Source organism: Camellia sinensis, chromosome 14 (assembly GCF_055761805.1).
Source record: "Camellia sinensis isolate YWXY chromosome 14, ASM5576180v1, whole genome shotgun sequence".
Lineage (NCBI taxonomy): Eukaryota > Viridiplantae > Streptophyta > Magnoliopsida > Ericales > Theaceae > Camellia > Camellia sinensis.
The window spans coordinates 113,857,512-113,929,600 of record NC_138974.1 but is presented as its reverse complement, the minus strand read 5'-3'; the positions used below and the strand labels follow the sequence as shown (position 1 = coordinate 113,929,600).

General features: G+C 37.2%; 1 pseudogene; it reads left to right on the top strand.

The window, feature by feature from the left end:
- The first annotated feature begins 35,846 nt into the window (after positions 1-35,846).
- On the top strand, positions 35,847-60,472 carry LOC114256908 (xanthine dehydrogenase 1-like; annotated as a pseudogene).
- The last annotated feature ends 11,617 nt before the right edge of the window (positions 60,473-72,089 follow it).

Sequence of the window (72,089 nt, the reverse complement as noted above, 5' to 3'; positions counted from 1 at the left end):
TCCGCAAATAAGCACTCCTCTTTTTCATGGGGTTGTTGGGATGCTTGGAAAACATTGAATTTTACTTGCATATTCCCAAATGAAACATCCATAACCCCAGTATGACAATTGATACATGCATATTAGCCATAACAAGAAAGGTCAACCTAAGATCATCAGGATTTGTTTCCTAGAGCTGGCTACTAGTTCCATATCTAACACCACAAGGGCAACAGGAAAATAAAACCTATCAACATTTTCTAGCACATCCTCAATCATGCCATGTAGCACTTTGAGAGACTGGTCAGCTAATTGGAGTGTAACATTAGTGGGCTTCAGCTCGCCAAGCCCAAATTCCTCGTACACCAAGTATGACAACAAATTGACACTAGCCTCTAAATCTAACAAGGCCCTATCAATGAAATGATCTCCTATAATGCATGCAATGGCTGGGGCACCCGGGTCTTTAAGCTTTGGGGGTGTGTCACTCAATAAGATGGAGCTTACTTGCTCCGTAAATATAACCTTTTCGGGCATGTGTGTCCTAGATTTACACTTTTGTGCACAAAGGTCCTTAACAAATTTGGCATGGGATAGTACTTGCTTAATCACCTTCAACAGGGGGATGTTGATTTTAACTTGTTTAAAAACCTCCATCATTGCTTCTGTGGATGCTACCTTCTTATTAAAAGGGGATAGTGTATCACGACATTGGGAAAATGGTTCCTTAGGCACATATGATGCCTTAGACTCATGTGAAACACTAAGGACTAAGTCATCCCCCTTATGTGTTTCTCCCTCACCCTTGTTCTCATTGGGTTTACCACCGTGGTCACCCTTCTTAGCCCTAGTTGTATTAGATGCAACTGGTCACTCTAACTCCTCATTTCTCAAAGTGATCACCGCTTGCACCTATTCATAGTACTTTCCATTTCCACTCGACCCCTCTGCCCCATATTGACCCTTTGGGTTGGCCACAGTCTGACTTGGTAATTTTCGCTCCTCCTTCCTATTCATGTTGTTAGCCACTTGACCTAATTGGACCTCTTGCTTGGCAATGGAGTGAACTACTGGTGCTACCCCCTTAAGCTCTAAAAGAACTTCCAACACCTGAGTCTCAAAGGCCGAGTTTCCTTGATGAACATGTAGGGTTGTGGTGGTCAGAAGGAAGATTGGTTAGCAAAATTATTAAAATTCTGCCTTGGTGGTGGAGGATTGTAAGAAGTGCCTTGTGAAGGAGGTCTCCATGAAAAATTAAGGTGATTTCTCCATCCCAGGTTATATGTGTTGGAATATAGGTCATTACCCAGTTTGTAGAATCCTTGAGCCATATTCCTATGCTCTTGGACTAATTCTGAAAATTGTAATGTCGAAAGGCACTCACTCAAGTCATGAACATGGCTCACACAAATAGCACATGCCTCGTGAAATTAAGGCTGAACTTGCTGTGTAGGGGCATGTCTCGAAGCTAATAATTGGTTCATTTTGCGGGACAATGCCTCTACTTGTTGGGCTAACTCTAGTTTTGCCCTACCTCATAAATGCCCCCTCTTTTTGGGGCTCCAACTACAGGTTGTCGGACTTGCCAGGTTGCGGAGGCATGGTGAAGGGAATTTTCACTTAGGTTCTCAAATAATTACCATGCCTTGGCGTCATTTTTTGACATGAATGTCCCATTACAAGAAGAATCCACCATTTCGCGGTGAGGCTCAGTTAAGCCACAGTAAAAGGTGTGAACAAGTTGCCAATCATGTACTTGGTGGTGGGGGCACTGTTGGAGAAGGTCCCGAAGTCTTTCCTATGTTTTATGAAATTTGAGCAAAATTGGTGATGGCTCGTCTGAGTTGGTTGGTCTTACCAATGGGAAAGTACTTCTCCAAAAAATTTTACTGTAATTGGTCCCAAGTTGTGACAGAATTAGCAGGTAAGGAGTTCAGCTAATGTTTGGCTTTGTCCTTCAATGAAAATGGGAACAGTCGCAACATTAAGGCCTCATTGGTGAAATCCTGGATCCTCATTATAGAGCAAATTTCTAGAAATTCATGCAGATGTTTGTAAGGGTCATCATGAGCTAGTCCATCAAATGATGGGAGCATTTGGATGGTGCTGGACTTAATCTCATAATGAGCTTCGGTGGTGTCGTGTAACTGAATGCATGATGGTGATGTATATGTAGTGGGTGTGAAGTAATTCTTAAGGGTCCGGTTGGGCCCATTTGGGACATTTGGGTTCGCCATCTCTAATGGTTCGAAGTATGGATACGGATATTCAAGCCTAGGAACATGGGAAGAGGCTCTAAGGTTCCTAAGAGTCCTTTCTAGTTTAAGGTCCAAACTCCACAATTCATGGCAACAAGAATGGTACCCGTGCATGCACCACTCACACACACACACACACACACACACACACACTAAGTTCCGACTCTTGTGCACTAAGTTATGAAAGCAAAATACTAAAGGGAAAAATACACACAACGGTTTAACGAAAATGCTTTACTCGTTTTGCGGATGCTTGACATGTAGACCGTTGTCTCCAATCTCTTCTTGAGCTCTCTATTTTTGGCACTTTGGCGCTTTGATTGCGAGTATTTGCTTTTTTTTTTCTTTTTTTTTAGCACTTTAGTGCTACAGTTTGTTTTTAAAACTCGATTGCGCTCCGTTTGCACATCAATGATAGCTTCTCTTGCAAAAACTCTGCACACTTAGTAACACAAAAATATAAAATCCTAAACTAAAAATTAAAATAAGAATATAACTTTAAATTAATTAATTTTGCCAGAAGTCCCTAGCAACGACGCCACAATTTGATGGGCTTTTTATGCACCAAAAATAAACAGTAAACTATACCAAATTCCTTAGAATAATGGTAAGTCCAGGTATCGATCCATAGGGACAAATAGGAAATTAAACTCATTTAATTATTAAATTCCTAAATTAATTTTGATGAAAGAGATGGTTGTTCATAACCTAATGATAATTAAATTAAATAAAGCGAATAAACTAGCAATTATAATTAAATATGAAGTTACTGATTTTGGGAAAAATCTAGGGTAATGAATTCACCATCTCAAATAGTGCGAGGCGTTCACTCTAAACTATGGTAGCAAAACGACTCGTCCCTCATAGTATGATTCATCTCATACCTTGAATATGAAAGCACAGAAAACCATTGTATGGGAAGCATTCAATAATCACAGAAAGAATACTACTTGAAGAAATAATAGAAAATTATATTTGAAAACTTCTTGAGAACCATACAATTGTTCAAACCATTACATAAAAGAAAACCAAAAAAAAAACCCTATTTACATGGCTATGGTTTCATCAAAACCCCAGAAATAAAAGCCTAGGCACTCATGGGGGACTGGGAAGAAATAGAAAAAGCAGAAACCCTTATGAAAATTGATCTTCAAGCTTGAGAATCCCTCTTTTCCAAACCCTAGCCCCTCTTCTCTTTTTGGAATTTTTCAAAACCCTAATCCTGCCTTTTCTTCTGCCTTTTATATCTCTAGCCTTTCCAAACAGGTCCAAAACATCGGGCATACTTTTCAAGGCACAGTCAAACGTGCAGGAAATACCACCACATGTGCAGAGTGGGTTTTGCACGTACGGAAAAAACCCTCCGCACATGCAATTTTTGCAGTAGCTGTTTGACTTATTTGGTTAGGCCGCACGTGCGAGAATGGTACTCCATGAGTGCGACAAGTCCTTTTCTGGCTAAAATTGTGAGAACTCGAATATAAAAATAAAGTAAATAATTAAATAATAATAATTTTACAATCTCAAATATGTTGATGGTGAATCCTAAAGTGCAAATTAAATCTTTGGTGGGTCTTTTAATTAATTTTAAACCTAAAATAAATTTATGATGAAAGTCTTTAGTTTAGGGCAAGATTTATTTTTTTTAAAAAAATATATAGAGAAGAGGGTGTGACTTAAACTCTAGACCAAAAAATTAATAAATAAGGCTGTTACCAATTGAGTTGCATATAACTTATATATATATTTGGTATATTTATCTATTTATTTGACCTACACACGTATTATGTGTGCCCACCACTAGTATAAAATAAAATAAACACAAACCCTGCTCACTTATTTGTTTACCACATATATCAGCAACAACCACACTACCACGGGAGAGAGATTGAGAGAGAAGAAAAAAAAAATGAAGTTGCAATCAAAGAAGAACTTTTGGGTGTGTAGTAGGTTTCTAACTTTCTTCTTTCTTTTATTTTTGTTCTTTATCCTTATTCTATTTTATGATTTAATTCATTGATGGAGAGGTTGTAGGTGTATCTATTTTGTGTATATATATACTGTTAAAAAATCTGAGAAGTTAAATTCATGTATAAAGAACGGGTGTAATTCTTAGTTCAAAAATTCCGCACAGAACCACAAACTTAAAAAATTGAGGAATCGTACCAAACGGATGAATTTTGAACTGAACTTATCAAAAATTTCTCATAATTTTTGGAAGTCAAAACTATATTAACTGGTGCGTACAAATCTGTCCAGAAAACTGGTGTAAAATAGTAGCTTCGAAAGTTTCGTTCTCTTTGGATATAAATCCAAAAATTTTCTAAAACCGGTTACGAGTCTAATTTCTTAAATGTTTGGCCTTGCATTAATTTCTCGTGTATACTAAGAGAACCATTTATTTCTTTAAAGTGTTGCAAAAAAGAATCTGTTTGGGTGTAATTGATTGTAAATAACTGTTTTGATAAGCAAATCGAGTAAAACCAATTGCGTTGAAACTTAGGATATATTAGTTAATATCTGGAGAGTTTTGGAATTTTTCAAACAGCGTGGAGTGGGTTTTATAATTTTCAAAGTTAGCGAATAGATTGGGAAAACTTGTTTAAAATTCTGTTTTATCTTAAAGTTACTTTTAATTCAGTTTCAATCTGAACCTATGTCTTGGGTAATTTTAGACCTTGAAGAACATGAACTTAAGTAATCTTTAAGAGTAACGATGAGTTGGGTAGTGCGCTTTAGTTTGGGTTTACTTAGTTTCTTATTCTTTAGTATTTTTAAATTAGTTGTGACGTGTAGTTTTCATACTTGGTTTAGGACACTAGTTGGACTTCTACACTCTATTCGAGGATTACATTATTCTATTTTCAGGTGAGAAGTTGCATGCTACATATTTTTATAAATGTTCCCCTACCTTGAACTGCCACACCCCAAATTCGGGCATGACCGGCCGTGGCCCACAGGGACTTAGCCTAAGGCACACGTAAGCCTAAACATGAATCCAAAACCATAAAGAATAAATGTGATGATAGCCCAGAAATAAATAAATCAAAACTCAATCCAGTGACATGCCACAATTGAAAAACAAGTCATAACCAACTTCCTAAAAATATATATATACTAAATGGGACACAAACCGCCCACAAAATAAAATAATTCTAAATAAAACCCAACCACAATGTATGCACAAAACTCGACAAAGCAACCTACAAAAAATTAAATAAATGCCCTGGAGGTCCATGCAATTGAGTCCCCGCTACGCCATGAGTCGACTCTAAGTCCTTCTAACACTTGGAAATGGTAAACAACTAAGTCAGCTGATAGCTTAGTGAGTAGCAACATGGATAGTAATTAATACAGTTTTGAAAACAGGGTTCAATTCCAAAATAAGATATATATCACGGAAATTAGATTGGCATACAGTTTGGTAAATACAATCTGTTTCAAAAAGAAGGTTCCACAATTCAACACTTAAAATACTCATGTCTCGCAAGAACATGATAAACGACATTTTCCATTTAAAACAGATTATAACATGAACACCAATAATTTTCTAGGTACCAAGAAAAACAAATAATATGCCACACAGTTCTCAAGGCTATAAGCCCCGTTGGATCCAATACCGAACTAAGAGTATTCCTCAGGGTGGCACCTGGGCCTTTTCTCAAAGACAATCCGATTGAAGGTCACCTAGTTGTTTTTAAAGGTCTTTTCCTTACAATTGTTGAGCACTAGAGTCATCACGGCCCAACCCGGAAATGTTCCCTAGTGGCCAGAGTCACCACACACAGTGGAATAATTTCCCTTGACTAAATACTCACATGGTTCCAATAATTAATACACATCAGTTTCGTAAAACATGGTAGTTCATCATTATAAACATGAGACCAAAATAAATAGTTTACAGTATGCCAAGTTCACACATGTTTCAGAAATAATTTGATTCAATTGATAATATAATAATTTATCAGAACAGTTTAATCATGAAACAACAATTTAATTTTCCAACAATTCAGGGTAGGGGAACATTTATAAAAATATGCTACATGAAACTACTCACCTGAAAACGAAATAATATAATCCTCGAATAGAGTGTAAAAGTCCAACTAGTGCCCTGAACCAAGTATAAAAACTACACGTCACAACTAATTTAAAAATACAAAAAAAATAGGAACTAAGTAACCTCAACTAAAGCGCACTAACACAGCTCAACCCAACTCACCGTTACTCTTAAATATTACCTAAGTTCATGTTCTTTAAGGTTTAAAATCACCCAAGACATGGGTTCCGGTCAAAACTTAATTAATTGTGACTTTAAGATAAAACAGTGTTTTAAACAAGTTTTCCCAATCTATTCGCTAACTTTGAAAATTACAAAACCCACTCCACACTATTCGAAAAATTCCAATAACCTCCAGATATGATCTAATATATCCTAAGTTTTAAACCCAATTGGTTTCACTTGATTTACTTATCAAAATAATTATCTACAATTTATTATATCCAAACAGGTTGTTTTCTGAAGTACTTTAAAGAAATTGACGGTTCTCTTAATATACATGAGCAATCAATGCAAGGCCAAAAACGTACGAAACTAGACTCGTAACCAGTTCTAATGACACTAATTTGATAATTTTTTGATTTATACCCAAAGAGAACAACCCTCCCGAATTTACTGTTTCGGACTGGTTTCCTGGACAGATTCGAATACCTCAATTTATATGGATTTTGACTCCCAAAAATTATGAAAAAATTCAGATATGCAATTCAATATGTAATTGATCTACTGTAAAAATTTCAGTTCAAAATTCATCCGTTTGATATGATTTCTTGATTTTTAAAGTTTGTGATTATGCGAAGAATTTTTTAACTAAGAATAATACCCATTTTTTATACATGAATTTAACTCCTCAAATTTCTTAATAATATATATATATATATATATACAAAATATATAAACCTACAACCTCCATGAATGAATAAAATAATAATGGAATAAGGATAAAAACAAAACCAAAAGGAAGAAGAAAGATAAAGACCCACCACACCCAAAAATTCCTCCTTGTCTGCAACCTTTCTTTTCTCTTCTTCTCTTCTCTCAACCTTTCTCTCTCTCTCCCGTGGTGGCTCCTGCTGCTGTTATGAATAGTATGAGGCAACCTAGGGTTACATATGTATCTACACAAAAAGGCCCTAAAATATTATCTTTATATTTCTTTATTTTCTAACACATTAATTAAATAAAATATAACTATTATTATAACAAAATATACTTACTAACTTGCCCTCAATATTTTAAAAAATAAATAAATAAATAAATCTTGGCTCTAAATTAAATGCTTTCACCATAAATTTATTTTATGTTTAAAATTAATTAAAAGATCCTCCAATAATATTTAATTTGCACCATAGAATTCACCACCAAAATATTTGAGATTGTAATATTATTATTTAATTATTTACTTAATTTTTATATTCGGGTTCTCACATTCTCCTCTCCTAAAAAAGAGTTTTGTCCTCGAAACTAACCTGAGTAAATCATGAGAATAGATATGGGTACTTCTCACGCATCTCTTCCTCGCATTCCCAAGTCGCCTCTTCAACTAGATGATTACGCCACAGTACCTTAACCAATTTAATGACCTTTGTACGCAACATTTTCTCTTTCAAATCCAAAACCTGAACAGGTATCTCCTCATACGAAAAATCCTCTCTAATCTGAAGCGGCTCATAATCTATCACATGCGACGGACTGTGCACATATTTCCTCAGCATAGACACGTGAAACACATTATGCACTCCTGCCAACCTAGGGGGTAGAGCAACACGGTACGCAACCTCACCAACCTTCTCCAATACCTCAAATGGACCAATGTATCTAGGACTCAACTTTCCTTTCTTTCCAAACCTGATCACTCCTTTCCATGGTGATACTTTCATGAATACCATATCCCTCACATGAAACTCTAAGTCTCTCCTATGATGATCAGCATAACTTTTTTGTCTACTCCGAGCCGTCAATAATCTCTCTCTGATGGTGATAATTTTCCGTATAGCATCCTCCACCAAATCAGGTCCCAACATTTTCCTTTCACCAACCTCATACCAACACAAAGGAGACCTGCACTTCCTTCCATACAAAGCCTCATAAGGAGCTACTCCCAAACTAGAATGATAACTATTATTATAGGCAAACTCCATGAGTGGAAAATAATCATCCCAATTACCTCTCCACTCCAAAGCACAAGCCCTCAACATATCCTCAAGGGTTTGAACAGTCCTCTCTAATTGCCCATCTGTCTGAGGGTGATAAGCTGAACTAAAATTTAACCGAGTACCCATAGCTGATTGTAACGCACCCCAAAACTTAGACACAAAACGAGGGTCCCGATCTGACACTATTGACACTGGTGCACCATGCAATCTAACAATCTCCTTCACATACAACTGTGCAAATCGAGCTAGAGAATAGGTCAACCGTACTGTAATAAAATGTGCTGACTTGGTTAATCTGTCAACAACTACCGAAACTGCATCATTATTACTACTAGTACGAGGTAATCCGCACACGAAGTCCATGGTAACATGATCCCATTTCCACTCCAGTATAGGCAAGGGTTGTAGTTTGCCCGCAGGTTTTTGATGTTCTACTTTAACCTGTTGACACACCAAAAACTGAGCCACAAATTCTGCAATATCTCCCTTCATACCATTCCACCAAAAATGTTCATGAAGATCCCGATACATCTTAGTGCTTCCAGGATGAATGCTGTAACTAGAACTATGTGCCTCCATCATAATCTCCTTCCTCAAATCACCACTAGCAGGAACACAAATTCGGCTACGGAATCTAAGCAACCCATCATCACTAACCACAAAGTCTACGTGCTTACCCTCTGCCATCTCTCCTTTAATACGCTCACACTGGGGGTCAATCTCCTGAGCTAAACGAATATGTTCTCTCAAGGTTGGCTGAACTGTCAATTGACTACAATAAGCCCTATCACCAAGCGTAACAACCTCAAGCCTCAAACGTCTCATGTCTTCCACCAAACAACTCTTAATAGAAAAAGTTGCTACATCTCCAACTGCGACCTTCCTACTCAAGGCATCTGCTACCACATTTGCCTTCCCTGGATGATATAAAATATTCACCTCGTAATCTTTTAGTAACTCAAGCCATCTTCTTTGCCTCAAATTTAGTTCCTTCTATGTGAAAATATACTTCAAACTCTTATGATTGGTGTAAATCTCACATGACTCTCCATACAAATAATGTCGCAAAATCTTAAGAGCAAAAATCATTACTGCTAACTCCAAGTCATGCGTAGGATAATTTCTCTCATCTACATTCAACTATCACGACGCATAAGCAATCACCTGCCCATGCTGCATAAGCACACATCCTAAACCCTATCGTGAAACATCACTAATCACAAAACCACCTCCATCTGTCGATAAGGCAAGGATTGGAGTTGATGTCAATCTCTGTTTAAACTCTTGGAAGCTACGCTCACAATCATCATTCCACTCAAACTTTACCCCTTTCCTGGTGAGATTGGTAAGTGGCAAAGCAATACGGGAGAATCCTTTCACAAACTGCCTGTAATATCCAGCAAGCCCTAAAAAGCTACGTACCTCTGTCACAAAAGTAGGTCATGGCCAATCAACAATTGCTACCACTTTCGTGTTATCCACAGATACCCCATCTTTACTCACCACATGACCCAAAAAGGACACACTACTCAACCAGAATTCACACTTCTTAAATTTTGCATACTATCTTCTCTCGTTAAGGATCTGCAATACTACCCTCAAATGCTGCTCATGCTCCTCCTTACTCCTCGAATAAATTACGATGTCATCAATAAATACTACCACAAATTTATCCAGCTTGGGCTTAAATACTCTGTTCATTAAATCCATGAATGCGGCTGGTGGATTTATGAGACCAAAAGGCATCACCACGAACTCATAATGCCCATAACGGGTTCTAAAAGCAGTCTTAGGAACATCCTCATCCCTTACCTTCAACTAGTGATAGCCTGACCTCAAGTCAATTTTAGAGAATACTTAAGCTCCCTACAATTGGTCAAATAGGCCATCAATACGTGGCAAAGGATACATATTCTTCACTATGACTTTGTTTGGTTCTCTATAATCAATACACAACCTCATAGACCCATCACTCTTCTTCACAAACAACACAGGTGCTCCCCAACGTGAAACACTAGGCTTAATAAAACATTTCTCTAACAACTCTTATAACTGAGTTTGTAACTCCCTCAACTCCAACGACGCCATTCTATAGGGCACTTTAGCAATAAGTTTTGTGTCAGGGACCAAGTTAATGGAAAATTCTACCTCTCGATCTAGAGGAAGTCTAGGTAGATCCTTTAGAAAAACATCAACACAATCACTCACTACAGGCAATTCCTCTAACTTCTATTCTGGCAGTTTAATACTCATCACACAAGCTAAGTAACCATGATACCCTTTTCTCAACATTCGGTTAGCCTGAAGAGAAGAAATAAAACAGATAGAAGACCCTTTCCTATCTCCCTAAAAGAAAAACTCAAGTTGTCTTGGCATAGGAAATACTACCATTTTTCTAAAACAATCAACAGAGGCATGATGCTTCGTTAACCAATCCATCCCCAAAATCACATCAAAATCCTTCATCTCTAAGGAAATCTAACCCACTAGAAAAATCCTACAATCCAAGTTTACCTCATAAGATCAACAAACATCTCCCAATATTACTGTTTCTCCTAATGGAGTAGACACGGTAACACAAACATCAAAAGCTCACAAGGAATAGATAATCCGTGTAGATAACTAGGTGCCAACTCTTAACCTTCAAAATGAAATCAAGAAAAGCTCAACACAAGCTTAAACAAAACTAACTTAACCCTACAATACTAAGGACAATATGGACTCTGACCTTTTCTAAATGATGAAATGCAAGACATGTAACTCGATAGACCTACAGCTCTGATACCACAATTGTCACACCCCAAATCCGGGCATGACCGGCCGTGGCCCACAGGGACTTAGCCCAAGGCACACGTAAGCCTAAACATGAATCCAAAACCATAAAGAATAAATGTGATGATAGCCCAGAAATAAATAAATCAAAACTCAATCCAGTGACATGCCACAATTGAAAAACAAATCATAACAAACTTCCTAAAAATATATATACACTAAATGGGACACAAACCGCCCACAAAATAAAATAATTCTAAATAAAACCCAACCACAATGTAAGCACAAAACTCGACAAAGCAACCAAAAAAAAATTAAATAAATGCCCTAGAGGTCCATGCAATTAAGTCCCCGCTACGCCATGAGTCGACTCTAGGTCCTTCTAACACCTGGAAATGGTAAACAACTAAGTCAGATGATAGCTCAGTGAGTAGCAACATGGATAGTAAACACAGTTTTGAAAACAGGGTTCAATTCCAAAATAAGATATATATCACAGAAACTAGATTGGCATACAGTTTGGTAAATACAATCTGTTTCAAAAAGAAGGTTCCACAATTCAACAATTAAAATACTCATGTCTCGCAAGAACATGATAAACGACATTTTCCACTTAAAACAGATTATAACATGAAAACCAATAATTTTCTGGGTACCAATAAAAACAAATAATATGCCACACAGTTCTCAAGGCTATAAGCCCCGTTGGATCCAATACCGAACTAAGAGTCATCCTCAAGGTGGCACCTGGGCCTTTTCTCAAAGACGATCTGATTGAAGGTCACCTAGTTGTTTTTAAAGGTCTTTTCTTTACAATCGTTGAGCACTAGAGTCATCACGGCCCAACCCGGATCTGTTCCCTAGTGGCCAAAGTCACCACACACAGTGGAATAATTTCCCTGGACTAAATACACACATGGTCCCAATAATCAATACACATCAGTTTCGCAAAACATGATAGTTCGTCATTATAAACATGAGACCAAAACAAATAGTTTACAGTATGCCAAGTTCACACATGTTTCAGAAATAATTTGATTCAATTGATAATATAATAATTTATCAGAATAGTTTAATCATGAAACAACAATTTAATTTTCCAACAATTCAGGGTAGGGGAACATTTATAAAAATATGCAGCATGAAACTACTCACCTGAAAACGAAATAATATAATCCTCAAATAGAGTGTAAAAGTCCAACTAGTGCCCTGAACCAAGTATAAAAACTACACGTCACAACTAATTTAAAAATACAAAAAAATAGGAACTAAGTAACCTCAACTAAAGCGCACTAACACGGCTCAACCCAACTCACCGTTACTCTTAAATATTACCTAAGTACATGTTCTTCAAGGTTTAAAATCACCCAAGACCTAGGTTCCGGTCAAAACTTAATTAATTGTGACTTTAAGATAAAACAGTGTTTTAAACAAGTTTTCCCAATCTATTCGCCAACTTTGAAAATTACAAAACCCACTCCACACTATTCAAAAAATTCCAATAACCTCCAGATATGATCTAATATATCCTAAGTTTCAAACCCAATTGGTTTCACTTGATTTGCTTATCAAAATAATTATCTACAATTTATTATATCCAAACAGGTTGTTTTCTGAAGCACTTTAAAGAAATTGGCGGTTCTCTTAATATACACGAGCAATCAATGCAAGGCCAAAAACGTACAAAACTAGACTCGTAACCGGTTCTAATGACACTAATTTGATAATTTTTGGATATATTCCCAAAGAGAACAACGCTCCCGAATTTACTGTTTCGGACTGGTTTGCTGGACAGATTTGAATACCTCAATTTATATGGATTTTGACTCCCAAAAATTATGAAAAAATTCAGATATGCAACTCAATATGTAACTGATCTACTGTAAAAATTTCAATTCAAAATTCATCCGTTTGATATGGTTTCTTGATTTTTAAAGTTTGTGATTATGCGCAGAATTTTTTAACTAAGAATAATACACATTCTTTATACATGAATTTAACTCCTCAAATTTCTTAACAGTATATATATATACAAAATATATAAACCTACAACCTCCATAAATGAATAAAATAATAATGGAATAATGATAAAAACAAAACCAAAAGGAAGAAGAAAGATAAAGACCCACTACACACAAAAATTCCTCCTTGTTTGCAACCCTTCTTTTCTCTTCTTCTCTTCTCTCAACCTTTCTCTCTCTCTCCCGTGGTGGCGCCTGCTGCTGTTATGAATAGTATGAGGCAACCTAGGGTTACATATGTATCTACACAAAAAGGCCCTAAAATATTATCTTTATATTACTTAATTTTCTAACACATTAATTAAATAAAATATAACTATTATTATAACAAAATATACTTACTAACTTGCCCTCAATATTTTAAAATAAAATAAAATAAAATAAATCTTGCCTCTAAATTAAATGCTTTCACCACAAATTTATTTTAAGTTTAAAATTAATTAAAATATCCTCCAATAATATTTAATTTGCACCTTAGAATTCCCCACCAAAATATTTGAGATTGTAATATTATTATTTAATTATTTACTTAATTTTTATATTCGGGTTCTCACATGAACTGCTGGAAAATTAAATTGTTGTTTCAAGACTAGATTGTTTTGACAAATTATTATATTATCAATGGAATTAAATTATTTCTGAAACATGTGTAAACTCGGCATACTATAAACTATTTGTTATGGTCTCATGTTTATAATAGTGAACTACTACGTTTTGCAAAACTAAATTGTATTGATTATTGGGACCATCTGTATGTAAAAGTCTAGGGAAATTATTTCACTGTATGTGGTGACTCTGGCCACTAAGGAACAGATGCAGGTTGGGTTATGATAACTCTAGTGCTCAATGATTGTAAGGAAAATACCTAGGCTAGGCTAGGCTAGGTGACCTTCAATCGGATCGTCTTAGAAAAAAGGCCCAAGTTGCCACCCCGAGGATGACTCTTGGTTCGATATTGGATCCTACAGGCTTATTGCCTTGAGAACTGTGTGGCATGTTACTTGTTATTCTTGGTATCCAGAAAATTATAAATGATCATGTTGTAATCTATTTTAAGTGGAGAATGTCATTTGTAATGGTCTCGAGAGACATGAGTATTTTAATTGTTGAACTGTGGAACCTTCCTTTTTAAACAGATTATCTTTATCAAAACTATTTGCCAATCTAGTTTCTGTGATGTATATTTTATTTTGGAATTAAACCCTGTTTTCGAAATTTTATTTACTATCCATGTTGCTACTCATTGTGCTATCAGTTGACTTAGTATTTTTTTTATCACTTTCAGGTGTTAGAAGGACTTAGAGTGGGCTCATGGCGTAACGAGGACTCAATTGCATGGACCTCTAGGATATTCATTATTTTGTTTAGCTTGTTATGTCAGTTTTGTGCATACATTGTGGTTGGATTTTACTTAGAATTATTTTATTTTGGGGGCGGTTTGTATTCCATTTAGTATATATTTTTGGAAGTTGGTTATGGTTGGTTTTACCATTTATACTTGTGACTTGTCACTGGTTAGGATTTTGATTTATTTATTTTTGGGCTATCGTCACTTTTATTCTTTGTGATTTTGGGTTCATGTTTATGCTTACGTGTGCCTTGGGCTAAGTCCCTGTGGGCCACGGCCGGTCATGCCTGGAGTTGCAGTGTGACAAAAAGGCTTTGTGTTTTGCTCATTTGGTGCTCCAACTGCATCCAACCTGATTGGCATTAAATATATATAAAATATACAATTTGACTGGCAAGTAATGTTAAGGGATCCTAATTATTGGCCTCAATGCTATACAATTCAACCTCAATCAAAGACAACACATCGCAAGTAGTAGAGGTTATATTGTGCCAAAGCTAACCACCCAAATACATTAACTTTCAATGGAGCAATTCTACTCCACAGCCTTGTAACCACTTGAAAAGGACTTCCAGAGGAAATGAAAAATAAATTGTACAAGGATTTAACATAAAAAATTGACAAAGTGCTCAATGCTCGAGTAATGAAGTATTCATTCGAGTAGTGAATACCATTGTGAATAAGCCTCATTGCACTAGCCTAGCTAGGAGTAGGAGTAGGAATGCTATAAATATGGGTTTAAGAATGGCTGGCATGGAGGTTAAAAAATTTAAATGGAAATTGGCTTGTTGTATTTGCATTTAATGTTTTTAAATCGTCATGTTTAGCTATATGTAGCTTATGTAAGAGAGGACTTTGATCCTCATTCCATTCCATGTATGTAATGGAGGATTTTCATGACATATCTAATGACTATTAAATAAGAACACAAATTTATAATTATTTTAAATTTAAAAGATTATTATACTTACAATTGGATGATGTAATGGAATCTCTCTATTACAAATATGCAATGGAGAGGATCACTGTGATGTCCAAGGTCTTGGACTTGACTTGAACTTGTATATTCGGACTCATCACTTTACTTTCGGTGCCTAGAGTTACGACATGTCGATGTTTGCGAATTTAACCTTATTTAACCTTCTTGACAGTTTCTTGAGTTAGAAATTTTGAGTTTCAAGCATAAGGACAAAATGAAGAAGTGTTGAAATGCCTTGGGGAAAATTTTGGACCATCAGGCCTTCCCGCATGTATAGAAGGGGGAGCTCACATGTGTGGTTTTGTGCAAAGAGAAAATTGGGATTCTGGGTTAGGTTCCGCACGTGCAGTGTGTGGGCTCGCACATACGGCATAGTTGAACTTCAAGCCAAATCATACTACAACAAATCGCACATGCAGCAGGGGTTTCCCGCACGTGTGGCATTATGTGTTTTTATTTCTATTTTTGTGTTGAAACACTCTAAATCTGATTTAACCCTTCATTTTTCCTCACTTTTCCATACTTTCTCTCTCTAAACCCATTTCTCTCCCTCTTATCTCTAAAATACACCCAAACCCTTACATTTTCTTCAATCCAACAAGATTAACACACATTTAGATACTAGTTCTTTAAACCAAGATGACGAACATTCATAAAACCTTTACTATGTTGTTATTCACTAGGCTCCAGCTCATTGTTTATATTATGTATGTAGGTGATTAGGAGCGTGACTAGACTTGAGACTTCCAATCTGGATCTGTTTTGTCAGCCAACCAGTGCGCCTCCCAAGGAGGTTCTGAAAGTGATTTGTGATCAAGTTTTTGTGAACAAGTCTAAGTTTTATTTTCTTTTCTTTTCTTTGGACAAGTTTACATTTCTTCTACAAGTAGGGCAAAATGGCTTCGAACTTATCTATTTTGTGCAGATGTAAGGTTGACGTCATAATATATGTAAATATAAGTATAAATTTTCTGTCTCATATAAGTCTGCACAGCTCTATGGACATTGTTTTTTGATATTTTCTTCCGCTAGCCCCTTATTTTGCTAATCCATCTCAGTGGCCGTCGGTAATCTTAGGATTATTGACCGGTTACGATGCTAAATCTATAAGGGCAGGCTTGGGTCATGACAGTAGGCCTATGCTCTGAGAGATGAGCAGGTTGATCAAAGGCCATAGGGGCACATGTGTGTTGTTACAGCGCTTTAGCAATCACCCGGATCCTTTATTGTGAGAGGTATTTTTATTGTGTTCAATTCTTTGGCTAATGTGTAAATTGATACGGGTGATTCGCATTCATTTATGTCTTCTGCTTTTACTTCTATATTGGGGTTAGAGGTGGCCCAATTAGTGTCTCTGCTCAGGGTAGAGCCACCAGTTGGGGGTAAGTTTGACTTGGACCGGGGATGTCGTGGTTGTGAGATAGAGGTTGTTAGGCACCGACTTCCTTTTGCATTTGTGTTGTTAGACATATCGGGTTTTGATGTCATTTTAGGCATCAACTAGTTGTTTTCGTATCGTGCTATTATTGATTGTTACCGTTAGAGGGTTATGGTGCGCATCTTGAGTGGTGACTCTTTTTATTTTCTAGGAGACCAAGCTGATAGAGTCTTATTGCCAGTTTATGACCCTCGTGGCAGGGGTGAGCTTAGTTGTCTTCTTGCAACATTCTTGGGTAGTGAGAATGACGGGCTCCGAGTTGAATTGTCAAAGGTAGTTTGTGAATACCCAGATGTCTTTCCTGATAATCTTACTTGTTTGCCACCCATTGGAAGAGTGAGTTCTCCATTGACTTAGTGCCTAGCACGACACCGATTTCCATGGCATCAAATAGATTCGCACTTGCAAAGTTACATAAGTTGAGGATTCAACTCCAAGAACTTTTAGACAAGGGCTTCATTTACCCTAGTACATCACCTTAGGGAGTGCCAGCTCTCTTTGCGAAGAAAAAGGATTGGTCGTTGCGGTTGTGTATTGATTACCACAAATTGAATCGAGTTACCGTTAAGAACAAGTATCCTCTACCTAGAATAGAGGACTTATTTGACCAACTTAGAGGGTCTCGTTGTTTTTCAAAGATAGACTTGAGATTGGGGTACCATTAATTGAGAGTTAAGGAGGAGGATATCCAAAAACAGTTTTTCACATGCGTTATGGTCACTATGAATTCCTAGTAATGCCTTTCGATTTAACCAATGCACCTGCCTCCTTTTTGGACTTGATGAATAGAGTCTTCTGAGAATTTTTAGACTGTTTCATGGTCGTCTTTGTAGACAATATCTTGATCTATTCAACCTCTGAGGAGGAACACAAGGAACACTTGTGGATAGTGCTTGACTTGCTTAGGGTGTACCAATTGTATGCTAAATTTGCGAAATGGAAGTTTTGGCTGACTGAAGTGAAGTTTTGGAACATGTTGTGTTGGGAGAATGAGTAACTATAGATCCTTCTAAGATAGTTGTCGTGCAAGATTGGGAACAACTTAAAAATGTTTTTGAAATCTGAAGTTTCCTAGGGTTAGCCAGGTATTATCTTCGTTTCATAAGAGACTTCTCTAAACTAGCTGCACCATTGACTAGGTTGACAAGGAAGGGTGTTAAATTTGTATGGAACGAGACTTGTGAGAAGACATTCAAAGAACTTAAGACTAGGTTGACCACTACACTGGTTTTGATAATTCCAGAAAGAGGCTTGGGTTATACCGTTTATTGTGAAGCATCCCGAAATGGTCTTGGTTGTGTATTGATGCAAGAAGGGAAGGTTGTGGCCTATGGTTCACGACAATTGAAAACTCATGAAAAGAATTACCCCACCCATGATTTAGAGTTAGCGGTGGTAATATTTGCTTTGAAGATTTGGAGGCATTATTTGTATGGTAAGAAGTTTGATGTTTTCTCTGATCATAAGAGTCTAAAATACTTGTTTTCCCAAAAAGATTTGAATTTACGGCAACGGAGATGTATTAGGTTTGTGTAATTAGCAATCCCGTTTGACAAAACTCATTTCAGTTGTAATTTTATTCGATCTTTTATTTCAGTGAGGTTATGAGTATTTAGATGTTGTAGACACCCCATTTTTGACCGTCCTCAAGACTTGGACGTCACCGTTTGAACACTCGGTGATTATCCATGTTTGTGTTCGTTTGGAGTTCCCGGAGGCCTCGGCTCGCGCGCCTTGTCTCAGGATCTCCGAACTTGACTGTTTAGTGTCTAGTTTCACACCAAACACTTGTGTTTTGCCTTGGAGAGGCAGGGTAGGGCTTGTAGACCATCCCCACCCACCACCGGCAGTGGCTAGAGGCCACCGGCTGGTTTTTGCTGCCACCGGCAATGTATATTGCCGGCCGGCACTATTTGTTGCCGGTCAGCACTATTTAGTGCCGGCCGGCACTCTTTTTGGCCAAGATGGCATTTTTGGCCGGCCGATTACTGTGCATCTGCTTTTGCAGATATTTTAAGACAGCTGTCTTGCTTTTGCTCCCCTCCATACACGTGTATGGAGGGATCTCCCTCTTATGAAGCTTGTCTTGTAAGCTTTACAAGACAAGAAGTGCCATATAGAGAGGGATGGGTCTCTTGGCTTGAGAGGGGAGAGACTTGAGATATTTTGAGAGCCTAGACAGCCATTGTTAAGCTCTGGTTTTAGGGTTTGAGTTAGATACACATCCTATATCTCTTTCCCTCTCTTTTGTGCTCTAGGTGTTTTGTGTCTTACTATTGCACACAAACACCTAGTGTTTCACCTTCCTCTTGGAACTGAGGTTCTAAGGGACTGATTTTGAAGTTTTGGTGTTGGATTCAAGCCAAAGGAGGCCATTGGAGCACCATTTGTGAAGGGGTCTTCAAGGGTGAGAACCTAGTCTCCTTTTTCCTCATTTTTGCATTGATTTTCTACCTATCTTAGAGCCATTTTCGTGCTTATTGTATAACACAAAAAAGTTCTGTTTTTTAGTCCTCTTGATTGTTTATTAAGAGTGTTTTGTGGTTTGGGTAAGTTTGAATACCCTTAGGCCTTGAAAGGCCTCATTTTGTGCCCTTTTGTGTGAACTCCGGGATTTTGGTGTTAGGGTCTCTTCACCACTGAAATCTTGAGGGATTTTAGTGGTGAAGGTGATGCCTTGAAGTCCCAAGAAGGAGAGGGCCACCCCCTCTCCTTGTTGTCCTTGAAAAGGGCATGTTTTGGCTTCTTGAGAGAGCATTATGTTTGAGGGTGTATTGACCATGACTTGGCTGCTTTTTATGCTTAATATGTCATGTTATGCCTCTATTTTTACTTGGTTTTGGTACTCCATGCATGCTTAGCATAGTTTCCATGTAATGCCTTGTTATGCCTTAACATGTCTTAGGTTGTGTGCCTTTGTTTCTAGCATGTTTTAGGCTTACACTTGTGAAGATTTTGTGCTTATCTTGACATGTTTTAGGTCTGTCCATAAGTGTTTGGGTTGATTTTGGCATGCTTGGTATAGCTCCTTTGTATTTGGGCTTGTTGGTCTTGAGCATATGAATGTATAGCATGACATCTTTCCATTGATTTGGTGATTTGGGATCATCCACCATGTCATTTCAGTCCTATTTGCATGCCTATATGTTTACCTTGGATGCATCTTTAATGCCTCATAAGCTTGTGTAGCAATGCTCCTTGTTTTGGCACTTGTGCATGCCTCTAAATTTGAGCCACTTAGATGCCATCTAAGTAGTCCTTTAGCCTTGTTTTAACATGCTAAAAACCTGTTTTTAGTTGCTTAATGCATACCATGTTTGTTGTGATAAACATGCTTCAAAGCTTCATGACTTGCCTCAAGTACTTGGACCATGCTTGCATGCATTTGCTTGTCTTGTTTAAACATGATTTGGCATCATTTTATGACATGATTTTTAATGCTTATGTTGCATGCTAATTAGTCCATGATTACCCCCTTTCAAATGTGTTTGAGGGTTGTTCAATTTGTGCCTAAGTGTTGGCCTTTCAACATGTGTATGTGTGCATGTGTGTTTAGCCTCCATTTTTGGGCATTTTGGCTACTGTTTTGGGCCCTATTGGAGCTGCCCAAATCATGTTTAAGACCACCATTTCATTGGCTAGCAATGCCTCATGTTTGCTTGCATGCTTGCATAAGTGTATCGCCATGCCATGTTGCATCCTTAGCTTGCATGCTTAGGTTGCATTACATCTTGCATGCATGCCTTGTTCCTTGACTTAGTGATAGGAATTGGGCCTTGTTTGGTTTGATTTGGTTTGCATGAATTTGAAATCAAAGTTGCATACTTGGTTCTTTGGGCCATCATGCATGGAAATGCGTGATTGGTGGTCCGAGAATCGAGGCACATGCCCCTTTGAGTCATTATCATGATAAGGGACATGGTTGGTGCATATATGCCTTGAATTGTGCTGCCATGCTTTGCCTTGCCCTCTGTTGCTGTCATTTGCAGATTCTGCAGGAACACTCTGTCGACCGGCAGTGTAAGGTGCCGACCGGCAACAATTCCTATGCCGACAGCTTCATTTTGTGCCGATGGCCACACACCACTGCCGGTGGTAATTCCACTCAGCCGGTGGCACTCCCCAGTGTCCAGGGATGCAGTCCTGAGGTTTTGACAGCCTCCAGAGGAGTGAAGGAAGGAAAACAGAGGCAGCCTATGCATGGCGGCACGTTTCCTGAGGCTTCTTTCCTGTTTTCTTAGTTTTAGTTAATTTGCTTAGTTGATTAGGCAATTTGTAATATTTAATTAGCTTGCGTAGTTAATTAATTTGTAATATTTATTTGGTCTCTCCGAGTGAGGGCAAATCTGTAATAAGTGTGCGTAGGTGGTGTGTATGCCTTCCAACCCCACTTCTTTCTTCCCTTTTATTTACCTGCTTATGATGGTAGATTAGGGCATCTTTAAAATTAGCATACCTTATGCTATGCATGCGTGCATCCATACATTTGTATTACATACATTAGGCTCGGTACATCACGCTAACTGCATTTGTACTTCAATTCAAGAAAATTGAATATGTGATAGTTGATCGCATTTCATATGCCATGCTTAGATTAGCCGAGCCTATCTAATTGCATCCTGTATGTGTTGCATTAGGCAATTTAACATGAACTAGGACACGCATGTTTGCTAACTAGTTTACTGTTTTGGCACGGAGTACGATGTAAGTATTTACGCTTTAGCATCCCGCATGTGTGTGAGTGTTGCCATGACAGTATGCCTGCCATGCGGCTAAGTGCTTATATGAGATAAACTGTTTTGAATGCCTGTGGGTGGAGGTTGGATTGTTTGAGTTGGAAAAACTCATTGAAATCCGTGTTTTAGCCTACTTGCGAGTAGCAAATTCCAAAGCATTTTCAAAACAAACGGATATGCAATGTTTCTTTCCAAATTAGGCAATCTAGTCTATACTTGTTTGCTACGCGCATAACATAGTAATTCTAGGCTAATAAATGGAATAAGAACACATAACGTTTTCAAAATCGGATATCATGGTTAGTAGAGGCCGGTCTTCGGACCGGGCGAAAGGGGGTGCTCATAGCTGACCTTCCCCGATCGTACCAAAGCTCCCGAGCCGAGACAACTCCGGTGATGACGGACATGTGGCCTTCTACACCGAGTCAGGGTTTCCTAAATTCCCCCATTTTAAAAAATATTTAGGTGGCGACTCTGTATCTAGCAAAGCAGTCCATGTTTGGCACTACTTTTTCAAAAATCTGTTTCTCAAAACGATTTGCCAGATTTGGACTCTTTGGTTCAGATTAAGAACCGCGACAACAAAAATCGCGAGTCCGAACTGTAGTAGCGAGGGCCCCCCCCCCCGCGGCCGCGTGCTACAGATGTGAATCCAACCCGAATTGTGCCTATGCAGAGGAGTTTGTGATCTTAATCCTATCATGTTTGCCACTTCCCTGACTATGTCGGGAATTGAGCTGCTCGATCAGTCAAAGTTGTTTGACTGCTCGAGTGGTCGATTTTGCACTTGAGCGAAGATTCAATCCACTCAAAAGTTTCACTCGCTTGGAAAAGTATTGGGAGTTGAGATTTTACGCTTGAGTGAATTTTTCATCGCTCTAGTGAAGGCACTTGTTCAGAAACAAGCATTTAAGTCACATTGCTCAAGTGGCCATTCTTGCGCTCGAGCAGATATCGCAATTCGGCCTGCTATAAAGATGCGATTAAATCAGTTTCTAGGGTATGGCTTCCAGATCTTCTTCTTGGGTATTAGGGTTTTCATCTGAAGCTTATTTGCTTGGTTCCTTTGATATATGTAAGAGTTTATATCATAAATTGAGTGGATCATATCAAAGGATTTGTTTATTTGGTTTTATTCAAAAAAGAGAGAGTTGTTCTTCGGTGGATTCTGTGGAATTTGGGCCTGAAGCTTTGGTGGATTCCGGAGTGGCTCATCATTGTGGATTCGAGATCATTGTTGTGGATTCAACGTTGGGCAAGACAATTTTGAGATGAAGACAGTGGTGGAAGAGGCACATTAGGGTCAATTCAATTTGGGCGTGGATTCGCTAGGTAATTGAGAGTACACTTGTGTAATTCCTTTTTGTCTTCTTAGTGGATTGTTTTGTGGTTTTGTCCCGTGATTTTGTTTTTATCATAATTGGAGGCACTCCAATTATGTTTTTTCCACGTTAAATTGTTGTGTTGATTCATCTTTGATTGTTTGATTGGGATTGTTATTTGCTGGTTAATATTGATACATAATCACAAATAAACATGTCGGGGATTTTTAGATTTTTGAAGATGGATGGAATTTATGGAGGATTATGACTTTTAGTTGCATTATCATCTAGGGAAGACCAATGTTGTAGCCGATGCCTTGAGTCAAAAATCTGTGAGTAGTGTGGCAAGTGTGGCCAATCGGAAATGGGATATGCTACGTGATATCAGCGAGTTTGCTTTGTAGCTGGGTGAGTCTAGCAATGGTACTACTTTATTTACTTTAATTGCTTAACCTACCTTGATTGCTAGAGTCACAGAGACACAACAGGGTGACTTTGAGGTGGAGGCAATCTCTGATCGGATCTCCAACGGGAAGGAAGAGAAGGCTTTGAACATCCACTCATATTTTAGTGTGAGGTATCTAGACCGTTGGTTTGTGCCAGAATCTTGTAGAGAGGAGGTACTCCAAGAATTTCATCACTCATGCCTTGTGGTACATCTAGGAGGCACTAAAATGTATCATGATCTTAGTCATCAGTTTTTTGTGGAGGGGTATGAAATGAGATGTCATCTTATTTGTTTTGAAATGCCTTACTTGTCAACAAGTGAAAGCCGAGCACCAAAAGCTAGTGGGTTTGCTACAACCCTTACCTATATTCGAGTGGAAATGGAAGCATGTTACCATGGATTTTGTAGTTGGGCTTCCTAGAACATAACGGGGTAATGATGACATTTGAGTGATTGTTGATAGGTTAACTAAGTCTCTACACTTCATTTTGATGTGTACCGACAACTCAATTGATTATTTGACAAAGTTGTACATTAGCGAGACAGTTCGACTTCATGAGGTACCTGTGACCATTGCCTAGAACAGAGATCCTCGTTTCACTGTCCGGTTGTGGCAAAGACTTCAAAAGGCATTGAGAACTAAGGCAAGACTCATTCTGATGGTTCTCTTGAGCACTACAAAGTTCGCTTAGTTGCCAAAGGTTTCTCGCAGGAGTATGGTATTGACTATGAGGAGACATTTGCCTCTGTTGTCAAGATGACTACTGTCCGTACCTTGATTTCTATTGTTGTTGTTCGCCATTGGCCTCTTTATTAGATGGATGTTAAGAATGCTTTTCTTAATGGTCATCTCACTGAGGAGGTCTACATGCGTCCTTCCCCTAGTCTTCTCCACTCTTCTGGGAAGGTTTTCATCTTCGACGTGCTTTGTATGGTTTAAAGTAGTCTCCTCGTACTTGGTATGATCGCTTTTAGACTGTTGTTACTGAGCTTGGGTTTCATTTTTCTACTTCTGACTCTGCTTTGTTTCTGAGACATACCTCGGCTGGTTTTGTTGTTCTCCTCCTCTATGTGGATGATATGATCGTCACTGGCTCTAACTCTTCTGTTATCCCTGAGGTCAAGCAACATCTCTTTCGCACATTCGAAATGAAAGATCTGGGTCATTTACGGTGTTTTCTTGGTATTGAGGTTGCCTCTTCTCCAAAAGGCTATTTTCTATCTTAGGCCAAGTATGCTAATGAGGTTATTCACTGTACCGGTTTTACTGATACTAAGGTTTCTGATACACCTATTGAGCTTAATATGAAGCTCAACTCTACTGATGGTGTCGCTCTGGATGATTCCATGTTTTATCGCGAGCTTGTGGGTTGTTTAGTTTATTTGACTGTCACTCGCTGTCACGACCCCAAACCGCCCCTAGTAGTTTGGTGCCGTGATGGCCAGTAATCCGAGATTACCGAAGGCCAATTTTCAAAATTCACACACAATCAGAGTATAAATATATGGGGCTCACAAGTGCGGAAGCAATAATCTAAAATACAAGTGGTCCATAAGAGCAGTGCATAAGTCACATGAGATAGTAACCATTCTCATATGGGTTATAACTTAATAACAAACAAGCAAAGTGCAAGTTACATTTTTCGTATTAGCAAAGGGCTCCACAAGCCGACATAAACAAATTGTACAAATCACATCTAGGCGTTACCGCCTTCTTGTTCATCACCTACATATATATAGAGAGGGTGAGCTTGGATACTCAATGAATGGCATAAATAATAAAGGGGTTTGCATGAATAATAGCCGAAATCCTTTCAAAACAATACAAGACAAAACTCTATATATATATAACAAGGAATGGACCTCGTCCATCTAACAAATCTTCACAGTTTCAAGGGATACGTACTAGCATCACATATTTCAAATAATAACATTTCGGAAAACATATCCACGCGGTAGACCGTCCGTGGCAAAACAAGACAAAGCAAGATAGACATCTCAAACAAGGGTGCTACGAAAGTTTAGAGTCCTCTAGCACAAGGGACTTTCAAGACAAGATGTGCTGCGAAAGTTTAGAGTCCTCTAGCACAAGGGAATTTCAAGACAAGATGTGCTGTGAAAGTTTAGAGTCCTCCAGCACGAGGGACCTATGTTACAAAGGCCCGTAGCCCTTTAACACCATAGTACAATTCAAGGATGCTGCGAAAGTTTAGAGTCCTCCAGCATAAGGGACCTATGTTACAAGAGCCCGTAGCCCTTTAACACATGGGTGCTGCTCAAGTTTAGAGTCCTCCAGCACAAGGGACCTATGTTACAAGAGCCCGTAGCCCTTTAACACTTGGGTGCTGCTCAAGTTTAGAGTCCTCCAGCACAAGGGACTTTCCGAGGAGGTCATTCAAACAAATATGATACAAGATACGAAACTAAGGACAATCATTCATGCTTAACAAATATCTTTCAAGACGAGCAAAGCAAAGTTCTTCAAAACATTGATAACATAACTTTATTAAAAATACCACTCACCTAGTTCTTCAAATGTCGGGGTCAAGGCAAGTCCAAGTCCTACAACACATGTCAAAGTCTATTGAATGCACTAGTCAAAACAAGTCTACCTTATATGCAAATGACCTCGGCATTCTTCAAAAACTAAGTCAATCGAGTTGAAACACAGTTTCTTATCCTTGGAAAAACATGCTGGGCAACTACCAGATCTAGGCCGAGGTCCCACACCTCCTTGCCGAGGTGTAGCCTCGATGGCCACATTCAAAAGTGAAGTCGGGAAAAATCTGGGTTTCCCTCTTGATAAACATGAAGAACATGAGCATGAAGAACTTGAAGAACTTGAAGAACATGAACATGAGGAAGATGAATGCAAAGATCAAACTTGCTATACAAAAGCTGAGATTTCATGCCACAACTACGAAAACGTGGACCTGGGTACCCATACTCAAGGATCTTATCAATACAAACACAAACGCATGAGCTTCGATGCAACCTTTCGGATCAAACGAGGCTTTTCTTCAAAAACACATGAAAACCGCTTTTCTCTTTCTAAAACCAACTTTAAATCAATGAATAGTGTGTAAAACAGGTTTGATCGTGCAATGCAGCTAGATAATGAATAAGAACAACAAGAATAGGTTAATATTCTAACCTCAAAACTCGAATCTAACGGTTCAAGCTCCAACGATCAAGCTTGGAAGCCTCCTTCTCTAGCTCAAACTCCTGCTCCTTCTAACTAGAGCTTCTCTCTCTAAAAAGGCAAGATTGATACAAAAATCCCCTGCCTCACACGACAAACACTGACTTAATCCCTCTGTCGAGACACATGGCATCGGTTGATTCACTCAACTCAAAAAGGTGACTGACTTGACAAGACAAGACCAGGACGAAGCGTACTCAGCAAGCTAGGCGGCACGAACACACCGGCAAGTAACGACATCAGCTAACAGCAAGACTCCGGCAATCAAGAGGCAAGGACATCGGCTTGGAAGGACAACACTCTACTAAACTGTGCCACACCCTGGTCTAGGTCATACCATCCCACGAATAAAATCACTCAAGCAAAGATCAAGGATTTAGAACACCTAGATATTAACATCTCGGCCCAGATGGTGCACATCTCAGCCTAGGCAACGCGTACCTCGGCCTAGATGGTGACATCTCGGCCAACATGCCGGAGCAAAGATGGAGGTCAACCAACGGGGTTCTAAGATAGTTCTAAGTGACAAAGGTCTCGAAGGTGCCTAGGCTTAAGACAACCTCGGCAACACTCCAGGCAAGAACAAAGCACGCAAGTAACACTTGAGCAAAACAAGACAAGATATGCAAAGGCACATAACAAAACAAGATCATACATAAATGTATGCAAGTATGACTAAGTCAAAATGAGGGTTGTTACATCCTACCCCCCTTAAAGAAGTTTGGTCCCCAAACTTAAGTTACCTTGATTCAAAAACAATTCTGGATGTCGGACTTTCATTTCCTCTTCCATTTCCCATGTAGCATCCTCTCCGTAATGCTCCTTCCATTCAACTTTCACCATTGGTATCGACTTGTTTCTTAACTACCTCACTTGCCTATCGACAATCCGTATCGGCTTCTCTTCGTAGCCTAAATCTTCATTAATTACAATTCCGAAATAGTCAATCACATGTAGCGGATCTCGAATATATTTCCTCAGCATCGAAACGTGAAATACATTATGGACTTGGCTCAATCCTGGCGGCAAGGCAAGTCTGTAGGCTGCGAGGTTAATCTTCTCAAGGATTTCAAAAGGTCCGATGTAACGGGGTGCTAACTTACCCTTCTTCCCAAATCTTGTAACTCCTTTCATCGGCGAAATCTTTAGGAACACGTGGTCCCCGACTTCAAATTCTAACTCCCTTCTTCTTTGGTCGGCATAACTCTTCTGTCGACTTTGAGCGGTTTTGATCCTTTGCTGAATGAGCTTAATCTTCTCGGTTGTTACTTGAATTAACTCGGGACCAAGTAGAGCTTTGTCTCCCGTCTCGGTCCAACATATCGGTGACCTGCACTTTCTGCCGTACAGTGCCTCATACGGTGCCATGCCAATGCTAGCTTGATAGCTGTTGTTGTAGGTAAATTCCACCAAAGGCAAATGTGCTCCCCAACTTCCTTGGAGGTCCAATACACATAGTCTAAGCATATCTTCAAGTGTCTGAATCGTCCTCTCTGTTTGTCCATCAGTCTGGGGATGGAAAGCTGTGCTAAACCGCAACTCGGCTCCGAAAGCTCTTTGTAGGCTCTGCCAAAATCTGGAAACCAACTTCAGATCTCGGTCTGACACAATTGACATCGGCACTCCATGAAGTCTAACAATCTCATTTACATACAATAGAGCAAGCTTATCGGCGTTGAAGGTGGTCTTAACCGGCAAGAAGTGCGCTGACTTAGTTAGTCTATCCATGATAACCCAAATCGAATCCATACCCTTTTGTGTCTTCGGCAAACCAACCACAAAGTCCATGGAGATGTGCTCCCATTTCCACTCAGGAATTGGCAAAGGTTAAAGAAGTCCTGCTGGCCTTTGTTGTTCTGCTTTCACTTGTTGACAATACAGGCACTGTGACACGAACTCGGCTATCTGTCCTTTCATGTTCGGCCACTAAAACGTCTGCTTCACATCCTGATACATCTTGGTGTTTCCGAGGTGAACAGCAAACTTAGAACCATGAGCTTCCTGCAAAATTTTCCTTTTTAAATCGGGGATGTCGGCTACACACAATCTTCCTTCAAACTTGAGCACTTGATTTTCTATGATGTACCCTGATCTCGGCTTTGTGATAATCTCATCGGCTACCTTCTTTAAGAATTCATCCTCCATCTGTCTTGTCTTTACTTCCTCAACAATAGTCGGCTCCACTAAGACTGCGGTTAGACATGCCAGATTTCCAACCATCTTTCTGCTCAAAGCGTCGGCCACGGTGTTAGCTTTACCTGGATGATATTGAATCTGCATATCGTAATCTTTCAACAACTCAAGCCATCTTCTCTGCCTCATATTCAATTCCTTCTAAGTGAACAAGTACTTCAAGCTTTTATGATCTGTGAAAACCTGACAAGAAGTCCCATACAAATAATGGCGCCAAATCTTCAAAGCAAACACTACGGCTGCTAATTCCAAATCATGGGTGGGATAATTCTTTTCATGTGGCTTCAATTGGCGAGAGGCGTATGCTATAACCCTATCTTTTTGCATTAATACACAACCCAGACCTTTATGCGAGGCATCACAATAGACATGGAACTCTTCATTACTTGATGGTAGTGCAAGGATTGGTGCTGCGACTAACCTCGTCTTCAACTCCTGGAAGGCTGCTTCTCTATCCTTAGTCCAATCGTAAGCCACTTCCTTCTTAGTCATTTGTGTCAACGGAATTGCAATCCTTGAGAAATCTTTTACGAATTTTCTGTAATAACCAGCCAATCCCAGAAAACTACGAACCTTGGACACATTAGTCGGCCTCGGCCAATTCACCACGGCTTCAATTTTACTAGGATCGACCGAAATACCCTCTTCATCAATTACATGACCCAAAAAGGAAACGGTGGAAAGCCAAAACTCACACTTGTTAAATTTAGCATACAGTTTTCGATCCCTCAAGGTCTGCAAGGTAAGTCTCAAATGCTCCTCGTGTTCGGCTTTACTCTTAGAGTAGATCAATATGTCATCGATGAAGACAACCACAAACTCATCTAGATATGGCTTAAAGACTCTATTCATCAAGTCCATAAATGTTGCAGGGGCATTGGTCACTCCAAAAGGCATTACTAAAAACTCGTAGTGGCCATACCTGGTCCGAAAAGCGGTCTTCTCAACATCCTCGGCTTTGACCTTAAGCTGATGATAACCTGTCCTAAGGTCAATTTTGGAAAAGACTCGTGCTCCTTGCAACTGGTCAAACAAATCGTCTATCCTCGGCAATGGGTACTTATTCTTAATGGTTACCTTATTCAGTTCCCGGTAATCAATACAAAGACGAAGTGTGCCATCCTTCTTCTTTACAAACAAGACGGGTGCTCCCCAGGGTGAAGTGCTCGGCCTAATAAAACCTTTATCTAGCAACTCCTGTAGTTGAAGTTTCAATTCCTTAAGCTCGGCGGGGGCCATCCTATAGGGTGTTTTAGAGATGGGCTGGGTCCCCGGCATGATGTCAACCGTAAACTCTACCTCTCTATCAACTAGGTGACCAGGCAAATCATTTGGAAAGACGTCGGGGAATTCATTAACTACTGGGATGTCGGCTATCTCAACACTTCCATTCAAATTACTTATTATGCTACACAAATAACCTCAACACCCCTTTTGGATCAATCTATAGGCTTTCATGGATGAAATTAAGTATGGTGGGGACACTACCCCTTTTCCTTGAAACGTGACCTCGGCTAGGTTCGGGGGTTTTAACGTGACACTCTTTGAAACACAATTTATGGACGCGCGGTTCGTCACTAACCAATCCATTCCCAAAATAACATCAAAATGGATTATGTCCAATGGCATTAAGTCGGCTAACAGTTCAACATTCCCAATCACAACAACACATGCTTGATAGATGGATGCAACATTCATAGATCTCCCAGATGGAGTGGATACAGATAATACGTAATCAAGGGGTTCTAGTTTCCTATTAATCTTCTCGGCAAACTTAGCAGAAATGAATGAATGCGTAGAAGCCGAATCAATCAATACATATGCACTTTGAAAGCAAATTGAAAGCATACCTGACACCACTGTCTTGGCATTTTGCGTGTCCCCTGGTACCAGTGCGAAAACTCTGCCCTGTCTCATCGGTCCCTTCCCAGCGTTACCTTTCTGCACAGAGCCTGAAGTATTCTCATCTTTCTTACCTTCCCCAGCCTTCATTTTTGGACAGTCCCTCACAAAATGGCCTACTTCACCACATTCGTAACAAGCCCCAGACGCCCGACGACAGACCCCGAAATGTGGCTTCCCACAACTGGAACATATCGGCTTAGTACCACTCTCTCGTCTTGGGTTGCTTGAACTGCCGACGTTCGCTTTCTTCTTGGTACTAAACTGTGCACGGCGATTGTCATAACTCTGCCTCTTCCTCTGGCTCTCTCCTGAACCCTGGTATCTGTTCAAGTTAGCTTCGGCCAGAATGGCTTTGTCCAGCACTCCAGCGTAAGTCGGCATGTTGAGCATGTTAACCCGGTCTTGTATCGGTCCACGGAGCCCACTTTCGAACTTCCTAGCCTTCATATATTCATCATTGACCATCTGGGGTGCGTACCTTGCCAACTCTGTAAAGGCACGGTCATATTCAGCTACTGTTCTATTGCCTTGCGTAAGAGTCTGAAATTCGGTAGCCTTGCGATTCCGAACACTTAAGGGAAAATGCTTGGTGTAGAACAATTCTAAAAATCGGGTCCAGGTCAAGTCTGGATTGCTTTCTCGAACCATCATCCACCATCTGCGGGCGTCGTCATCTAGTGTAAAAGCTACTAACGTCACCTTCTGGGTGTCAGTGCTGGGAAAGATCTCGAGCAGCTTTTCCATCTCCAAAACCCAGGCTTCGGCTTTCATCGGCTCTATGCCCCCTTGAAATCTCGGCGGTTTCATTTTCTTAAACTCTCTAATCAGAGCTATCGTGCCGTCCCCATATAAAGCTGGCTGTGGGGGCACTTGAGGTACTGGAGGGGGTGGAGGTGGAACTGCATTTCGGCTGTTCGTCTGCTCGGCCTCAGTCGATGTAGCACTAGCGTACTGCTGTCTTGTCTGCCTTAATTCGCGGGCCAAACCTTCAACCAGCCTTTCCAGCCTGTCTATTCTATCCTCCGACTGATCTCGGCCAACTGGAGGTCTTCCTCTCCTCATGATGCTAGTAGTATGCAAAATGTGGCTTTAAAATGAAATGAGCAAGTAATCACGTAGGCAAGTAACAGTTAAGCATGCCAAGACAATGCACACCTCGTTCACATAGAGAGCAATATGATGCAATTCTAACTTCCTTCTAAGGGGAAATCCTATGCTCTTTAGGACTCAAAGTGTGTGAATATCGTATACCAAGGAACTTGTGCTCTGATACCATTCTGTCACGACCCCAAACCGCCCCTAGTAGTTTGGTGCCGTGATGGCCAGTAATCCGAGATTACCGAAGGCCAATTTTCAAAATTCACACACAATCAGAGTATAAATATATGGGGCTCACAAGTGCGGAAGCAATAATCTAAAATACAAGTGGTCCATAAGAGCAGTGCATAAGTCACATGAGATAGTAACCATTCTCATATGGGTTATAACTTAATAACAAACAAGCAAAGTGCAAGCTACATTTTTCGTATTAGCAAAGGGCTCCACAAGCCGACATAAACAAATTGTACAAAATACAGATTTAAGTACACAGTTTGCCAGGTTGCCGACATCCCCTTTGCCGACATAACAATTACACAAAACATACATCTTGATCAAAAGGCTTCTCAGCCGACGTGTTCAAAATACAAATATTACAAGTCGAGAAGCATGATTTTCAAGACTGCTAGCTTAGGTGCAGGTTAAGCCGACATAAATAAGACCCAAAAACAAGCTCCAGAAATCATATCTAGGCGTCACTGCCTTCTTGTTCATCACCTACATATATATAGAGAGGGTGAGTTTGGATACTCAGTGAATGGCATAAATAATAAAGGGGTTTGCATGAATAATAGCCGAAATCCTTTCAAAACAATACAAGACAAAACTCTATATATATATAACAAGGAATGGACCTCGTCCATCTAACAAATCTTCACAGTTTCAAGGGATACGTACTAGCATCACATATTACAAATAATAACATTTCGGCAAACATATCCACGCGGTAGACCGTACATGGCAAAACAAGACAAACCAAGATAGACATCTCAAACAAGGGTGCTACGAAAGTTTAGAGTCCTCTAGCACAAGGGACTTTCAAGACAAGATGTGCTGCGAAAGTTTAGAGTCCTCTAGCACAAGGGACTTTCAGGACAAGATGTGCTGCGAAAGTTTAGAGTCCTCCAGCACGAGGGACCTATGTTACAAAGGCCCGTAGCCCTTTAACACCAGAGTACAATTCAAGCGTGCTGCGAAAGTTTAGAGTCCTCCAGCATAAGGGACCTATGTTACAAGAGCCCGTAGCCCTTTAACACTTGGGTGCTGCTCAAGTTTAGAGTCCTCCAGCACAAGGGACCTATGTTACAAGAGCCCGTAGCCCTTTAACACTTGGGTGCTGCTCAAGTTTAGAGTCCTCCAGCACAAGGGACTTTCCGAGGAGGTCATTCAAACAAATATGATACAAGATACGAAACTAAGGACAATCATTCATGCTTAACAAATATCTTTCAAGACGAGCAAAGCAAAGTTCTTCAAAACATTGATAACATAACTTTATTAAAAATGCCACTCACCTAGTTCTTCAAACGTCGGGGTCAAGGCAAGTCCAAGTCCTACAACACATGTCAAAGTCTATTGAATGCACTACTCAAAACAAGTTTACCTTATATGCAAATGAACTCGGCATTCTTCAAAAACTAAGTCAATCGAGTTGAAACACAGTTTCTTATCCTTGGAAAAATACGCTGGGCAACTACCAGCTCTAGGCCGAGGTCCCACACCTCCTTGCCGAGGTGTAGCCTCGATGGCCACATTCAAAAGTGAAGTCAGGAAAAATCTGGGTTTCCCTCTTGATAAACATGAAGAACATGAGCATGAAGAACTTGAAGAACATGAACATGAGGAAGATGAATGCAAAGATCAAACTTGCTATACAAAAGCTGAGATTTCATGCCACAACTACGAAAACGTGGACCTGGGTACCCATACTCAAGGATCTTATCAATACAAACACAAACGCATGAGCTTCGATGCAACCTTTCGGATCAAACGAGGCTTTTCTTCAAAAACACATGAAAACCGCTTTTCTCTTTCTAAAACCAACTTTAAATTGATGAATAGTGTGTAAAACAGGTTTGATCGTGCAATACAGCTAGATAATGAATAAGAACAACAAGAATAGGTTAATATTCTAACCTCAAAACTCGAATCTAACGGTTCAAGCTCCAACGATCAAGCTTGGAAGCCTCCTTCTCTAGCTCAAACTCCTCCTCCTTCTAACTAGAGCTTCTCTCTCTAAAAAGGCAAGATTGATACAAAAATCCCCTGCCTCACACGACAAACACTGACTTAATCCGTCTGTCAGGACACGTGGCATCGGCTGATTTGCTCAACTCAAAAAGGTGACTTACTTGACAAGACAAGACCAGGACGAAGCGTACTCAGCAAGCTAGGCGGCACGAACACACCGGCAAGTAACGACATCGGCTAACAGCAAGACTCCGACAATCAAGAGGCAAGGACATCGGCTTGGAAGGACAACACTCTACTAAACTGTGCCACACCCTGGTCTAGGTCATACCATCCCAGGAACAAAATTACTCAAGCAAAGATCAAGGATTTAGAACACCTAGATATTAACATCTCGGCCCAGATGGTGCACATCTCGGCCTAGGCAACGCGTACCTCGGCCTAGATGGTGACATCTCGGCCAACATGCCGGAGCGAAGATGGAGGTCAACCAACGGGGTTCTAAGATAGTTCTAAGTGACAAAGGTCTCGAAGGTGCCTAAGCTTAAGACGACCTCGGCAACACACCAGGCAAGAACAAAGCACGCAAGTAACACTTGAGCAAAACAAGACAAGATATGCAAAGGCACATAACAAAACAAGATCATACATAAATGTATGCAAGTATGACTAAGTCAAAATGAGGGTTGTTACACTCGCCATGACCTTGCTTATGTTGTTCATGTGGTTAGTCAGTTTGTTTTTGCTCCTCGCTCTACCCATTGGGCTACTTTGGTTCATATTCTTCACTATCTTCGAGGTACCATCTTTCAGGACTTACTGTTGTCCTCTACTTCCTCTTTCGATTTAGTGGTTTATGTTGATTCTGATTGGGCTGGTGATGTTAATGATCCCAAGTCCACCTCTGGGTTCTGTATGTTTCTTGGCGATTCCTTAATCTATTGGAAAAGCAAAAAACAAACTATTGTTGCTTGCTTTACTGCTGAAACTGAGTACCGTGCTATGGCTCATGCTACTGCTGAACTTGTTTGGCTTTGTTGTCTTCTATCTGATTTGGGTGTACCTCGGTGTTCTCTAACCGCTCTCTATTGTGACAATCGTAGTGCTATTCAGATTGCCCACAACACTGTCTTCCATGAACGAATAAAACACATTGAGATTGATTGTCACTTTGTGCGACAACATCTGCAGTATGGCACTATCTTGCTGCGTTTCATCTTCTTGACTTTTTAACTTGTTCACTTCTTCACCAAGACTCACACTATCGCTCGGTTTTAGTTTTTTCTTAGCAAACTCTCAGTATTTTTTATTAAACACCTTGAGTTTGAGTAGGGGTGTGAGAAATATGTATATATGGCAATATATGTATATATGGCATACTTGTGTATATTAGGAATTAGGCAAATTAGGCAAAATTGTGTTGGTGTAGTAGGAATGAATCTGTGTATTTCCTTTTTCAGTCGTACATTAGGGCTATATAAACCGATGAACTCTTCGTAAACAATAATAATTGAATATATGAGTTAATTCTCTTCATAAAACTTATAGTGGGATGGGGTGTTAGAGAGGGTGCAACGTCGATTGGCAGGGTGGAAGAGACAATATTTGTCTACGGATGGAAGGCTGACTTTGGTGAAGAGCGTTTTGAGTAGTATTCCGACTTATTTTATGTCAGTCCATGTCATTCCTGTGTCCGTGGCATGTCGTTTGGAGAAGTTGCAGCGAGATTTTTTGTGGGGAAGTGATGGTGGGGAAGCTCGGTATCATCTCGTTAGTTGGGAGTAGATTTGTTGTCCTAAGGTTGATGGGGGTTGTGGGTGAGGAGGTTGTGTAAGTTTAATTTGGCTTTGTTGGGGAAGTGGTTGTGGAAGTTTTCCAATGAACAAGATCAGTTATGGCGAAGGGTGGTGGCATCCAAGTATAGGTTAGGGAAGGGTGATTGGTGTACCAGGAAGGTGGGGGGTTCTCGTGGGTGTGGTTTGTGGAAAGGAATTTGGTTGGGTAGGGTTCGGTTTTGGGATCAAATCTAGTATCGAGTGTGTAATGGAATGCATGTGCAGTTTTAGAAGGATCGGTGGTGTGGGTAGATTACTTTACAGGAGCGTTTTCCTTTGATCTTTCAATTGGTGGTGGATGCTGATGTGATGGTGGCTTCATATTTGGGTGGAGGAGTTGGTTTGGGATATATTGATTCGTCAATAGACTCAAGATTTGGAGTTTGGGCAGTTGGTGGATTTGTTGGCCTTTCTGTATGAGGTTAGGGTCGGCCGGGAGGGAGAGGATGTTTTGGTTTTGGATCGGTGCAGTAAATTTTAAATTTTTGTTGAAGGTTATTAGCATTCTACCCTAGTAAGTTTGTTTCCCATTCTGTCATATGATGATGTGTATTGCATAATGAAAAAAACTTGCATAAAATTGATGTGTTTTGCATATTTACTTTAAAAAATAAATTTGCAAAATTTAGTATTCAATTTGTCTTGGCTTCTTTTTTTCATGTTGCTTGTCTCTATGAGTTCAAATCCAACAACCTAAATTATTTTAATTTAATTATTTTTGTAGGCATTATGCTATCAATGCATGCTTGGCTCCTTTGTATTCTATGGAAGGGATGCATGTAATTACAGTGGAAGGAGTTGGGAACCGTAAATATGGCCTGGATCAGGTTCAGGTATCATAGCTTGTCACATATTTTCTGTAGTTACAATGTTTTCAACTATATCTGAATTTTCTGAATGTTGTGCAAGAATCATTAGCAGTGTCTCATGGCTCACAGTGTGGATTTTGTACTCCTGGTTTTATTATGTCAATGTATGCATTATTAAGGTCAAGTCAAACACCACCTACTGAAGAGCAGATTGAAGAAAGCCTTGCAGGAAATTTGTGCCGATGCACTGGTTACAGACCAATTGTTTATGCATTTCAAGTCTTTGCAAAAACTAATGATATGCTATACACTGATGCATCTCTAAGTAGCACTCCAAGGGGTGAGTTTGTTTGCCCGTCAACTGGAAAACCATGCTCATGTGGATCGGAAACTGTTTGCAAAGATGATACCAATGAACAAAAAACAGCTTGTGGTGAAAGGTATGAGCCTATCTCATACAGTGAGATCGATGGAAAGACGTATACCAACAAAGAGCTCATTTTTCCTTCTAAGCTGTTACTGAGGAAACTCACGTATCTAAGTTTGAATGGGTCTGGTGGGCTTAAGTGGTATCGACCCTTACGACTTCAACACGTTTTAGATTTGAAATCAAGATACCTAGATGCAAAATTGGTGATAGGTAACACTGAGATAGGCATTGAAATGAGGTTAAAAGGAATTCAGTATCAAGTTTTGGTCTGTGTTGCATGTGTACCTAAACTAAATAAATTGAGCGTTAAGGATGATGGTTGGGAGATAGGTGCTGAAGTAAGGTTGTCTGAACTTTTGAAAGTTTTTAGAAAGGCAAATAAAGAGCGAGCTGATCATGAGACTTCATCCTGCAAAGCCTTCATTGAACAGATAAAATGGTTTGCTGGTACACAGATAAAAAATGTTGCATCTATTGGTGGGAACATCTGTACAGCCAGTCCAATATCAGACTTGAATCCTCTTTGGATGGCTGCAGGAGCAAAATTTCAAATTATTGATTGCCAGGGAAACATTAAAACGGTTGCAGCAGAAAATTTCTTCCTTGGTTATCGTAAGGTTGATCTGGCAGGTACTGAAATTTTACTCTCAATTTTTTTACCTTGGACTAGGCCATTTAAATTTGTGAAAGAATTTGAGCAGGCTCATCGAAGAGATGATGATATTGCCATTGTAAATGCTGGAATTCGTGTTTGTCTTGAAGAAAAGAATGAAAAATGGGTAGTTTCAGGTGCATCAATTGCGTATGGTGGGGTTGCTCCTCTTTCTCTTTCTACAACAAAAACAAAAGATTATCTTAATGCGAAGACTTGGAACAATGAGCTGTTGTAGGGTGCTTTGAAAGTCCTGGAAAGGGACATTTTGATCAAGGAAGATGCAAGGAAGATGCACCTGGCGGGATGGTGGAGTTTCGGAGATCTTTAACTCTAAGTTTCTTCTTCAAATTTTTCCTTTAGGTTTGTCATCAAATGGAAGGGAAGTCACCCTTCACTGAGAGTGTATCATTATCTCATCTATCTGCTGTGCAATCATTTCATCGACCATCTGTCATTGGAAGCCAAAACTATGACATTATAAAACAAGGGACAGCTGTGGGGTCTCCTGAGGTTCATCTGTCTGCGAGACTTCAGGTATGGACTTTTGAAAAGTAATCTCTCTCTCTCTCTCTCTCTCTCTCTATGTGTGTGTGTATTGATATGCTTTTTTAATATATATAATAGGAGTTTAATGAAAAGAAATATTTTCTTTTTCCTATTGGTGATGTCCTCTGATTTATTTTTCTTTCTTCTTCTTTTAGTGGAATTATTATTTTTAAGTGGAAGTGCTGTACTGGTCATGCATGCCTGAATTGTGAACCTCTGTGACGTGCAGAGCAAGGTTTTATTGTGTTTGACTTAATGCGTCTTTGAATGTTTTAGCTTAGTGATAAAAGTTGGTTGTAATGGGCCATGCATACTTGTATGGTGAACATACATGCATTTGTTTTGAGGAAGGTTTAATGTAATCAAGTATCCTCTCTCTCTCTCTCTCTCTCTCTCTCTCTCTCTCACACACACACACACACACACACACACACACACATTTCCTATAGCACTTCTGAAGTATTAATTTTAGTTTTTAACTAGCAGCTGATTTTTGTTGACTCCTGTCTGCTTGTTCATTTTCCTTCTCGTTAGATTTGTTATGTTATTTTATATTATATTGAGGTTATTATTGTCATTGCAATATTAATGTTTTAATATAAATATGTGTTGGGTGAGGGTTTTTAATTGTGACCCAATAACCTGTTCTCTACATTATCTGCTTTCCTCTTCTCTTCTCTTCTCTCTTTCCTTGATAACCTTAATCCTTATTCCTTTCAACTTTACTCTTTAACTTGGTATCAGAGCACTTCGATCTTACAATCACATGCCTTGTTAAAGTCTAGAAATTTTCACACGATGACCTAGATGTGCTGACATCATTTTCTGTACGATGATGTCAGCATGATGTCAGCATCTGTATGGACGTTAGGAACAGGCGAACACATGACCTGATTCGTCTCACCCTCTTGGTAATTTTGGTGATTTTTGTGAAATTTTTTTAGGCTGTTTGATGGTTGTTTTTGTTTTTTGAAGTATTTTCGAAATATATATTTGATATTTTGCGATATGCTTCTGGAAGCTTTACTTGTGATTTTTCTTCATTGTAATCTACTTTATGGGGGCCAACTGGGCTATTTAAGGCTTTCTTTGAGATTTGTTTGATGATTTGTGGCTCCAGGGTGTGTTTTTTGTTCATCGCGACTTCGGCTTTGTTGTGGGTGGTTAACCCATTTGCTTTTTTTTTTGCTTGTGTTTGCTTCTGTGGGTGCCAAATGAACCTCAAAAGTCCTTGCTTGAAGTTGTTTTGAGGTTTTGTGATCCTTTGAGGCTTTGTTTGAAGTTTGCCATTGGTGGCTGTTGCTGTTTTTGCTTTAAGTTCTTATTGTTTGTTCTTATGGTTGAAGAAAAACCTCCCATAGTCCTTAAAGGATGATGATTTGCCTAAATCAATTACTACAAAGAAACTGAATGGTCTCAATTATTTGGCTTGGGCACATGAAAGTATTTCTCCGTGGCAAAAAGAAACAGAAATTTCTCTCGGATCTTCTTCCTTCTGCTGAGGACAAGGCTTATGATGATTGGTTAAGTGAGGATTCAGTTGTGATGGGATGGCTTTGGCATAGTTTGGAACCCCATATTGCCACTAACGTTGAGTTTTGTCAAACCTCAAAGCAGATTTGGGACTCTCTTTGTGACAACCAAACCCATTCATGCATCATTCATTCTTTATTGTCTATGCATTTAAGTCGTGTATTCTATACTTGTTTCATATTAGGCTTGATAGTATTGAGAAGGAGTAAGGAGTGGAAGTTTTGTATAGGACTTGTATGTTTTGTGTCTAAACTTAGGGAATAGTTTGAAACTTGATTTAAAAACCTTAGGATGAGCCTATGCCTTAAATGAGGAGCTTAAAGATCTTAGTCTAATGACCTTGACCATTTCATGCTATTTGTTATTTTGCTAATTAGGATTAGTAATAATTAAGTATTCTCGGGAAAGAATTAATTAGATTAAATACGATTAGGATAAGATTGGGTTATTTAGCTTTAAACTTGATTAACTAAGCCTAAGCAAGGAAAACGAGTTAGCTAATAATGTTGCACCTTTGCCCAAGCCACACTAAATAAAATCTTGAGTATCCAAATCAAACAAAAAGAGAAATCTGCTAGAAGTTGAGAGAAACAATGAGAGAGAATGAGAGAAAAGAGAGAAAGGAAGGAGAAAAGGGAGAGCTCAAGAGAATCAACCAAGAACTCATTCTAAAAGTGTTCTAAGGTGAGAATTTTGTCCCAACACTTGTAGTAGACCTCCTTGACATCTTGAATCATGAAAAAGTTAGGATGAAAATGGATTAGGAATGAAGAACTTAGAGGAAAAAAGAAAAAGAAGCAAGTTAGAATGTGTGAGAACCTGAATATACAAATTAAGTAAATAATTAAATAATAATAATTTTACAATCTCAAATATTTTGTCGGTGAATCCTAAAGTACAAATTAAATATTGTTGGAGGGTCATTTAATTAATTTTAAAAATTTATGGTGGAAATCTCTAATTTAGAGGTAAGATTTATTATTTAAAAAAGAAAAAGAAAAAAAAGAGCCAAGCTAGTAAATATATATTGATCTAATAATAGTTGTATTTTATTTAAATTAATGATGAGAGGAAATATAACAAAATAAAAACAGGATATTAATTTAGAGTCTTTTAAGTTTAGATATATATAAAGCAACCCTAGTTTTCCTAACAAAAACCCTAAACTCTCATATTATTCAACTAGCAGCCGTGAAGAGGAGATAGGAGTAGCTTTTGGTAAAAATTGAAGAACTAGTTTGGTGCTTGAATAACTCCATCTCCACAGTAGAAACCAATATTCGGTGAATATAGTTATTTTGTATATAAGTTTCTGTGCATTCATTGAAAGAAGAAGGAATGAAAGCTTAACTGATAAGGTGGCTTGAATATCTATCAGATTAATAGGTGTTGTGAAATAGTGTAATGGGTATAGTGGATGTATGAAGAACAAGTATATGCCATGTGTTATATTCAATGGGTGTTTTTGCTTGTAATGGTGGATCTTGTGAGTGAAACGTGGGTTAGGTAGGAGTACTTGGCCACCAATATTTGTGAATATCGTGTTTCTTTTATGTTGAAATTTCATATTTTTAGCAGATAGATGGGATAGGATTGTGGTGATGAAATAGAAGCTATTTCTGGGCTTTGAATGGTACTGGTACCCTATGAATAGTTGTTTTGGAAAGGAAAATTTGAAGAATGAAAAGAGGAGAGGAAGAAGAATTTGGGAACCTGTGTTAAAATTCCTTAGACTTCTTCCGAGGAACAAAATTTGTTTATTTTCCATTGAAACAATTGAAACATTTCCATTTATTAAGAAAACGAAACTAAACATTATTGCATACTGAAATTCCAATGTTTTCATCAAAACATACTGAAATGCACTGAAACACACTAAAACTCTACAAACCATACCGAAAGAATGAATTGTTTCAATACCTTTTAAGAATATTTAATAATGCTCATTTCTATATGGCTCTTTTTGTCAAAACAAAAGTTTGAGAATAAAGAAAAGTTTTGAATTTATTAGAAAATTCGAGAAACTAGATAGGAGAAGAAGAGAGATAGTGAGGAGAAGAAAAAATAGGCATAAATTAAGTCATTTGTTTTGATCCCTACTACTTGATGCAGGACAGCTTGCTGGATTTTTAGAATAGAGGTTATTTGACGATATAAATAGTGAGTAATTTAGGTTTTCAATGGTTAAATTGAAGGCTAATAGATAACAGAAGGAATTAGGGTTGATTTAGGGGTGATTAGATAGGGTTTGAGGTTGAAAAGTGCACTTTTAGAGGGCTGTGGGTAGTTACCTGAGATGTGCGCAAAGAAGAAAAAAGAGAAGAAGAAGATAATTATAGGAATCGCTCCTAGAATCCTTTAGGTATCACACCTTGGGTTTGATTGCATCATACTATACACAAAAAGTTTCAAAGCTTTTGAAAGTCTCTAAAATATCAACTTTAATAAATTAAAAGCATTACATGACTTTATATAGACTTTAGAGAATTCCTTTATTAACTAGGATTTCAAAGTAAGAAACTACTAAAATTTTGGCTTCAAAAACCAATCTAAGACGAAATAAGAAGCATAAAAACACCAATTAAATAACTTGATTCACAAGACAACCCGTGGGTGACCCTTATAGTCCATGTAAACAAATCTAAAAATTACCAAAATGCCCCTGACCTAAAAACTCTAGAAAACATGAAATAACTATAAAATAAGACAGTAATAACACTAGAAATGTCATGACCCGAACTCTCCCCTAGAGGTTTGGGTTATAACCGGCTAGTAATAATAAGATTACCTATGGCTTCAGACAAAATTCAAAACATATTTAGTTATGTTGGGCCAGAAGCGGAAGCTGAATAATAAATTTTGTCAAATGAGCTTTGCATATATGGCATAACAAAAACATTTTATTTATATTAAGAACTCACATCCATATATAAACAAACAGATAATACATGTCCAACACCATTCACAAGATCATTATCATACAAAAACCCAAAAACTTAAGTACAACCATGGTCAAGTAGGAAGAACGAAAGAAAACAAAAGATCAAAGAAAACAAAAGCCTCACTTGTGAGGCGCTCCTTGACATATTTCACAAAGGTTAGGTAAACTTTGACCAGTTCTCTAAGGCTGGACATCTCACTGCTCACCTACATACATATATATAACGGAGTGAGCTAATGCCTAGTGAATAACATCAAAGTAAAGTGGTTATATGAATGACTTCAATAGAATAAACATAAACATATCCATATCATATACAATTCATAACAGAATGACCTTTGGTCCAATAGATAGCGGAATGACCTCGGGTCCAACGTATAACAGATGTGCAGAACATAACTGATCATAACTTAGCGGAATGACCTTGGGTCCAATCATTTACAGTTGTATAATGACCATTTGGTCAACTCATAACAGATATTCAGATTTATCAGATATTCGGAATGACCTTAGGTCCATCTTATCAAATATATAGAACGGCCTTGGGTCCATATCAATTATACAGAACGGCCTTAGGTCCATCATATTCATTTGTACTTGTCAATCACATTTACACAGATCATATTTAGCAAACAGATAGAAAGCTCATTCATAGCACAAAATCATAGGTTCGGACAAAAAACTTACTAAATTGGTAACACTTAGATAATAATGTAGATGGAAATATCTTTACTAAGATATTGCTCACAGTGATTTGATTAATGATACTGCGTCGTGGATGAACCTACACAATTCATAAATATATACACATATTGAGGCTCGTTGCTTAATCAAATTATTCTTATTTAATCCAATTCTCTGATGCCAAGTTCTTACTCATTAATTCATTTGGGAGGCTCAATTCATGCCTAAGAATGCTTTAGAAAGAAAAGAGAATGCAAATATGAACAAAACATGGCTTTTCAAAATATATTGAAACATGACATTATGGTCTACTAAAGTACTGGTTTGTTTGAATCTAGGCTCGATGGTCGCTTGAGCCAATGGTGCAATACAAACTGAGTTCTCTTGAACGGTCATTTGGTTGCTCGAGCCAAATGTAATGTCTCTGCAAAAATGCTGGATGCATGAGATGTGCGCTCGAGCGACAACTTGTTCGCTCGAGTGGTGCAGTCGAATTTTGGAATTTCTAGAACATACTTTGAGCTTCAAAACACATATTCAATGTTACAAACTCTTGCTTGACATGTTCTAGACCACAAATACACCTTCAAAAACATGATTACAAAACTAATTCCAAACCTTATGTTCAAAACCATTGTCAATTCGCAAAATCAAACTCAATTCTTCACACTTCAATCATGCATGTAAGGATTTCAATCCTTTTCCTTCCAAGATGTTTGCATATGCAATTTTGAGTATAAATTCTTGAAGAGCTCTTGGAATCAACAAGTATGAGTTTCATGCATGTAAGAATTCTTGGAAAATCAAACTTACAAATGATGAAATATGCGTGTATGTGTGATTAACTTCAAATTCACTACTCTTAGCTCAATTCTCTCATGTTATTGCATAATCTCTTGAATTCACATATTTGTTGGTGTCAATTCATAAATTAAGAGTTAAATACTCACCAAAGCTATTCAATTAAACTTGAATTAGCAAGAATTTTGAGCTTTTCTACCCAATTCACCAATCCCCTAGCCAAATCTTCAAGTTCTCCTCCTCCTCTCTCTCTCTAAATTGACTCCCTCTCTCTGTAAAATCAATCTCAGCAGAATTTTGAGTGTATAACATGAGCCTAATCACATTTCTCAACATATATATTCTTGTAATTAACTTTGACTAATTAAGTAAGCGTCAGGTTAACTAATCTCACTTAATTCTAATTGATTCGATCTAATTAATTTAATCCGAATCAAATTTTAATCAAATCTCCCATTAGGCTCTAAAAATTATGCCATTCTTATTAAACTAATCAATTTTGGTTTCTGAAGTTGCTAAGGCTTCCAATTCCAAATTTTGAACAGAAATCATTACATATATTCCTACAACGAATAGATAGGCATTTAAATACACAGTAAACACATAGATCACATTCATAATTAAATAGATGTAAGTTTAAAACGTTATGGGGTTGTCGCAAGAAACATAGTTATATATTGTTCCTAACGGTTTCTCGTTGAAATCATGCTTATGTACTAATATCATCATTTCTTTAAATTTAATCTTCCTTGAGCTTCTTATACTCTAGATCACTACCACTAGAATTTTCCATTTTTAAAATGTTCTTTTCTTACAATGGCAAACCACTTCCCTAACTAGTTTTTAACCTTTTTTTAATGACCTTCCAATATTCATAAAGTGTATTAACATTTATACATATTTTAGTTTTTGTTGTCAACATTTTCAAATGCATTCAATTGTTTTTTGTTTTGTTTTGTTTTTTTCCTCATTTCTCTTATGTTTTCAAAACACTTCCAAAACATTTTTGTTTCCCAGCTAACCGATACAACATACCAAAATGAAAATTTGATCCTTGGCTTGACTAGGATAAGGCTGTATTTAACAAACATATTTTCAGATTCTTTGTCTCAACATTATGGAATTGAAACACCACAAGTTAACTATAGCTTTACTTGTCTTTTACTACTGTGGGAATTGCAAATAAGTGGGGAGATTGAAAGTAATTGCAAAGACATGTGTAAGTGGGTATGTGCTCTGTTGCAACTGCAAAATGTAGTCTTACTTGCACCAAAGCACAGACCCCACTTGCATCTCCATATTTTTGCAATTACTTTCACTTGTTTCCACTGATTTGCAACTCCTCCTTTACTATTAATACTAGGGTTAGGATTGCAAAATAGGGAACACTGACCCTTTGGCTACTAGGAACATTTTATAGGTAGTCTAGACTTTATAGTACATATGTCACACCCCAAATCCGGGTATGACCGGTCGTGGCCCACAGGAACTTAGCCCAAGGCACACGTAAGCCTAAACATGAATCCAAAACCATAAAGAATAAATGTGATGATAGCCCAGAAATAAATAAATCAAGACTCAATCCAGTGACATGCCATAATTGAAAAACAAGTCATAACCAACTTCCTAAAAATATATATATACTAAATGGGACACAAACCGCCCACAAAATAAAATAATTCTAAATAAAACCCAACCACAATGTATGCACAAAACTCAACAAAGCAACCTAAAACAAATTAAATAAATGCCCTAGAGGTTCATGCAATCGAGTCTCAGCTATGCCATGAGTCGACTTTAAGTCCTTCTAACACCTGGAAATGGTAAACAACTAAGTCAGCTGATAGCTCAGTGAGTAGCAACATGGATAGTAAATACAGTTTTGAAAACAGGGTTCAATTCCAAAATAAGATATATATCACAGAAACTAGATTGGCATACAGTTTGGTAAATACAATCTGTTTCAAAAAGAATGTTCCACAGTTCAATACTTAAAATACTCATGTCTCGCAAAAACATGATAAACGACATTTTCCACTTAAAACAGATTATAACATGAACACCAATAATTTTCTGGGTACCGAGAAAAACAAATAATATGCCACACAGTTCTCAAGGCTATAAGCCCCGTTGGATCCAATATCGAACTAAGAGTCATCCTCAGGGTGGCACCTGGGCCTTTTCTCAAAGACGATCCGATTGAAGGTCACATAGTTGTTTTTAAAGATCTTTTCCTTACAATCGTTGAGCACTAGAGTCATCACGGCCCAACCCGGATCTGTTCTCTAGTGGCCAGAGTCACCACATACAGTGGAATAATTTCCTTGGACTAAATACACACATGGTCCTAATAATCAATACACATCAGTTTCGCAAAACATGGTGGTTCATCATTATAACACATGAGACCAAAACAAATAGTTTACAGTATGCCAAGTTCACACATGTTTCAGAAATAATTTGATTCAATTGATAATATAATAATTTATCAAAACAGTTTAGTCTTGAAACAACAATTTAATTTTCCAACAGTTCAGGGTAGGGGAACATTTATAAAAATACGTAGCATGAAACTACTCACCTGAAAATGAAATAATATAATCCTCGAATAAAGTGTAAAAGTCCAACTAGTACCCTGAACCAAGTATAAAAATTACACGTCACTACTAATTTAAAAATACTAGAGAATAGGAACTAAGTAACCTCAACTAAAGCGCACTAACACGGCTCAACCCAACTCACCGTTACTCTTAAATATTACCTAAGTTCACGTACTTCAAGGTCTAAAATCACCCAAGACATAGGTTCCGATCGAAACTTAACTAAAAGTGACTTTAAGATAAAACAGAGTTTTTAAACAAGTTTTCTCAATCTATTCGCTAACTTTGAAAATTACAAAACCCACTCCACGCTATTCGAAAAATTTCAAAAACATCCAGATATCAACTAATATATCCTAAGTTTCAAACCCAATTGGTTTCACTTGATTTTCTTATCAAAATAATTATCAACAATTTATTATATCCAAACAGGTTGTTTTCTGCAGCACTTTAAAGAAATTGATGGTTATTTTAATATACACGAGCAATCAATGCAAGGCCAAAAACGTACGAAACTAGACTCATAACCGGTTCTAATGACACTGATTTGATAATTTTTGGATTTATACCCAAAGAAAACAACACTCCCGAATTTACTGTTTCGGACTGGTTTCCTGGACAGATTTGAATACCTCAATTTATATGGATTTCGACTCCCAAAAATTATGAAAAAAAATCAGATATGCAATTCAATATGTAATTGATCTGCTGTAAAAATTTCAGATTAAAATTCATCCGTTTGATATGGTTTCTTGATTTTTAAAGTTCGTGATTATGCGCAGAATTTTTTAACTAAGAATAATACACATTCTTTAAACATGAATTTAACTCCTCAAATTTCTTAACAGTATATATATATACAAAATATATAAACCTACAACCTCCATGAATGAATAAAATAATAATGGAATAAGGATAAAAACAAAACCAAAAGGAAGAAGAAAGATAAAGACCTACCACATACTCAAAAATTACTCCTTGTTTGCAATCCCCTTTTCTTTTCTTCTTCTTTTCTCTCAAACTCTCTCTCTCCCCGTGGCTACTGTGGCTGTTGTTATAGTGTTGATTAGGAACCCTAGTGTTGTTATATATTGTATTAGGTAACCTAGGGTTACTTTATATATCTAAACAAAAGGCCCTAAATTATTATCTCTTAATATTATTTTATTTTCTAACCCATTAATTTAAATAAAATATAACTATTACTAGATCAAAATATGCTTACTAATTTGGCACTTAAATTTATTTATTTATTTATTTTATATAATAAATCTTGCCTCTGAATTAAAGACTTTCACCATAAATTTATTTTGAGTTTAAAATTAATTAAAAGATCCTCCAATAATGTTTAATTTGCACCTTAGAATTCACCACCAAAATATTTGAGATTGTAATATTATTATTTAATTATTTACTTAATTTTTATATTCGGGTTCTCACAGGTATTCAAGACCATTGGGGCAGACTATGTTTCTCATCACCTTGTCTCAGAGTTCAGTGAATTTGAGGTATTGGCTGCAATTAAGGATTGCAATAGCAACAAAGCTCCAGGCCCTGATGGTTTTAACTTGCTGTGCTACCAGAAATTTTGGAAGGTCATGAATCCTGAGATTATGCAATTTTTTGTAGACTTCCATTCGAATAGCAAACTAACCTATGGCATCAACAGCACTTTTATTAGTCTAATTCCCAAAGTGGACAATCCCACTGGCCTGTCTAAATTCAGACCCATCAGTCTTGTAAGTTCTCGTTACAAAATTCTGGCTAAAGTATTAACACATAGATTGAAGCCAGTTCTACCCTCCATCATTGGTGAAACACAAACTGCATTCATAGGTGGGAGGAACATCCTAGATGGGGTGTTCATTGCCAATGAAGTGGTGGATGGATGGAAAAAGTCCAAGAAGCTTGGTTTGATCTTAAAGCTAGACTTCGAGAAAGCCTTTGATTATATGAACTGGGAATTCCTATTCTCTCTGCTATCCAATTTTGGGTTTGGGAATAAATGGATTTCTTGGATGAAAACTTGTGTTTCTTCAGTTAGAATCTCCATTCTTGTGAACGGTTAACCAACTAGCAAATTCTCACCACAAAGAGGTCTTAGACAGGGCGACCAGCTTTCACCTTTTCTGTTCAATATTGTGTTTGAAGGTCTTAACATTCTTTTGGTCAGAGCAATTAATCTTGGCATTCTTAGAGGAGTGCTCGTTGGGTCTAAGGATGTCCTTTTCTCTCATCTACAATTTGTGGATGATGCAATTATCTTTTCTGAAGCAGATTGGGATCAGATGGTGCTTATTAAAAGAATTCTAAGATGCTTCGAAGTTTTATCTGGTCTTAGAATAAATTATCACAAAAGTGTGGTGTGTGGTGTTGGTGTGGATGATGCTCTCTTGCTCTCCTTTGCAAAGCTCCTCAACTATCAAGTTCATAGCCTACCTCTGAGATTTCTGGGTCTACCTCTTGGAGCCAACCCCAGGAGAAAATCTACATGGAAACCTATGCTTGACAAAATCAGATCCAAACTCTCGGGGTGGAAGAGAAAACTGCTGTCTTTTGCAGGTAGATTAACTCTAATCAAGTCCACCTTATCTAGTTTACCAGTTTATTTTCTCTCTTTATTTAAGATGCCAGAAGGTGTGGCCAAAGAAATCGAGAGGATTGAATCAGCTTTTATATAGGGTGGTAATGACCTGAAAAGAAAAGTTCATTTAGTGAAATGGGGGGAGGCCGCAAAAAGCATTAATCAAGGGGGTCTGGGCATTAGAAGAATCAGAGATGTAAATGCATGTCTATTGCTTAAATGGTGGTGGAAATTTGGAACTCAAATTAACTCTCTTTGGAGGAGGGCTATATGTAGCAAATACAATATATATGAAACTTGTTGGAATCCGCCGGTAAGATTCTCTTACAAACATTCTAGATTTTGAAAGACATCTTATCTATTGGGAATCATAGCAGTAATGTTTTCAATTTTTATGTGGATAATTGTCATATTAAAGGGGGGGGGCGGAAATAGAATTAAGTTTTGGCATGACAAATGATGTGGCAACACTTGCCTTAAGAATGATTTTCCCTTCCTTTTTAATCTCTCAACTGATAAAGATGGCTCTCTTCATCAATACTTTGCAAGGAAAACCAGCCCAAACAATTGGAATTTTCCCATTAGAAGAGTGCTGTTTACTTGGGAATTAGATGAAGAATCTAGTTTACTTGGAGCCCTATCTTCAGCCCCTTCTCTGTCTTCTTACAAAGCTGACTATTATTTTTGGGCTTGTGCTTCTGCAAGCACTGGTGAGTTTTCTGTTTCTTCAATATACTCTTTTAGTAATTCCATCCTTAGTCGTAATCTTCCAATCTGTAATCATATTTGGAATAGAGTTGTCCCCTCTAAGGTTTCTTTTTTCTATTGGTTGGCTTGGAAGAACAAAATTAAGTCAGCAGAATTTATGCACAGAATTGGTATTTTAGACCCATCTGTCTCCACCAGTTGCACCTTCTGTGGCTATGACTCTGAATCTGCTTCCCATGTCTTGCTTTACTGCCCTTTTTCTTGGCTGATTTGGTCTTCAATTATTCATGATTGGGGGCTTTCTTGGTGCATTCAAGATTCAGTTGATGGCCTTCTCCAATGGTGGATGAGTGTAAACTTCAAGCACTTTGATAGATTAATTTGGAGAGCTATCCCACTCATTGTTCTTTGGTCGCTGTGGAAATGTAGGAACGAATGTATTTTCGAAAAGGCTCAACCAAACTTTTCAGATATGAGTGAATCTATCAAAATCAGAGTAGCACTATGGCTGAAAGCAACCATTTAAGGACCTTCCCTTCACAGTTGATGATTTAACCTTCAATTGGAGACAAATCAGAGCTGGGTTTACAAATTATTAGATGGGGCTGGTTGTGTGCCATTTTGCCTCTAGAGCTTTATCATCTTTTAATTGCAATTTGGACTGCTAATCTGTTCTGGGTTGGAATAGCAGAGGCTGAGGCTGCACAATTTCTTTTTCTGGACTGTTATTGCTGCTATTGTTTGCTATGGTTTTTGCATGGTTTTTGCTCTGGCTTTTGCTTCTGGTCTGCCCTAGGCTCTTACTGGTTCGCTTGCTCTGGGTTCTTGCTGGTTTCGTTGCTGGTTTATCCTGGACTTGCATCTGTTTTGTTCTGGTTCATTCTAGATTTGTATCTGGTTTGTCTCGTTGATTACCATTAGTGGCTGATTTGCATCTGGTTGGTCTTTTTTAGTAGCTAGGAGGTTGGAGCATGTCTACCTGCTGCTGATTTTGGAAATCAATTATGAAGTGTGGAAATTGATCGACGCTCCTCTATTTGTTGCTGATTTTGCATCTGTTTGTCAATCTGTCACAGCTGTTTGTCTATCTGTCATTTAGGTGTTGCTCTTGCTTTGTTTTGTGTTGTTGGTTTCTCACCAACTTGGAGGTTGGAGCTTTCTCTAGCTCCAAGCTCCTCTTTATTGATGTTTTTCCTATCATATGTAATTTATATATGGTTCATCAATATAGATTTCTTTTGCCGATAAAAATATATATATATATATATATTCTCAGAAGTGCACTGTTTTTGGCTTTTTTTAATTGCTTAACTCCATATACCTGACCTGCATTTTCTTTTCAATGTGTGTCATGCTTTCTTGATTCCAAAAAGTGCCATATGTAGTTGATTTATATTAGGGGTGTGCATGGGTCGAGTCCGTTCGGGTTTGACATTGACCCATTACTCGAATAGACTCTATCGGGTTACACTTTTCTTGGTCCGATTCCAACCGTGCTATTGTTCGAAACCACTCACTTCGAAACCAACTTTGGCGGTCGAATTTCAGTTGGGAAGAAACAAAGCCGGTGAGTTACACTTTTCTCTTCAATTCCTAATCCATATGTACAAATCTGAGACTGAAGAAAAAGGAAAAAAAATGGAAGAGAGATTTATTGGGTTTATTTGTTGGCCACTGATTTCCGACCAAAGCAGCCTTCGTTGTCGTCCACTGCAAAATAACTAGTACAATAACCTTCTGGTTATGAGAGAGGGTAAGAGGGAGAGGAGGGAGTTTTAGAGGTGAGGTGTTGAGGAATACTAAGAGAGGGATATGAGAAATAAAAGGAAAATAGAAGGAGAGATATGAGGCATCAAAGGTGAAAGTTTAAGAAAGATTTGAAAGAAGTTCAATGTGAGAGAGAGAGAGAGAGAGAGAGAGAGAGAGAGAGAGAGAGAGAGAGAGAGAGAGAGAGTGAGTATGAGAATTAAAGGGAAAGCTAAGAGGTGAGAGAAGCTTGTTTCAGAATAACAAAATAAAGAATAAGGATATTGTAATCTTCATCAATTAAAAGAAGAATTTTAGGCTTTGGGATAGGCATTAGGTAGCTGTTTTCCTATCAAATATAATAATGACTTCTTTTCTTTTCAAAGACTTGCAGGCTTTTTGATGTTGTATTAATGACTTCTGATGTTTCCAACAACTTTATTGACACAGCTTGTAGACAAATTTTTTAGAAGAGATAAAGATGCAATAGCTAACAAACGAGTATGCCACGTATAAAATTTAATGTATTTAATTAGTTTGGTCAGATCTGGTTGATGGTTTCGCATTCTATATGAAAAAATTTGCAGTTACTATCCGTAGCTGACTGAGTTATCTGACAAAACTGTCTGCAGCATCATTTTTCGAGTCGGGTTGGTTGGGTACATTGGGTGAATCGGTTTGTTGCACACCCCTAATTTATATGGATAATAATGCATGATTGTTTCCTTCACCATTGTTGCAAGTTTCATGAATTACTGAGTTCAGTTCTGTGTGATGCTTGTCTTTGGGCCTCATTTTTTATTTTCTTTTCTGGCGGTTTAACTTCTATTGTCAGTTAACATTTCCATTGTTTATGTGTAGACCCCTCAGAAACATCAAAAGTATGTTTCCCATGTCCTTGGCCTTCCCATGTCAAAAGTGGCAAGATCAGCTTTTCTGACTGCTGTGGCTTCTGTTTCCTTTTTTTTTTTCACCAATTTTAGACAGGGATATAGATATGATGACAACTGAAGATAAATTACAACTGACCTGTCAAACTAACTTTAGACAGGGATATAGATATGAAGACAACTGGGCAGAGACATAGCTTTCTTGGAAAGTACAAGGTACTATTTTTATTTGTCTTGTTGGACAATACTTGTCAAAACAAAATAATCTTACTGACTTATGGAGCTGTCCCATATACTGCAATACTTTGGCATCTAAGCAGTATATATAACCGGAGACCAACTGAAGATATGGAATTATGGAGCTGTCCCATATGCTGCAATAATTTGCCTGTTTCCTTTTTTTTTTTTTTTTTTTTTTACTCATGGTTAGCTGTTTACTACAAAATAGATTCTGCATTTAAGGTAAAAGTAGTGAGGGAGAAAGGAGGAACTTTTCTCTTGCAACTTTTTTAATGAGACCTCCTTAAGCTTGTTATTGCACTTTCTTGTGCTTCTTGTTAACTCTAAATTTTAAATATGATGGAGCATGTCAATAATAAAGGTAAATTTTTTTGATGCAGGTTGGATTTAAAAATGATGGAAAGGTTCTTGCTCTTGATCTTGAAATATACAATAATGCTGGAAATTCACTTGATTTGTCTATTGCTATACTTGAACGTGCTATGTTTCATTCTGATAATGTCTATGAGATCCCAAATGTCAAGATAATATGGAAGGGTTTGCTTCACTAATTTTCCTAGCAATACTGCTTTCCGAGGATTCGGTGGTCCTCAAGGTATGCTTATTACTGAAAATTGGATTCAAAGAATAGCCCTGGAACTCAAGAAAAGTCCCGAAGAGATTAGGGTAAGTCATTGCTCTTGATGATATTTTGTTGTCATTGTGTTTTACGTAATAGATCAGATTTGTAGCCGTTGTTTGCATATGTTAATAACTTTCATAAAATGGCTTTCCAATCAGGAAATAAATTTTTTGAGTGAAGGATCCGTATTACATTTTGGTCAACAAATTCAACACTGTACCCTGCAGCGGCTCTGGAATGAACTGAAGTCATCATGTGACTTTCTGAAGGCCCGAAAAGAAGTTGAAAAGTTTAATTTTCATAATCGATGGAAGAAGCGTGGGGTTGCTATGGTACCAACAAAATTTGGCATTTCGTTTACAACCAAATTCATGAACCAAGCAACCTTTGAAATTATATTAGTATATTTGGTTTCTCAAGTAGGGTGGTGTTTTAATGACTGTATATCAATGCTTTTAAATTGACGAGGCTATGAATATTTGATGCTTCCTTTTCTGGGTTTGGGGGTGGAGCCAAGTATTCTTCTTGTGATGTCTGAAACATCACTGGTTAGAGTAGTATTTCAAATGTGTCTGTTGAATTCACTCAATTATCCAATTCATCACAATCAAGGATCTCTCTATGAAATTCATCACATTTGCACTTTGCAAACTTTACGCCGTGTTTGGTTGGGGGATTTGGGAAGCGATTTGGAAAATGAAAAGAAAAAAGTGTGTGAAACTAGGTGAAATGTAGGTATGTTTTATTCATATTTCACTTACCTTTTGTCTTACTCTTCTCAAATCCCCCCAACTAAATACAGCGTCAATGGTCCAACTTTGATCAAATCTCAGAAGAAGAAAAACAATGAAAAGGAGCTTAAAAAGAACAATTACCATCTGCCCATGGCTGGTGGTGGCATTAAAGGAGTTTAAAATCATTGCAAATAATTTGATAGGGAAAAGAACAAAAGATGTGCTAACAGCATACTCGCACATCATTTAAGTTTCAACTGATTAGCCTAATACACCATTATATGTACTGATTATTTGTGTTGCTAATGGACAGTATAAAAGGTTTGGATGTACTGATTATTTGTGTTGCTAATGGACAACAGAAAAGGTCTAGGATTTCTGAAGTTTTCCCTTTGCATCATGTGGGAACCCTGTGAGCTGAAAAGTCTAGGATGTTTTGACTTTAACAGAATTATCTTAACTGCTTGGTTGCACTATTATTTTTCCTGATTGATTTCAAATTTGATACCTTGAATGAACTCTTACTGATAATCTATCAATTATTTTATGAAAGGGGACTTGAAATACAGAGGATGGAACATCTGTTACCAAGGCCTAGCTTCAACTAATTGAAACTAATTACTTGAAGAATGGTTCTTCCTTCTGCTCGATCAAGAAACCATAAATAATAATCTTAAGACTGAAAATCCCATAAATTTTGTATCTCAAAGTTCATGGTGGATACAAATGTTCTCTTACAGGTTGCCTACTCCTAGTAACTCATTTGCCTCACCCTCGTCTGATCTTGTTATCCACCAATATTCCACCCCCACTTGACAGATAAAAAATCTATAATACATCTTTCATAAGATTTCCCTGCTTCCAAGAATCCAAGCTCTCCAAACTAATTCTGCTGATGACCGCTGAAGTGTGCCCCTCAATCAAGAAAGTAAATATTAAGTACCATCTAACAAAGGCGTTCAAACACTATCGAAACTCCTCCAAATTCAAGGCTTTGTTTTGCTCATTTTTCAGAATCTGTTTTTTCAAAAAGTTTCAAAAACTAGGTTGGTAAAAAAAATGCAACTAGGTTTGGGAACATAGAAAAAAACCACATCTTTTTCCGATTTTTTTTGGTCTTTAGTGACTTTTGAAAAAAAATTATGTCAAACATTTTTACTTTCCAGTCCATTTTGTCGAGACGAATATAAAAAGTATAGTTTTTTTAGAAAAATTCAAAAAAAAATTAAAAAAGCCAACATAAGCCAAAAATAAAAAATAAAAAATAAAAAACATATTTTTTTGCTTAGTTTTATCCTTTCTAGATTTTTTTTTGGAATTTTTAAAAAAAATTATAATTTTTCGGTTCGTCTTGTCGAGCTCAATCTAGAAGCTTAAACTTTTTTGGAAAATTCTAAAAAAAGGTCACTAAGGATGAAAATAAGCGCCCCCCCCCCCAACCAAAAAAAAAAATTGTGTGTTTAAAAATTCAAAAATATCTTTTTTAGTGTGTATTTTTGTCAAACTAATTTCTAATTTTTTTTTTCCAGAACAAAAAAACAACAATAAACAAAAAAAAAAATCAGAAAACAAATTCTGAGAAGCCAATCAAAAAGAGCCCAAGTTTTCTTTGACCAATTTGGCTGGTTCTTGTTCTGCTTGTCGTGAGGTGACTAGTTATCCTTTGAGTGGCTCAGTGGCTATCGAGCATTTAGGCAAGCCTCCACTGTAGTTACCTTGTCAACAAGGAAGATGTTAGACAAACCAACCCTAATTTCTTGTCTTAATCACTTCTAAAGAGCACGGAGCCTAGCTTTGATAGAAAAACCTCACGTAGTTGGCCTCAAGAAATATTAATACTAAGTTTGTGCTCACTAAATAGACCTAGATACCAAGTTATGGGTTCCCTAGGGAACAACAATAAGAGATAAATTGATTCTCCTCTGGGTTTCTTCTTGGGAGATGAGTTTTATTACTTAATAAAAGCTGGAGAACGATGTTCCTCATATTCTAGAAGTTTTACAGTAGGCTTTCAACTATTCATTTATCTATTATAAAATAAAAACTAAAGTCCATATATAATAGTAGACTCTTTATGTTATGAAGCTGAAACCTTATGAATTTGATTGTGTCATTTGCCTTAAAATTTGTGGAGCCGATGAATGCATGACCTTGAAACCTACGTTACACAGACTCATTAGTTTTGGTGAAATACCTGTGTCGACACGACACGACACGGGTATGGATACGAGTATGGAATCCCGCCGGTATAGGTCATGGAGAAGATGGATACAATGGCATACCTATGATTAGGGCTTCGATCTTCATCTCAGGCTGCAATCATATTTGTCTCTCGATCGTCTTCACTCTTCTCTCACTCTCGATCTCCTCTGTCTTTCTCTCTCTTCAATCTGTCTCTGTCTCTCATCTCATCTCTCACTCTCAATCTCCTCTTTTCTCACCCTAATTAAATAATTTATCATAAAAAAGATATAGTATAATTTATCATAAATAATAACCAAACCAAACAGAACCAAATGAAACCAGGCCTTATGTCCCATCAAATGAGGTCGGCTGCTTGAATCCTTCTTCTCCACTTGACTTTTGTTAGTCAAATTAAGGAGAGTCATATCTCTATTCACTACACTAGTTCACGTTAATCTAGATCTGTCATTTCTCCTAGCACCATCATTTACCATCACTGTATCGCATCTTTTCACTATTTGCTCTGTTGATCTCCATTGTAGATAACCACATCATCTCAATCTATTCTTTCTCAACTTATCTTCTATCAGTACTATTCCTACTCATTCTCGAATATATTCATTCCTAACTCTGTCTTTTCTAGTCTTGCCACACATCCACCTTAGCATCCCCATCTCAGCAACACTAATCTTATCACATGTTTCGTAATTGCCCAACATTCCGTCCCATACAACATTGCTGGTCTAATGACTGTTCTATAGAATTTTCCTTTAGTCTAGTAGGCACTCGTTTATCGCACAGTATCCCAGATGCGCTCATCCACTTAAGCCACCCTGCCTTAATTTTTTAGACCACATCTGCTTCAATCTTCTCAGTCTCCGTGATAATAATTTATCATAAATAATATATAATATAATTTATAAATTATAATTTTTATCATATATAATATAGCATAAATAATATAATTTTTATGCCTAAAATAAAAATATTATTTATTTTATCACATATAATATAATTTATTTTATGCCTAATATAATTTTTATTTGTTATTTTTTTAACAGAATCTTTTATTTCTTAACTATTTTAAACTCATCTTCATATAATAAATATATTTAGGGAATAACTATTTAACGCATCCATGTATCCATATCCAAATTTGGATCCATATCTACGTATCCTTAATTTTTTAGTTTTGAAGTGTCCAACCCCTAGATACGCACCCACACCCGATACTCGCACCCGAGTCCGTGTAACGTAGCTTGAAGCTTACCAACAGTCTGAAGTCTGATGTGTTCTTGAATTCATGTAATATAGGCTATCATATATATATATATATATATATATTTAATGATTATGTACACGTGGATTTTGCAATTACTTTGCCTACCTTTTAGTGGTTGATACTTCGTTATGGCTCAGGTCTCTGTAAGGGACGTTGACAGGGTGGTTCATCGCTTAGCTGATGTAGTCATATGCTGAGTGATGAGAATGAAGTATCTTCTTGTAAGACTGTCTTACATATGGAACTTGATGTTATTGGCCTTTATGGAGATATCCCAGAAGCATGTGCCCTCTTTTTTTTTCTTCTTTTTTTTTTCTTTTCTTTTTCTTCTTTTTTCTTTTTTTTTTATTTTATTTTATTTTTATAATCTTCTAGAAGTTGTCTTACAAGAAAAGAAAACTCCATGTTTCTTGATGGTTATTGGTTTTTGTTTTAGTGTTGCTATATTTTTCATATTCTTATTACTGCATCTTGTTGACAATAGACAGGTGCTCTTGTACAAGTTTACACTGATGGAACAGTGTTAGTTACACATGGGGGTGTTGAGATGGGGCAAGGTTTACATACAAAAGTTGCCAGGTTGCTGCTTCTTCATTCAATATTCCTCTCAGTTCTGTGTTTATATCAGAGACAAGTACTGATAAGGTAATGAACTTGGTTTAGATTGCTGGTCTTTATGTTGTTTTAATTTTATATACTTGAAGTTTTTTTGGATTCAACTTGTTATAGACGTTAGCTTTTATTATGGATTCTTTTTCAATATACGTAGAGAAGTGAAATGAGTGGGGTGGGTGAAAGATATGTTGCTCCTAGGGAGGGATCAAAATTCTCAACTTGACAAAAAGGGATATTGCAACAAGCATCAAAGATGATTGAGATTGAGTCATACCAATAGAAGAACTTTAGAAAGTTAGACCATAAAGAACTAAAGATTGTTTCTTTCCAAAAACATTATAGCAACCATTACATATGTGCCAGCACCGTCTTTAATAATTGAGTTGCCTTTTATCATAACCGAGGACTTTGGCTATGTCGCCGCTTTCTTGAAATGCTTGAAAGAAGTCATTGTTGCTGTTCCAATGGACTTTAAGCTCTCAGCATCATGATATTCCTGCCAAAGAGTATTTTCTTTGCTTTGGGGGTTCTTGGTTGGTATCATGCAATTAGAGATAACCTTATGTAGAGCATCATGTTATATCAACAGAAGGGAATCGAATTATTAGTTGATATAAAGAGAAAAATGAACTCTTCAACTAATGTCTTAATCTATGTAGCACAAACACGTCCCTTAGGCCTGCGTACGAGTGTTGGATACGCTGCGGACACTTGTCCAACACTCTCCCTTAGGTGTTTCGTTTTTTTTTTTTTTTTTTTGAAAATTTTCCAGTCGGACATGCAGTGACACGTTTCAGACACGCAGGTTTGGATCAAAGAAGCCCAAGACCTGTTGGAGAGGAGAAAGTGAGAGAGCCTGAGACAGATCGTTGGGAGAGAAAAGAAGACAAGTCAAGGGATCGAGGGAAGAGATTGAGGGAAAGAGAGAGATAGATCGAGGAAAGGGAGAAGAAATTCTAACCTTTTTTGACTTGGTCTTCTGTGTTCTTCTTCTCTGTCTTCTTCTTCTTCCCTTTGTCTTCTTCTCTTCATCTTCTGTCTTCTTCTTCTCTTCTCTGATTTTGTTTATTTTGTGTCTCTCTCCTCCCTTTTCTGTCTCTTTTCCTTCCTTTAATTTCTTATTTATTTAATTATTTATTTATATCCATGTTTTAATTAAAATTTATAAAAAAAATTATTTTATTTGAAAAAAAATTCAATTTTTATTAAAAAATTTAGGTAATGTGTTTAATAATTTTATTATTATTATAATTTTATAGGAACCAATGAATTTTTTTTATTTATAAATTTTAGATATATAATAAACAAATAAAATTATATATATTAAATGTGTCCTTAGCGTATCGTGTCCCTCATTTTAAAAAATTTGCGTATCAGAGTGTCCGTGTCCGTGTCCATGCATCATAGGTCTTAATGTTGTGCATGAAATTTAATAAATATCACAAAGTCAATTTCTAAAGCAACCGTTATAAGTTGATTGAGATTATCCACCTGTTTTCATTAGGGAAATTGCATTTAAGTGGTGTAGTGAAAAAATATTTTCATTTTCATGGTGGTGCAAGTTTTCTATGTGCATGGTGCAAATAATTCTTGTGCATGGTGCAATCCCATCTATAGTGCAATTATTTTTTTACTGCTCCACTGATTTTCAAGTTCCCCTTTTTGTTATCTTCCAGTATGTTACATTTGTGTATACTTGTATACTGTTTATACTTTCATAATTGGATTCCTGATGCCAATTCCTCATTTCTATTTTGGTTTGTATTTGCTGTCAGATTAGGTTCCAAATGCATCACCAACAGCAGCTTCTGCAAGCTCTGATATGTATGGGTGCTGCAGTACTAGATGCTTGTGAGCAAATAAAAGCACGGATGGAGCCTATCACCTCAAAGCAAAAATTTAATTCTTTTGCAGAGGTACTCTTCTCATGATACCTGTAAACCACTCTTGCAAGATACCATTTTTCTCCCATGTTGGAGAAGATATTCTTTTTTAATCTCTTGGAATTAATTGATGCAAGGTTGAAGAAAGTAGTTGTCATATTCAAAACAATTTAGTTTTATTTGCCAAATTCAATATATATATATATATATATATTTTTTTTTTTGGGTTGGGGGATGTGTGTTTGTCAGATAGTTTGACATGCATTGTTGGGCCGTTTCCTCATAGCTTAAGCTTATGGGACAATTTTTGACTTGACAACATATATAAATTTATTGGCACACATTACTCCCATGGTTGTCAAATCTCAAATCGAATTTCTAAAAAACTGAATTGTGAACCAAGTCGAATCATATATATATATATATATATATATACTTATAAAAAATGTACATATAAAATCACAAATATAGTGCTTAAAATGAAAAAAAAAATAACAATCTAATATAAATTTCATGCATTATTGTTTCATTGATTTAAGAGGAAACTCCAAAAGTTTATAGATCAATGTTCAAACTTCAACAACTAGCTTTTGACAAAATTCAAAATCCAAAATGACATCATTAGGCTTAGGCATAGTGGCATACAGTACAACAGACTATTGAACTTCTAATTTCTAAATTCCAATCATGTCATCATCAAGAACATCGATCAATTCATCATCTTCACTTCCAACATCTACTTGCTTAATATTTTCCATCTCTTCATCATCATCATCATCATCATCATCATCATCATCTACTTCAACCAATTTTTTCCCTTTACTTGTCTTGTTGAGATTTCTAGGCCCTACAAATTAGAGTAAGAAGTTTTGTGTCGTCATTTTGAACATTAAGGCAGTAGACCCATGAACTTTGAATGCATAAAAGTATTTTACTTATCTTCCTCTTTTTGCTACTTGATCCCCTTGAACTTGAAAACATTCATCAATATCTAGCCAGGTGTTGTCCTCAGGTAGGGTAGGATCTTCTTTTTCAGTTTTCCACTCATCATCGGATTCCACATCCAATAAAGAAATAGGATCATAGGCATCCCCTTGTTCTACTCTTTTTTAGTGTCTTACTTCAAATCGGAGATTATACTTTGTGAACACTAGTGCATTAAGTCTTTGTTGTTCCAATTGATTCCTTCTCTTAGTACATACATATTAAAGGAGGATGGTTGAATTAGGATTTATTATTCATTTGAAAAGTAAAATATTTATTGAAATTAATTTATATTTTTTTATACCTAATCAAATGTGCTCCAGTTTCTCTCGCATCCAGTTGCATTACAAGTTAAGCTAAGAACATGAATGACAAGAGTTTGAAGTTTTTTACAGCCTCCTCCAAAAGAGGCCCGCCACAAGGCTATCAAGTATTAACAAAAATTAATCACAACTTTAGTAAAACAAATGGGAATCTTAAATAAATGTAAAGTTAATGTTATTCCAGGTTGTTTCTTGCTTCGCATTTGAATGGCCATCTGCATCCCAAACATGTTTTCCGCATGGTGAAACTAATCTATTTGCCTATCCACCTTTTCTCGCAATTGATGAGTGGGGCACATCCTTTCAATTGTCTCATAAAGTCCCTTCTTTATCTCATAATCCGCATTAAAAGCAGGAGCATAATGAAACCTTTATTGGGATTTAAATAAAAGAATTGTAATTCACTAATAATTAACTAGTAAAATAATATACAAATAAATAAATAGTAGTTATTACCTTGGATTAAGAAGATAATATGCAGCTGCATGAAGAGGCCTCTGTAACTGCATGTCCCATGTCAAATCGATGATATCCCAAATCGGTTTATACCTCCTCTGTACTCCAAAATTGTTTGCTATTTACTCCTTTGCCTTATCCATTGCTTCATAGATGTATCGCATTGCAGGCTTGGCATCTCCGTCAACAAGTCTCAAAACCTTTACTAATGGGAGTGTACAATTAAGACAATATCAGATTGAGGACCAAAAATTCTTGTCAGCTAAAAGGACATCTCTTACTATTAACCCATCAGCTTTCTTTGAATAAGAACTTCTTTGCCAATCTTCAGAAGCAAACATTGCCCTCAATTCAATCTTTGACTCATGTAGACGCCTCAAAGTTAAATAGGACGGCAAATCTGGTGACAGTAGGTCTTCTCAACTCTTTTTTTGTGTATGTCCTCATCAAGTTCAAGACCCAAGCATGTCTAAAATTAAAAATAATTTTATTGGTAAAGTAAAACTATAAAACAAACTTAAATAACTTATATAATAAAATAAATAATTACAAATATGGAAATAAGTTACCAATAGATGTAAACTGTAATCTTTCTTGCCTTTTACGTTGTATCCTTATGAGTAGGCAAGTCCCGAATATCAGTCAAAATTAGATCCATACAGTGCGCAACACGAGATCAAAACAATTGATTTCTCTTTTTCATCAACATTGATCCAATTTTTACATAAGCGGATGCACTATCAGATGAAAAAGAGAAAGTGTTGAGAGTTTTTGCAGAATTTTACGAGTCGGGGATGGTTAATTTGAGTTCAGATGCCACATTTATCTGTTTAATTCCTAAGAAAGTGAATGAAGTTAGAATTGGAGATTTTAGTCCCATTCGTTTGGTTACATCACTTTACAAGATTTTGGGGAAGATCTTTGTCATGACCCGAACCCACCACTAGAGGTTTGGATCATAACCGGCCAGAATATATGAATTTATCTATGGCCTCAGATAGAAATTCAATACATAATTAAATATATGGGGCCAGAAGCGGAAGCAAAATAATAAAATTGTCCAATGAGCTATGTATATACGACACAACAAAAACATCTTATACGTTAATAATGTACAATCATACAAACACACACTGATTATACATTCATTTTAGACTACATGTACAAAGACTTATACATAAGAGTATTAATCACGAACTTACAAAACTTAAATTTCTTGAAAACAAAAGATGGTCAAACATGACCAGTAAAAACAAAACGAATGACAAAAGCCTCATCCTAGAGGCATCCTTGGCTGATTTCACAAAACACAATAATATCCTATAGGTTCACTAAGGTTGGACATCTTGCTACTCACCTATATACATATATATAACGGAGTGAGCTAAAACTCGGTGAATAATATCAAAGTAAAGATGTTACATGAATGAGTTTTTATCATTTAATATAATTATTCTCATATTAAAATTCTTGACATAGCAAAACGACCTCACTTCCAAAACTTGACAAAACGACATTTGGTTCAACATATAACAAAAATACAGAACATAAGAGATCATAACTTGGCGGAATGACCTTGGGTCCAATTGAATATAGCTGTAGAATGACCATTTGGTCAACACATAACAGATATTTCAAACTTGTCAGATAATCAAAATGACCTTGGGTGCATCTTATCAGATATATAGAACGACTTTAGGTCCACCATATATATTCATACTTCGTCATATTTTCAGATATTATGTTGATCGGATAGATAGAATGCGCATTCATACTTTCAAAATTACAAGTTCAAAAAATAGAAAATAGAACATAAGAAAATATCTTTACTAGATATTGCTCACAGCAATTTGATTGTTGACATGGCTTCGTGGATGAACCTACACAATACGTAAACACATACACACATTGGAACACATTGCTTGATCATTGTTAACTTATCTAATTCCTTAAAGTCCAATTATTACTTGTTACTTCCTTTATGAGGCTTAATTCATGCCTACGGATGTTCTGAATGGAATGAGAATGAAGATATAAACATAATACAACTTTTCAAAATGTGCTGAAACAAGACAGTTTGCTTGAGTGGTCCTTTAGTCTGCAAAAGTACTGATGGTCGCTCGAGCTAAGGTGTGAAGAAAGCTGAGGTCGCTTGAGCAGTCAATTGTGTGAGAACCCGAATATAAAAATTAAGTAAATAATTAAATAATAATATTACAATCTCAAATATTTTTGTGGTGAATTCTAAGGTGCAAATTAAATATTATTGGAGGATGTTTTAATTAATTTTAAACTTAAAATAAATTTGTGGTGAAAGCATTTAATTTAGAGGCAAGATTTATTATAAAAAATATATATAAATAAAAAGAGAGAGAGGAGGGGGTGACTTGAACTCTAGACCACAAGGTTAATATATAAGACTCCTACCATTTGAGTTGCATGTAACTTATACATATGTTTTGTATATTTATCTATTTATTTGACCTAAGTGTGCCCACCACTAGTATAAAATAAAATAAACACAAACCCTAACTCTTGTTATAATTGTTTTCCACAACACTAGCAGCCCTAGCAGCCGTGGGTTTATGAAGGAAAGAGAGGGGTTTTTCAATCATAAAGATTATTGTTGTAGCCAAGAAGGAGAGCTTTGGGTGTGTTGTGTGTGATCATCAAAGGTTAGCCCTCCTAGGTTTTCTTCTTTCTTTGTTCTATCCTTATTCTATAATTATTTTATTCATTCATGGAGAGGTTGTAGGTTTATGTATTGTGTATATAGATATCCTATTAAGAAACTTGAGGAGCTAAATTTATGTGTAAAGATTGGGTGTAATTTTCAGTCCAAAAAATTCTGCACAGAATCGCAAACTTTAAAAATCAAGAAACCATATCAAACGGATGAATTTTAATCTGAAATTTTCACAGTAGATCAATTACACATTGAATTGCATATCTGAATTTTTTCATAATGTTTGGGAGTCGAAATCCATATAAATTGAGGTATTCAAATCTGTCCAGGAAACCAGTCCGAAACAGTAAATTCGGGATTTGTTGTTCTCTTTGGGTATAAATCCCAAAATTATCAAATTAGTGTCATTAGAACCGGTTACGAGACTAGTTTCGTACGTTTTTGGCCTTGAACTGATTGCTCGTGTATATTAAGAGAACCGTCAATTTCTTTAAAGTGCTGCAGAAAACAACCTGTTTGGATATAATAAATTGTAGATAATTATTTTGATAAGCAAATCAAGTAAAACCAATTGGGTTTGAAACTTAGGATATATTAGATCATATTTGGAGGTTATTGGAATTTTTCGAATAGCGTGGAGTGGGTTTTGTAATTTTCAAAGTTAGCGAATAGATTGGGAAAACTTGTTTAAAACACTGTTTTATCTTAAAGTTATTTTTAGTTAAGTTTCGATCGGAACCTATGTCTTGGGTGATTTTAGACCTTGAAGAACATGAACTTAGGTAATATTTAAGAGTAACGGTGAGTAGGGTTGAGCCGTGTTAGTGCGCTTTAGTTTGAGGTTACTTAGTTCCTATTTTTTTAGTATTTTTAAATTAGTTGTGACGTGTAGTTTTTTTATACTTGGTTCAGGGCACTAGTTGGACTTTTACACTCTATTCGAGGGTTATATTATTTCGTTTTCAGGTGAGTAGTTTCATGCTACATATTTTTATAAATGTTCTCCTACCCTGAACTGTTGGAAAAATTAAATTGTTGTTTCATGATTAAACTGTTTTGATAAATTATTATATTATCAATTGAATCAAATTATTTCTGAAACATGTGTGAACTTGGCATACTGTAAACTATTTGTTTTGGTCTCATGTTTATAATGATGAACCACCATGTTTTGCAAAACTGATATGTATTGATTATTGGGACCATGTGTGTATTTAGTCCAGGGAAATTATTCCACTGTGTGTGGTGACTCTGGCCACTAGGGAACAGATCCGGGTTGGGCCGTGATGACTCTAGTGCTCAACGATTGTAAGGAACAGACCTTTAAAAACAACTAGGTGACCTTCAATCGGATCGTCTTTGAGAAAAGGCCCAGGTGCCACCCTGAGGATGACTCTTAGTTCGGTATTGGATCCAACGGGGCTTATAGCCTGAGAAATGTGTGGCAGATTATTTGTTTTTATTGGTACCCAGAAAATTATTGGTGTTCATGTTATAATCTGTTTTAAGTGGAAAATGTTGTTTATCATGTTCTTGCGAGACATGAGTATTTTAAGTGTTGAACTGTGGAACCTTCTTTTGAAACAGATTGTATTTACCAAACTGTATGCCAATCTAGTTTCTGTGATATATATTTTATTTTGAAATTTATCCTTGTTTTCAAAACTGTATTTACTATCCATGTTGCTACTCACTGAGCTATCAGCTGACTTAGTTTTTATCACTTCCAGGTGTTAGAAGGACTTAGAGTGGACTCATGGCATAGCGGGGACTCAATTGCATGGACCTCTAGGGCATTCCTTTAGTTTAGAGTGTTATGTCAAGTTTGTGCATATTTATATTTATTCTTATCGAAGTTCATTTAGGATTATTTTTGATATGTGGGTTGTTTATATCCCATAAGTTTGGATGGTTTTTTATTACGGTTGATTTTGCCGTTTATAATTGTGACATGTCTGGATTGAGTTTTGGTTATTTACTATTGGACTATTGTTCAGTTGTTCAATGTGATTGGATTCGTGTTTAGGCTTACGTGTGCCTTGGGCTAAGTCCCTGTGGGCCACGGCCGGTCATGCCCGGATTTGGGGTGTGACAATTGTGGTATCAGAGCAATAGGTTTATTGATTTACATATCTTGCATTTCATCATTTAGACGAGGTCCGAGTCCTTATAGTCCTTAGTAGTGTTTGGTTAAGTTAGTTTTGTTTAAACTTGTGTTGAATCTTTCTTGATTTCAGTTTGAGGTTAAGCGTTGGTACCTAGATATTTACACGGATTTTTGATTCTTTGTGAGCCTTTGATGTTTGTATTATTGTGTGTAATCCATTTGGAGAAATAGTAATATTGGGAGATGTCTGTAGATCTTGTCAGATAAAGATGGATGGTAGGATTTTTCTAGTGGATTTGATTTCTTTAGAGATGAAGGATTTTGATGTGATTTTGGAGATGGATTTGTTGACGAAGCTTCATGCTTCTATTGATTGTTTTTAGAATGGGGGTAGTTTTTGCTATGTTAGGACAACTTGAGTTTTTCTTTCAGGGGGATAGGAAATGGTCTTCTATCTGTTTTACTTCTTTTCTTCAGGCTAATCGAATGTTAAGTAAAGGGTGTCATGATTATTTAGCTTGTGTGGTGAGTATCGAACAACCAGAGTAGAAATTAGAGGAGTTTCCTGTAGTAAGTGATGTGTTGATGTTTTTCTAAAGGATCTACCTGGTCTTCCTCCAGACCGTGAGGTCGAAATTTCCGTTGACTTGACCCCTAATACAACACCTATCTCTAAAGCACCCTATAGAATGGCACCATTGGAGTTGAGGGAGTTACAAACTCAGTTATAGGAGTTGTTAGACAAATGTTTAATTAAGGCTAGTGTTTTACCTTGGGGAGCACCTGTGTTGTTTGTGAAGAAGAATGATGGGTCTATGAGGTTGTGTATTGATTATAGAGAACCAAACAAAGTCAAAGTGAAGAATATGTATCCTTTGCCACGTATTGATGACCTATTTGACCAATTGTAGGGAGTTCAAGTATTCTCTAAGATTGACTTGAGGTTAGGCTATCACCAGTTGAAAGTAAAGGATGAGGATGTTCCTAAGACTGCTTTTAGAAACCGTTATAAGCATTATGAGTTCTTGGTGATACCTTTTGGTCTCACAAATGCACCAGCCACATTCATGGATTTGATGAACAGAGTATTTAAACCGCAGCTGGATAAATTTTTGGTGGTGTTTATTGTTGATATCCTAATTTATTCGAGGAGTAAAGCAGTGCATGAGCAATACTTGAGGGTAGTATTTTAGATCCTTAGAGAGTAGAGACTGTAGGCAAAATTTAAGAAGTGTGAATTTTGGTAGAGCATTGTATCATTTTTGGGTCATGTGGTAAGTAAAGATGGGGTATTTGTGGATAGCACAAAGGTGGTAGAAAATCGTTGATTGGCCACGACCTACTTCTGTGATAGAGGTACGTAGCTTTCTAGGGTTTGCTGGATATTACAAACAGTTTGTGGAAGGATTCTGCTGTATTGCTTTTCCATTTATAAACCTCACTAGGAAAGAGGTAAAGTTTGAGTGGAATGATGATTGTGAGTGTAGTTTCCAAGAGTTTAAACAATGGTTTATATCAGCTCCAATCCTTGCCTTACTTACAGGTGGTAGTAGTTTTCTGATGTATAGTGATGCTTCATGATAGGGTTTAGGATGTGTGCTCATGCAACATGGGAAGGTGATTACTTATGTGTCACGACAGTTGAAAATACATGAGAGAAACTATCCTATGCACGACTTGGAGTTAGTAATAGTGATTTTCGCTCTTAAGATCTGGCGGCATTATTTGTATGGAGAGTCATGTGAGATTTACACTGATCATAAGAGTTTGAAGTATATTTTCACACAGAAGGAACTAAATTTGAGGCAAGGAAGATGGCTTGAGTTGTTAAAAGATTTTGATGTGAATATTTTGTATCATCCGGAGAAGGAAATGTGGTGGCAGATGCCTTGAGTAGGAAGGTCACAATTGGAGATATAGCCACTTTGTGTATTAAGAGTTGTTTGGTGGAAGACATGAGACGTTTGAGGCTGGAGGTTGTTACGCCTGGTGATAGGGCTTATTTTAGTCAATTGACAGTTCAGCCAACCTTTAGAGAACGGATTCATTTAGCACAGGAGATTGACCACCAGTGTGAGCGTATTAAAGGAGAGATGGCAGAGGGTAAGAATGTAGACTTTGTGGTTAGTGATGACGGGTTGCTTAGATTCCGTAGCTGAATTTGTGTTTCTGTTGGTTGTGATTTGAGGAAGGAGATTATGGCAGAGGCACATAGTTCTAGTTATAGTTATAGCATTCATCTTGGAAGTACTAAGATGTATCGGGATCTTTATGAACATTTTTGGTGGAATGGTATAAAGGGAGATATTGCAGAATTTGTGGCTCAGTGTTTGGTGTGTTAACAAGTTAAAGTAGAATATTAGAAACCTGCGGGGAAACTACAACCCTTACCTATACCAGACTGGAAGTGGGATCATGATACCATGGACTTTGTGTGTGGTTTACCTTGTACTAGTAGTAATCACGATGCAGTTTGGGTTGTTGTTGATAGATTAATCAAGTCAGCACATTTTATTGCAGTTCGGATGAACTATTCTCTAGCTCGATTTGCACAGTTGTATGTGAAGGAGATTATTAGATTGCATGGTGCACCTGTGTCAATAGTGTCAGATCGGGACCCTCGTTTTGTGTCTAAGTTTTGGGGTGCGTTACAGTCAGTTATGGGTACTTGGTTAAATTTTAGTTCAGCTTATCACCCTTAGACAGATGGGGTATTGGAGAGGACTATTCAAATCCTTAAGGATATGTTGAGGGCTTATGCTTTGGAGTGGAGAGGTAATTGGGATGATTATTTGCCGCTTATGGAGTTTGCACATAATAATAGTTATCATTCTAGTTTGGCAGTAGCCCCTTATGAGGCTTTGTATGTGAGGAAGTGTAGGTCTCCTTGTGCTGGTATGAGGTTGGTAAGAGGCAAATGTTGGGACTTGATTTGGTGGAGGATGCTACACAGAAAATTATAATCATTAGAAAGAGATTATTGACTGCTCAGAGTAAACAAAAAAGTTATGCTGATCATCATAGGAGAGATTTAGAGTTTCATGTGGGGGATATGGTATTCTTGAAAGTATTACCATGGAAAGGAGTCATCAGGTTTGGAAAGGAATGAAAGTTGAGTTCTAGATACGTTGGACCATTTGAGGTATTAGAAAAGGTTAGTGAGGTTGTGTACCGTGTTGTTTTACCCCCTAGGTTGGCAGGAGTGCATAATGTGTTTTACGCGTCTATGCTGAGGAAATATGTGCACAGTCCGTCGTATGTGATAGATTATGAGCCACTTCAGATTAGAGAGGATTTTTCGTATGAGGAGATGCCTGTTCAGATTTTGTATTCAGAAGAGAAAATGTTGCGTACAAACGCCATTAAATTGGTTAAGGTACTGTGGCGTAATTATCTAGTTGAAGAGGAAACTTGGGAACGCGAGGATGAGATGCGCAAGAAGTACCCACATCTATTCTCATGATTTACTCAGGTTAGTTTCGAGGACGAAACTTTTTTTTAGGAGGGGAGAATGTGAGAACCCGAATATAAAAATTAAGTAAATAATTAAATAATAATATTACAATCTCAAATATTTTTGTGGTGAATTCTAAGGTGCAAATTAAATATTATTGGAGGATGTTTTAATTAATTTTAAACTTAAAATAAATTTGTGGTGAAAGCATTTAATTTAGAGGCAAGATTTATTATAAAAAATATATATAAATAAAAAGAGAGAGAGGAGGGGGTGACTTGAACTCTAGACCACAAGGTTAATATATAAGACTCCTACCATTTGAGTTGCATGTAACTTATACATATGTTTTGTATATTTATCTATTTATTTGACCTAAGTGTGCCCACCACTAGTATAAAATAAAATAAACACAAACCCTAACTCTTGTTATAATTGTTTTCCACAACACTAGCAGCCCTAGCAGCCGTGGGTTTATGAAGGAAAGAGAGGGGTTTTTCAATCATCAAGATTATTGTTGTAGCCAAGAAGGAGAGCTTTGGGTGTGTTGTGTGTGATCATCAAAGGTTAGCCCTCCTAGGTTTTCTTCTTTCTTTGTTCTATCCTTATTCTATAATTATTTTATTCATTCATGGAGAGGTTGTAGGTTTATGTATTGTGTATATAGATATCCTATTAAGAAACTTGAGGAGCTAAATTTATGTGTAAAGATTGGGTGTAATTTTCAGTCCAAAAAATTCTGCACAGAATCGCAAACTTTAAAAATCAAGAAACCATATCAAACGGATGAATTTTAATCTGAAATTTTCACAGTAGATCAATTACACATTGAATTGCATATCTGAATTTTTTCATAATTTTTGGGAGTCGAAATCCATATAAATTGAGGTATTCAAATCTGTCCAGGAAACCAGTCCGAAACAGTAAATTCGGGATTTGTTGTTCTCTTTGGGTATAAATCCAAAAATTATCAAATTAGTGTCATTAGAACCGGTTACGAGACTAGATTCGTACGTTTTTGGCCTTGCACTGATTGCTCGTGTATATTAAGAGAACCGTCAATTTCTTTAAAGTGCTGCAGAAAACAACCTGTTTGGATATAATAAATTGTAGATAATTATTTTGATAAGCAAATCAAGTAAAACCAATTGGGTTTGAAACTTAGGATATATTAGATCATATTTGGAGGTTATTGGAATTTTTCGAATAGCGTGGAGTGGGTTTTGTAATTTTCAAAGTTAGCGAATAGATTGGGAAAACTTGTTTAAAACACTGTTTTATCTTAAAGTTATTTTTAGTTAAGTTTCGATCGGAACCTATGTCTTGGGTGATTTTAGACCTTGAAGAACATGAACTTAGGTAATATTTAAGAGTAACGGTGAGTAGGGTTGAGCCGTGTTAGTGCGCTTTAGTTTGAGGTTACTTAGTTCCTATTTTTTTAGTATTTTTAAATTAGTTGTGACGTGTAGTTTTTTTATACTTGGTTCAGGGCACTAGTTGGACTTTTACACTCTATTCGAGGGTTATATTATTTCGTTTTCAGGTGAGTAGTTTCATGCTACATATTTTTATAAATGTTCTCCTACCCTGAACTGTTGGAAAAATTAAATTGTTGTTTCATGCACTACAACATTTTCTTAGTTTAGTGACATTTG